Source organism: Tinamus guttatus, unplaced genomic scaffold (genome assembly GCF_059628265.1).
Source record: "Tinamus guttatus ecotype Peru unplaced genomic scaffold, ASM5962826v1 Tinamus_guttatus_pri_ptg000384l, whole genome shotgun sequence".
Taxonomy (NCBI): domain Eukaryota; kingdom Metazoa; phylum Chordata; class Aves; order Tinamiformes; family Tinamidae; genus Tinamus; species Tinamus guttatus.
Window position 1 is genome coordinate 1247625 of NW_028288918.1, and position 71688 is coordinate 1319312.

Below are 71688 nucleotides of genomic sequence, written 5' to 3' on the forward strand. Positions count from 1 at the left end.
ATCAGTGGGTGATTTTTACTGTGTGGAGAGATCATAAGAAGTCTCCTGATGCTGTGCTGCGATCTTTGCAATGAAACAAACTAAGAAACCACCTTGAGAAAAGAGGTCCAAGAGCTAGCTTTGTTGATAAGACAAAATTTACATGGTGGTAAAGGCATAAGCCACCCATGGAGATGGATTTTTAACAAATTCAGTGACTGCAGGATAAGATGGTAGGTGATGGTAGGTAAATATGAAGTGATGCACACAAGGGAAAAAGGGCAATCCTACCTTTACAAATGAATGATGGGCTCAGAGCTGCTTCTTATCCCTCAAGTCTGACAGAGTGTGTAAGTATCGTATTAGCATTTGGGGTACAATAGACAGTTTTATGAAAACAGCAGCTCAGTGCTTAGCAACCATCAGAAAAGCAAATGGGAGGTTAACAGCGACCAAGAAAGAGAACAACATAGAGAGTTATGCCATTGTATGCTCACTTTTTTATATACTATATAATACTATCTAATACTACAAGGAAAATTCCTAGAGGAGGAGGCCATGAGCAGTTTCTGTTTACAATAGCCCAGATACAAACTCTGTCTTTGGAAGTCCCCGAGGCTCTGACTATTGGTTCTGGGAAGACACACAGGTAGGATTGCTCTACAGTGGTTCTTAAATTTTTCCTGTTAGCACCTGCAACTAGTCATTTCTCAGCCTGGGAACCAGAATTTAGCCCGGGCTTTGCCTGCCAATTCTGTTTTAATCACTATACCTTTTGATTTTTTGTCATTTTTAGACAACTTTTTCAAACTCTCCATTTGGGTTGAAGAGGTTAATCACCTGCTGAATGTTTTGAGCCCAAAGTCTAGAGACAGTTTGCTTTGAATTCTGAATTTGGTTTAAAAAAAATGCACTTTTCAGAACAGAAAATATGACTGTACACAGTTTTACAGATGTTGCTGAAACTCACTACACACCAAAGCCAACCTCTCAGATCAATTGTGTTTGTTTGGGGAAAGATGTAAACTTAGAACCTGTTCATGAAAAGCGATAGTGATTTTTCTGGATCAGATTCTGTCAATGGTTATTAGCAGGAGGGGCAGGTCCTTCCAGTTGCAGGGAAATTGGTTGCCCATAGTGCAGCAAAGGAGAAATTATGAGCAAGACCACACCTCTAACCTGTGCAGTGGGAGAAGATGAGGCATGCACATGGGTGAGCCAGCCACTTAGGAAGAAGTTACCTGCCAGACAGGCACTTTACAGATGCACTTTGTGAAAGACGTAAAACCCTGGCTACAGCAATCAGTTGATTGCCCCTTAGGACTAAGCATTTCATATACTTGCATGCTCTAGCCTGCAGAGACCTCTTTGCTCCTGACTCTTCAAAAGAATGGAGGGGAAGGTCATTTTGCAGTCCCAGAAGCTCCCTTCTCAACAGGCACATAGGGCCAGGTCGTACTCGTCTGAATCCTCTTAATGTCTGGACCAGTGATGCTGGGAAGGCAGCTGAGCAGAGCAGGCAATAACTATTGCCTATATTGTATCATAATTCACTAATTCAATAGCAGGTAGTAGTACAAATAGGAACACCTGAGGTGAGTAGCCATTAATTCTATAAACTAAAGACAAGTTTCCCTTTTAATTTTCTTGCAGCTTCTTAGACCAGGTTGTGAGCTCTGATTTTCAACTTCTGTTTCAATGCCTGAATGTTATTCATGGCAGATAAGAAAAAATGTCTTCTACTTTAAAAGGCTGAGAATTTGTAGTTCTTATTTTCTCCTCTGGGAACAGCGGATGATATGGAAAATGGGTGATCCAAATCCTTGCAAAGGGGGCAATACAGGCAGAGAGCTGTAAGGTTATTTCTGGCACAAATAGCTAAACAGAAAAATCCAAATGAGAAATTCTTGAGATAGGAGAAGTGGGAAATCTAGGAAATAATAAGGGAGCCAAAGACATTGTGTGGGAGGAAAGGGTCACTTCAGAGAATGGCCCCAGCCATTTCAAAGGAAGGTAGCAAGAAGATACTTACTAAACCACTTTGCATCCAAATAATAGTGAGGACTGAAGAAGGCTGAGAAGGAGATAAGCTATGAAAGGTTCCATACAAAATGGTTTGGCTCAACACAGCCACCGAATTCAATAACAAGACTCATGCTGACTTCTGTCCTGTAGCAGCCCATGGATTCTTTCGAAACTAATCACTAAGGTTAATGGAGAAGCCTGTTTAGAGTTATGAACCACAAAGCTTGGACTATAAAGTTGAGTGAGATACTATATCCATTTGTCCACCGAATTGCTGCTTTACAATTAGAGATACCTCATTCTTCTCTAGATCTGTATATTCATTATTAAGGAAAATCCTTGAGTGTCTTCTGCATTCTAGTCATTTCCTAACTCAGAATTAATAGCAATTATCATTGAGGTCGGAGTAGTGTTTTGCAAGTATGTTGACCATAATCCTCCTTATTTGTCTGTGGTTTAAATGTGGGGAATACATTTGGTTATTAACAGACAGAAACTCAAGAAAACTGAGTTTCCTTGTCAGTGAGTGCTACCTTTGTTGACTGCCCAAGTAGGACTTTGAGTGGTTCATCTGCCCTATGAGGAAAGGCTGAGAGAGCTGGGCCTGTTCAGCCTGAAGAAGAGAAGGCCGAGAGGGGACCTGATCAGTGTATGCAAATACCTCAAGGGAGACAGTGAGGAGGATGGTGCTGGCCTCTTTTCACTGGTGGCCACCGACAGAACTAGAGGTAATGGCCAGAAACTGAAACACCAAAAGTTCCACAGGAACTTAAGGAAAAATTTCTTGACAGTGAGGGTGACAGAGCACTGGAACAGGCTGCCCAGAGAGGTTGTGGAGTCTCCTTCTCTGGAGATCTTCAAAACCTGCTTGGATGCAGTCCTGTGCCACATGCTCTAAGTGACCCTGCATGTGCAGGGGGATTGGACTAGATGACCTCTAGAGGCCCCTTCCAACCTTAACGATTCTGAGTCTGAGTCTGAGTCTGATCACTAGAATCAGAGTCATCCTATCAGCATGCCTCAAGAAATGGACAACGGGACCCTCCAAGGGCAATCAGTGGTGGGTCTAACCTGCATGTCCCATGTCATATGCCAGAAAAGCTGCTCGCTCTGCATGGTCTACACAACGAGTCTAGGGAAACAAGGTCAGGTCACACAGTGTGGTATGCATAGCTTCCTGGAAAGCAGAGTTATATACATCAAGGAATGCACATTCCTTATATGCGCATTCCTGCACGTAGTTTCATTTCAGGCCCAGTACTGCCAATTTACTGTGGCAGAGAAAAAGAGGAGTGGGAGTCAATACCTATAGATACAGACAATCCCTCTCTATACTATTCTTAGGTCCTCAGCCTCTGTGAAACTATTCTGCAACTGCACTGAAGTAAAAGGACCTTTCCCCTTTCACACTTGGTAACAACATAGCACCACCAATTTCTTCTCCTTTAAAATAAAACTGAATATCTCAGTTCTGTGAAGCAAAGTGAGAACAAAAGCCAGAAAACCCCTTTGCAAGCGGGAACACAAGACCTCTCTCAGTGCAAATAAGAAAGCAAGCAAATTTTGATGATAAAAGATACTGTTTGCATTTCTTGTACATATCATGCAGATAATACAGTAGCGCAGGAGGGCTCACTTATTTGATGACTGGATTAAATCACTCATTTGTAGCACAATCAAATAAATTATCAACTACATTTCTGGCCACAGTATTAAAACAGTTGTTGATTCACAGTCATAAACGCAGGGATGAAAAGGTTAATATTTTGGTAAATCAAGCAACTTACCTATCTGTCATTTTTTGCTTTTTCGAAGTGGGACCTGACTCCTCACTGTCTCTCTGCTAATGGAAAAATTCTAAGACCTAATTAAGAAGCCTCTATTCAATGGGCTGTGAAGAATTTACAGCAGTTAAATTGTCTGTGTCAGACAAATATGCTATTGATAGCCCTGTGGGAAGTGATGATGAAAGTTGATGACTACAAATAAGAATGAAGGAAGAGAAATGAAATGTGCTGTAAACTGGGCTTAATTTCAAACAGGAAGGCCAAGGATGAGAGAGGGCTGGGGGTATGCAGGTGTCAGCGCTAACAAACATCACTCTAGGAGAGGTTTTGATGGGAGAATGAGATATGCCTGTGAGGTGGTTCTCTAAGATGGAGATGTGTCTCATCTCTGCGTGAAAGTGTCTCGACTTTTCACCACTCCTGCTCTATGGGCTTTTGCTGTCTGACATGCATGCTGGCTGCAAAATGGACTAAGATAGCCACCAATATGTTTCTCTGGAATTGTCAGCCAGGGACAAACCAAAAGCACCTTCCCCAGATGAGAAACACCGTTCCCATCCATAGCCTGCATGGGCAACCTGCATTGCAGAGGAGTTGGCCACTCATTCTCTGCAAACCTCCAGCACCCAAGATGGCACCAACCACCCCCTGGGCAACCCTGCCCAGCTATTTCATGGATCTCACATGGAGGGTGAAGCCAACCACCCACCGGGCAACCCTGCCCAGCTATTTCATGGATCTCACATGGAGGGTGAAGACAAATACTCAAGCAGAGCACCAGAGGATATTCTGGGATCCTCTGTGTACATGGCCCAACCTTTTCTCCTCTCTTTCTGCCTACGGTTCCTCAGGATCTGTCTTGCAGCCCTCAGCCACATCAAGAATGTGATACCTTGCTCATAAGCTAAGGCACATTAGTTGTGTCTGAGCTAGGTAATAAGTGCAGGCAAGATTCAACAGCCTATATAAGTAGAGTTTCTTGATGGCCTTTTTCAGTAGCAACATCTGTGAAGCCACATGCATGTGGAGGGGAGGCTTTGCCATTAGTCATCTTAATTCCCGATTCAAGCCTGACAGACTTCAGGTTTATTCTATGGTATTTGTCATTTCACCAGCCAGGGATCAAAAAACTCACTTTCTCCAAAGTCAAACCACTTTTCTCAAAGCAGGAACAGGCCTAGCTACTGTAGCTGCCTGTAGCTCAGCTGCTACAGGCATTTTCACTCTCTGCAAGTAATGGAAAGCAGGCCAATCCTCACACCACATCTATACTGCAAATGTCTCCTCGGCTGTGTATAAGGCCCCTCTCATGTCTCTGGAGACCCACTTTGCTAAGAGCAGGGTCACTTCATCCAGCTCCCATTCCTAAGATCACTTAAGACAAAGCAATTTTAAAAGTTGATGGATGAGTTTCTGGTTGCTAAACCCAATATTTACTTTGTTCCTCAAATGATCTCTCTGGGTTTTAGTCTGGAGTTGACCAGGTAACTACTTTGCTTGGTGAAGGTCCAAAACTGTTTATTAATCATCATGATAACAAAGGAGAACTTTCAAAATGTGGGAAACATGAGGCCCTTGTGAGAAAGGCCTGATTTCTGAACAGCACGTCAGGGCACCTTACCTTCCTGCCAAACAACCTTCTCATTAGGCAATAGCGTCAACCAGTTTCCAATAATGCATATTTAATTGTTTGTATTAAGGAGGGCCAACGGCAAGAGGAGAAATTGAGAGGGGAACAAAATGAATCAGAGTATAACCGTGGGAGCCAGGAGCCCCTGCTGGGTGCTCCAACCCATAGATTTTTGGCTTTGCTGGTTTGGGTATTTTCTTTACAAATTCCAGCCTAGATGGGAAGCAGATTCCTGGCACAGTCCATCTATTCTTTTAAAGCACTTTTCTTTAGTGAAATTACATTTAACAGAAGAAAAAGCTCTGCACATTTTTATCACCATCTATAGCCCATAATGATTTTGTTGGAATATACTCAGAATAATTATTATTTAGCAAATGTTTTATTTGCAATTGCCAAGCGCAGCTTTATACAAACTTTGATCAGATTATTCCCTGCCCAGATGTCCAGTCAAGGGAGACCAGATACTGTTCAAAATTTTCAAATTTTTCCCTTGCGTTGTAATGAAACTTAGCCTTTATAATGGTATATAGTGACAAAATGATTTCTACTTAAATGAAAAACGCAGAGAATTCTGGTGTGTTACATTAGTCCAAGAGATTTTCTGGGTTCAGAGGAAATAGCCCCCATTATTGGCCTTTGGGAACACCAGAACTAGCAATGGCACACAGCAGGGACCCTGATAAGCTATTCTCAGCTCCTGAAGAAACAGCAGATAAGCAGGCTTCCAATTGAAGATAGCATCAGCAAAGCTGAGAGGTCCTCCAGAGGTAACTTAGAGTGACTTGATTCGCACTTGTTTTCTGCGCTGTCTCCTGAAAGATCCTCTCTTCCCACTGACCAAGGAGGGAGCCAGGAAAGAGAGCATCACTTGATTTAAATAGCTGTTGTGACCAGTCTCTAATAGGTTGAACTTTGCTTTTAAGAAACTTAAACAGCTATAACAGCTACCATTGAAAGTACTGTGAGAGTAATAGGAAGCACTACCCATATCCAAATACCAGCAAAAGGGAATGCAAGAATTATGGGTATTTTTATTCCCTGAATCCAGGAGTGGCTAGAGAGGGAAACAGTAAAATGAATGTTTTAAAATACTTGGTAATTCCTCCTGAATCGGCTTTAGTGAAATTCCTGCCTTCACCAGTCATGAAAAAAAAAAAGAAGATATTTTTTCCCCATTAATATTGTAGCTGTATTGACTAATAGATATATAGTTTGAACAGACGTAGGAGACCCATGCACAGTAGTTACTGTTGTTTTTATGCTGATTCTTTCTTGACAGTGAACACTGTACTGTAGTGTTTGGTGGCCAGGGCTTCAGTCTTGCATGAATATTTGGTTCCCATTCATATTAGGCGAGTAATCCTAGTTGCAGCAGGATATATTGCTACTGGCTTAGCTCGCTCTACTTATTTAGCCTTTTAGTAGAGACAAAGAGAACAAGTTCATTCATGTTTTTGGAAAGATCTATTCCTGTGTTGTGTCCATTACAAAATAGGTGGAAGAGGATAAATGACTTTAAATGAGCTTTTCCATCTGTCACCATTAAGTTCCTCTGCGATACAGAAATGTGGGTCATTTATCTGTAGGCCTGATTCTGAGGAAATAAACCCTTTAATTTTGTTTATTTCTCGTGCTTTACCTCTCCTTTTTTTTTTTTTTTTTTTCTTTCTTATTATTTGATAGGCTCTGCACGGGCAAGGATCAAACTCAGGATGGAGCAACCCCAGAGGAGAAGAGTTGCTGTCTCTTGTGTTGCTCCCCAGGAGTTAAGGGCCACCGGGACACCATGGCCAGAGGCACCACACTCCGATGTGCTGCATGTGGTCATGGAATGACCTTGTGAGTTCTGAGCAAATCTAGTCACCAAACAGAAGCGATACCAAAGCATCTGGTTCTTGGGAACTTTGCACTGGGCTATACATTGAACAGCTGCACTCTTATCTGTTCAACATCTGTCCAGTTATCTTCTAAACAACCGCAGTGTTATCTGCTGGCCGTAGTGTTGACCATCCTGTTGATGGTTGAAGACACTGGTTTTATTGTGTAACTGACTGCTGTGTCTATGTCTGATCAACTTGATAATGAACTAAGTCTGAGAAGGATAAAAGTAAGCATGCTGCATACATCCGTGTGGACTTGGACTCACTGTCAGATGGCTTGTGGGCCCCGCAACCCACCCGTCATCAGAGATGCCTCTGATATAGCAATTTCCAGGCAGAACATGAATCATCGTGGCACATGCTGACTATTTTAAGAACAATCAAAAAAAACCACTATAGTTGGGTGTGGTCCCATGCAGACAAGGAAAGGGCAAGAATGGTCCGTGGCTTAACTGTAAAGTCCTGATATGCATATCTGATTTCAGTTCTGATGTATTTCTAGCATTACTATACTTTTCAGCTTTTTTGTACTTGTAATTTTTTGGTCTTAGTTGTTTAGTGTTATACTGCATCCATCGTATGCGTAGAACTGCTTAGTTCCAATAAATTCTTACACTTGACAAACAACAATTTCTCAGGTTCAGCCCAACTAATCTTGGAATCTGAAAGAATCCCAGGTGTACCTCTGTCAGTGTGTCACATATTTGCTGCCAGGAGTGGGATTCTGACACATTGCACTTGCTGTCCTCCCAAGATCATAATGCCCAAGAAACCTGGGAATGCCTTCAGACAGAGGGGTGGAAAAACTCAGAGTGGGACTTGTAGTGGGTAGAGGTGACAGTCAGCAGAGGTGTGGATCAACTGCCTGGGGTCTCCTGTGCCTTCATCTATGTGGGGCCTCATTGGAGATCTGGCACGCATGTGAATGTAACCGTTACGCTTCAGCCTCAGAACATGGAGGGTTCTGACCCTTGGCCAACCTCTAAGCCATCTTGAACCTAACCAAGGTGTTTGAATGAAAGAGCAGTGATGGCCTGAAATTGCTGTCCTGCTCAGCACTCCATAACAGTGCAGCTGAGACTGTCCTAGAGACTGCGGGAAAAGTCCCGGTGTAAGGGTTCATGGGGGAGGCATCCTTTGGCAAATGTACCCAAATTGTTTCAACTGATGAGAAAAATGTACAACTCACTTAAGGAGTATATTCAGGAAGACCCCAAATATTGAAACAGCAAACTGTGCTCCTCTCAGAGCAGGCAAAAGACCAAGAAAACAGACTAAAATCTAGGTCACTATAGTCTGCTCACTGGAAATTGGATGAACAGTTGCAGAAAAGATAAATAAAAAAATGCAAAAAGAATGTGTTGTCCCATATAGATTGACTTTTCCTCTTAAGTGAGGAAGCAAAAACTCACAGTTGTGTTCAAAACCATACTTTTGGAAGGAAAAAGGTACAAAGCTTAGCTCTCTCACCCTATGAAAGAAAGTAACATCTATCAGTCGAGATGAATGCAGAAAGAAAATGAAGTGATAAAGAGTTGCTCACCAGAACACTGAACAGATATGGAAGCATTAAACCTTTGAGGGGTGGAAGTCAAAGTTCCTGGTGAAGTGATAGCTGCTGCATGCTGTGCTGCTGAAGAGGATGTGAGAAAAAAAAAAAAAGCCTTATGAGCATAGTTATGAAGTAAGACAAGACTTTTAATGTGCAAAGCCAGCATCTTTTTTTTACCAACACTGCTACAGGTATCCAGAAGGGACCCAAAGATGTAGTGAAGGTTTCAGATCATAAAGAAAAATCGATGCAAAGAAAATGTAAAATAAATAGATGTATTCAAGCAATCTTAAGAGAAATGGATCCTGGATTTAACTCAATGGGCCAAAAATTCTTGTTCAATTAGGATTAGGATTATTAATTTTAATAGTTGTTTACCCATTGCTATAAAGAAGTACATGCTTTGCTTTCACATATTGCCAATATGGTACAGTCCCCAGAACACAGTGTTTACCAAAAAGATGCACACCGTACACCAAGTGGAATCATAGGCTTCTGAAAAAATACTGTGTGTTTGGCAGTGTTAGGGAGTGAATTGACAGGCTCTGCACAGGCACTGCACAGCAAGCACTCAGGATGGGGCATCCCAGAGAAGAAGAGTTGCTGTCTCTTGTGTTGCTCCCCAGGAGTTAAGGGCCACCGGGACACCATGGCCAGAGGCACCACACTCCGATGTGCTGCATGTGGTCATGGAATGACCTTGTGAGTTCTGAGCAAATCTAGTCACCAAACAGAAGTGATACCAAAGCATCTGGTTCTTGGGAACTTTGCACTGGGCTATACATTGAACAGCCGCACTCTTATCTGTTCAACATCTGCACAGTTATCTTCTAAACAACCGCAGTGTTATCTGCTGGCCGTAGTGTTGACCATCCTGTTGATGGTTGAAGACACTGGTCTTATTGTGTAACTGCTGTGTCTATGTCTGATCGACTAGATAATGAACTAAGTCTGAGAAGGATAAAAGTAAGCATGCTGCATACAACCATGTGGACTCAGACTCACTGTGGGCCCCGCAACCCACCCGTCATCAGAGATTCCTCTGATGGCAACTTCCAGGCAGAACATGAATCATCCTGTCACATGATGACTGTTTTAAAAACAATCAAAAAAAAAAAAACCCAAAAAACTGTAATAACAAGGAAAGAGTAAGAATGGTCATTATACCATGTATCCACTTAACTGTAAAGTTCTGATATGCATATCTGATTTCAGTTCTGTTGTATTTCTAGCATTACTATACTTTTCAGCTTTTTTGTACTTGTAATTTTTTGGTCTTAGTTGTTTAGTGTTATCCTGCATCCATTATATAGATAATCGCTTAGTTCCAATGAATTCTTACACTTGACAAACAACAATCTCTCAGGTTCAGCTCAACTAATCCTGGAATCTAAAAGAATTCTGGGTGCCCCACTACTGCGGGGCACATCACAGTGGTTAGCCAGTAAAATCACAGCAGCTCAAGGCATACAGACATCTATGAAACACAACTTGTTTAAATCCTGTGCTTTGTTACATTAACATTCAGGCCATTCCTGCTGTGAGCTCATTCCTTTCCTGTGACGCAGCTAATAACTCAAAAGAGTAATAGGTTTTCAAAAATACATGCTTCATCTTACCCTTTTAGATATTTTAAAATAATATTTATGCATGACTTAGTGAACACTTGCTTTAATGGCTTAATAGTTTCTTGTTGCACTGCAACAACGATAGTGAACCTCTGACTCTGACCTCCATGTGGAGCCGTGGTGACTTCAGAGCTTGACGCAACTCGCAACATGGAAAAACAGCTCAACTATTTTCTGTTATATATAAAAAGGCTTCACTAATGTTTCTGCCAGTTCCCACTTGGCCTGGTGGATTTTAATGTAATGTACTGTAAGCTAGGTTTGGGGAAATGCTGCAGCATTCAAAATCATTGAAGCAAACCCAGTCTGAAATGCAAGATGCCTATGGGAGATCGGGAAGGCAGAATTGCAGCTCCTGCATTGGGCATGTTTACCAGTGTGCACAGCACACAGTTCAGAGCCCCAGAAGCTTTGCTGGCACTAACACCTTGCTGCACTAGCAGCAGCATTTCTGGTCCCAGGGCAGAAAGTGCAAGTTTTTTCCTGTCTGAGCCTTACTTCCTTCTTCCCATGTAAACACAAATGCCCAAGAGTAATGCAGCAGAAGTTTAGCTTTAGCTGAGCTGTAGGAGAGCAGAAGCTGCACCAGCAGCTGCTGCAGTATCCCTGTCTTGCCTCAGTCTGCCCACAGTGGTGAACATTCCAGGGGCTGCTCCTGGCCCCTGAGAGCTGCTGCTCATCCGGAGCATGATTCCTGCTCTGACAGTCCATATCATTGCACAATGAGGGTCATTAAGTGCAAACCCTGTATTTACCTCCTGCTTTTTCTTCTGCAGAAATATGGGAACTGGAAATACAAAGGGACTAGTTATTGGAGATAGAAGTCTGAACTTGCTGTTTATCAAGTGAGCAAGTGGAAAGAAGGCAGCACTGAAAGTAGAAAGTGCTGTACCATGTGTCAAGAGTAGGCCTGGGACTCCATCTCCTGGCGTAAGGACTGAGTGCTAAGGATGCAGGGAACAGGGAATGTTTAAGATCTACAGAGAGGTTGGCTGCTCAGAGGTGTTAGCTGCGGGGTAGAGTGGACCCTGAGGGATTCCTGAAGAGAAAGCTGAGGAAATGTCTGGATGGTGTTTGCTCATGAACTGGGTTTGCATGCTCGAGTGTCCCTGAAAACTTTTGATCAAGTCTCCACTCAGTTATTCACAACCCGAGCGCTGGCTGAGCTGTCCCAGTGCATTCACAACACCCTGGGTGCTGATGGATATGGGGCCCAGGGGCTAAGAGCCGGCAGCCTAGGGACTTCCAAGGTTTCCTAAGTGGTATTTGGCAGCCATGTGTTATCCAGCCCTCAGCCTCACTCTTCCCAGTGAGGGTTTCTGGGCACGCACTACCCTGCACTCCTTGTTTAAATGACCCCCCCCTGATGCCGGTGCCAGGGGGTCCCTTCCTCCTCCTCTCTCCATCAGCGTCCGAGCACCCTGTGCTGAAGCACCACCAAAAATGTTCTAGTTTGCAGGAAGGGAAAGAAAATGGTTGTTTCTCGTAATACTTAGTGATGTTAAGACACAATTGTTTCCTCTGACTTGGTCCAGTTTGTGGATACTAGTGAGTTCCTCCAAACACTTGTTCTTGCTTCCCAGTCATGCTTGTATTATCCTTGAAGAAAATTTCTCAGGTATTAGCACATGACATATAGGACTACTGTAGTTGTTCAAGATGACTAAATATTTGTCTTATCTTTGCCTATTTTTTCCTCTTCCTTTGGAATTGCCATGTTGCAGCTTTCAATGCTTGACTTCACTTCTGCATTTGCCCTTAACACTGCTTTGCATCTGATGCTACAGATCAAAGAGGCCAGTGCTGATAGCACTTCAGATGTCCTGTGTTGGTAGCTCTCTCTTTTTCTGTTGTTGTTGTTTTTGTTTAATGTGCTCTCTGCAGGACCTATTTCCTTCCTTCTCTGCCCATCTTCACCTCAAGCTGAAAACGGTTTCTGTTTCTTTATGTTTTATTTGTGTGCCTCTTTCCTGTTCCCAATTGCACTAGCTCAGGTAGAGCACAGAACAGCCTTTGCTTCATCACAGCTCCCATTGATTAAATGACAGCGTACAGCATTTTAGTCCTTTCACTTATTTTTTGCTCACAGTCCCACTTTCTGTCTCATTAAGAAAATGCTGTTTAGCACAGGAAAGACACTAACTGTTTTTTCATGGGGTGAAAAGTCAAATCCCTGTTCTGCATCTGCCTTCCAGAGCAACAGAAGGAGGAGGAGAGCTCTCACAGGGCCCTTCTTGCCTCTTTTAACATTTCAGTCAGGGAAAGAGCCAGAAGAAAAGAGGTAAGTGGTGAATTAAATCACCAGGAAGAGAAGAGAGGATCATAAGTGGCCTGGCCACATATCAGTAAGCTGCTGGAGTAGAGCTACCGCCATTTTGTCACTGCTTTTAGTTGAGGACTTCAGGGGAGAGACAAGGTTCTGGTGGAAACTCATTTTGAGGAGGGCAATAGAGACAAAAGGAATAAGAAATAGTGCAAGTTAATACTGTGAAATACTTCATATACCCTCTCCTATGAAATCCTATTGCATTGAGACTGAGAAATGCAACTCTGTTTCAGGCTTCCTTGCTGAGGATGGCCCAGAGACAAGATATTGACCTGGAGCTGCCTACACCATTCAGAGGTCTGAATCCCCACAGCTTGCCTCCTCTCCCCACCCCCCAACCTTTTTTTTTTTTTTTTGTATTGTATACATCACACTGCAAACATCTGAGAGACCCTTCAATTGAGCCGGTGGATCTTAGGCCTCTCTTGTCCTCCAGTGAAGCCAGAAGTATCCACAAAGTTGACAGCTTTGTACAAGGACGGTGCATGACAACACATCAGAAACTCACACACTTAAAAAGCGCATTCATGTTAGTACTAACTGTTAGCACTAGATTAACTAAACATTTGTAAAATCTCCTTGACTTCTCAATACTGACTTATTTTTGGAGTTCATTTAACTTGGAGAATGAAAACTGATCAGATCTTTTGTAATGTAATCCTCTAAGCATGTTCCTAATACAGCTTTATTTTTCCTGATGTCACTTTTGTAACAGAGTAAGAAGCAGCCATACATAGCTTGAAAACAGCTAAATAGCTTCACTCATTTTTTCTAGTAGAATAATGCTTGCCTCTGAGCTGCTGAATAATTTCAACACAAAGTAAAACTTAATTTTCATCAACTCAAAGAAAGAAAAAAATCCACAGTAATTCAGAAAATTGTTAATTTTGAGCTGTTAATTCCCAAAATCATTTCTCCCAATGGAGAATATGAAAACTGCTTTTATCAAAAGATGAACCAGTCACAACAGCACCTCAGCTCTATAGTTCATTTGTGCAGCCCATGCAGATGTGCTGGTTGCGCTCCTGAGTGTGTAGGAATGGCTCCCCTTTGGTGTGGGCACGCTATGTCTGCCTTAGCCTCTCCTGAAGAAATTAGGAGAGTGTAAAGGGAGCTGTAATTTTGTTCTCGTTAGACATATTTTTGTTCTTGTCTGTTAAAGCATTAATTTGTTTTTGTTGTGGCAGATACAGGCACACATTTGGGTGTGTGCTGCCATCTGTGGGCTTAGTATTGTCTCGAGCATTTGAAATTTGTTTCTGTAAGTTGCATTCGTGTTGAGGATATAAATGATAAATGCTTTCAGAGTGAAGGGCTGATCACAGTTTAGCTGGCTTTTACAAACTTTTGCAAAGCTCTGAAAGCAAAGGAAATGTTGCAAAATAGTGGTTGTGGGCCAGCTGCAATCTGGCAGATAAGTAGATATGGGGTGACCTGCAGGGCTGCTGGCACACGTTTTCTGCTGCTGCCAAGCTGTGGGGTGCCAAAGCTGTCTCACTGCCTCAGAGCATGAGGATCCCTTGCCGAGGCCCTTACTGACAGAGCAACCCAAAGTAAAGGGACAGTGAGACCTGGACTGCAGAGAGGGAAGGGAAATTTATCATTTAATGCTAAGAAATTGACTTTGAGAATCCTGATTATTTTGCCTGAGCAACAGGCAAGGGGCCTGTTGTGTGAGAATGCATCAGGGGAAGTGTGTAGGAAGGTTTGATGATGGTTTTATTTTTTAGTGCAAATGGTTTTGCCCTCAAGTTTAGTGCTGTGTAGCTTCAAAATATTCTTTATGACATTTTTTTTCACTTTTTTAAATTCCTTTCCTGTCCTTCCTCTCTCATTTTAAAGCTTCAGGGGACCACACTTTAAAATCACTCCTCAGCAAAGACTTTGTTCCCTAAAATGCTCTTGTGACACATTAGTGTCACTCAGATATAAACAAATCTTTTCTTGCAGCTAAACCAGTTGTTTTAACCTTGTCTTCTGATGCTTTGCTCTGTTAAGGTTAACAGACAACTGGGCGGTACAACTGCGCGGTGAAAAACCTCATGAAATACAACAAGGCCAAGTGCAAGATCCTGCACCTGGGGAGGAATAACCCCAGACACCAGGACAGGCTGGGGACTGACCTTCTGGAGAGCAGCTCTGCAGAGAAAGACCTGGGTGTCATGGTGGACGACAAGTTGACCATGAGGCAGCAGTGTGCCCTCGTGGCCAAGAAGGCCAATGGGATCCTGGGGTGCGTTAAGAAGAGCATCTCCAGCAGGTTGAGGGAGGTGATCCTGCCCCTCTACTCAGCCCTGGTGAGGTCGCATCTGGAGTATTGTGTCCAGTTTTGGGCTCCACAGTACAAGAGGAATGTGGAGCTGCTGGAGAGAGTCCAGCGCAGGGGCCACAAGGATGATCAGGAGCCTGGAACATCTGCCCTATGAGGAGAGGCTGAGGGAGCTGGGCCTGTTCAGCCTGGAGAAGAGAAGGCTGAGAGGGGATCTAATCAGTGTCTATAAGTACCTCAAGGGAGGCAGTGAGGAGGATGGTGCTGGCCTCTTTTCACTGGTGGCCGCTGACAGAACTAGAGGTAATGGCCACAAACTGAAGCACTATAAGTTCCACAGGAACTTAAGGAAAAAATTCTTGACAGTGAGGCTGATGGAGCACTGGAACAGGTTGCCAAGAGAGGTTGTGGAGTCTCCTTCTCTGGAGATCTTCAAAACCCGCTTGGACGTAGTCCTGTGCCATATGCTCTAGGTGACCTGCATGTGCAGGGGGGTTGGACTAGATGACCTCTAGAGGTCCCTTCCAACCTTAAGCATTCTATGATTCTGTGATTCTATGATTTTCACACTATAATTATATTGAGGCCTGGAAACAGGGACACATCCAGCAATGCTAACAACTTAAGACCAGACATTTAGTGCACATACCTGAAGGGAAAGTTTTCAACTGCCTGTTAAGCTCTTAATCCATCCCCAGTCACTGCCTGCATTTAGCTTGTGTAAATGCGCTCGAGTATTAATATATGGGTTATTGCTATTTTTCCCTCTTGCCCATAATGCTGCATACACTTGTATTGCCAAGACTGGCATTTACCAAAGTGCTCTTCAGAAAAGTGAGTCAGGCACAGACTCAATTTACTTTTATCAGTAAAAAAAATGATTTAATCTTTTTGCACCATCCATGAGGCTGCATTATTACATCTCCCATGCCAAGTCTGGAAGCAAACTGTTAGAAATCTTACCTACTAACTGATGTCTAGGTTAGTTATACAATCCTGTTGCACTGTACCGAGGCAGGAGTCCCAACAGCAAGAAAACATGTGTCAATAACAACAAAGCAAATTGAGAAGCCTCAGTCTTTCTAAAATATGTAAAAACAGAGATGAAAGGTAATGGTGGAGTGTACTTTTTAAGCTCAGATAAGAAATACTTCCTTGTACCTTCCCTAAAGTTAAACAGTTGATGTAAGCTTATTTCTCATTGTTCTTTATGTTCTCCTATGTTCTACAGCATGTTAATGCAATACTGCTTCTCATGGGGATATTTGTTGAAGAAAAAAATAGTTCTGCATATCGTTAAATGGTACTATGCTTACAGAGATATTGAAGAATGTATAGCTTTCTAATGATCAAACAACTAGTTTATCACCACAACACCAAAATGCACGCTGCGGCACTTAGAACATAAGATCTTCGCCTTCCTTTTCTGAATGTGAAAGACTGACAAAAATTATCAGCTGGTTTTAATTTAACATGCAATTGTATCTACTTTGCCAGACTTACAAGAACATCTTGACAGAGAAGAAGCTTTTAGGAACACAGCGCTACACGATCCCCTTCTTTCTGAGCATCAACTGTTTCCTAATGCAGAATGTGTTAGTATGGAAAAGCATGAAATGTCTCAGAAAAAAAAACCTTTTGCTTTCCCAGACATTAAATTTACTCATGCATTTGTTTTCATGCTGATCTCTACATCTTTACAGAAATTGCCTGTTTTTTGAAACATCTCAAGTACAAAAAAAAAAAAAATTAGATTGACATAAGGTGAGATTATCTCTGTGATACTTATCAGTTCTGCAGCATGTCTCAGAAAACTTCATATTGAAAAAAAGCTGCATCTGGTTCATCTGATTTTATCAGCTTTGTTTCAGTTTTCGGATTTAAATATTTATCTTGATGACAGAGTAGTTGATGGTAAAGGATTTTTTCATATGCTGGATGTTCACTGTAGAGTTATACATTGGTTTCCTTTTTGAAGACTGTCACCTGTTGTGGATGTAAGTTTGCACCACAAGCTATGCAGGTTGTATTTCTAAGGGATACTATGACTGTAATGTAATCCTGTATCAAAGCAACCATTTTAACTAGTGATCTGAGTTCACAAACTAGAAGCTGTTCCATCAGCCTTTTCAATAATGTAGTGGAGGTACACCCCTCAAGTAAAAGATCTTAAGTACTTCCAAGATGTTTAACACAACATTCCCAATCAAGAAATGTAGTTAAACTGAAGATATCCTCAACCCTACCTTTTTCGGTGGGTCTCTATATGCATAGAAGTTTCATAGTTAATCATATGAATTTAAGAGAAAGAAGAAAATCCAGAGAAAATGAAGGACTTGGTAACCTGCAGTAACAACAAGTCCTTGCAAAGTTGCTTTACTGTCTTCTGGTTAGACTTTCATTCCAGATGTACGATTAACTGTCAGTAGAAACTAAAAATTTGATCAGAAAGAAATGGGATTTTGGCTACTAACCTTTCTGGTGGTGATGTGGGAGGATATGACAGAGGATAGATATGCCTGGCAGCTACCACCCTTAGTCTAAGGTATTGAGCTGTACTCACTTTCAAGGTTTCTCATGGTAGTCATTGTCCTAGTCCTGGAGAAGGGTGGCCCCAGCAGTGCCATGTGGTGACCTCTACTCTGGCCAGGTCATCCCAGGCACGAGGCAAGTCCCAAGACCTCGTCCACCCCTGCCTGCCTGGGCATGGCCTCTTTCCTCTCTCCTCACTCTCCTCCAAAAGCAGGACGTAGTAGCACAAGCATAGGCCATTTATAAATCATTTTTATGCTACCAGAAGAAAGTAATATTCTAAGTAAATGACCTCTCTTGGAACAAAATGCCACACTGATCTCTTTGCAAGACCTTTTCTACAGTAAATGTCTTAAAACCCCTTGCATCTTCTCCTGGGTGAATTCGAAGAAATATGCTCATGCTGTGGTTATAATCTATTTTTAAGCTTCCTGTGAAAGTTAGTGGCCTAAAGTAAGGGAGGAAAAATCAGCTTTACAGACTGACTTTTTTATAGTGTAATAGTGTTTTGCATGTACCTAAAATGCTTCAGCCAGGGATACAATAGAAACCGGTAAAAAAAACCTGACTTTGCAGTGAGACCACCAGGGAAAATGGACTAGATCCATCCATAATTGTTTGTCATTGACTTAGAGGTAATGTGGATTCTTGTACCTGTTTGAAAAACTTGGCTAGTTTTCTAAATTCTGTGTTAGATTCCTTTGTAATATACAGGCAAACCACACTGGGTATATTCTCACTGTGGAAACAGGAGTTGAAAAGAACATTTCAAGATATTTTCAGAGATATGAGGTAGTCACTGTAATCTTTGAGAGCAGTCCTCTGATTGCTCCTGATCACTCCTGATTGCTGCCAATTATAAAATATGACTCGTATTAAGGCTGTGAGAATATTAGGAAAACAAACAATTGGGCTCTAAAATACTTCTGAAAATCTCTTATTTACACAGGACTTTGACAAACTTGGTTTTAATTTTGTCAAAGTTCAGGCAAGTTGAAACTTACCTTTCATTCTAATTTTTGTATCAAATAGTTGATCATGATTCCTTCTTTGTAACAACATATGATTTCTGGAAATGTTATGTCCATTGCACTTTCACGTTTCTTTCTTTACGGTGAAACATTAAGCAGTCAGGTCTGAAACCAAAATGAGTAGCCACAGAACATGCTTAACTTGGACAGTTTATGTTGGTTTGCTGGTTTCTTCCAGTTATAACTGTGAGACTGTGATTCAGGTGTGCTTTCTTGCTACAGTGGGGCATATCTGTGATACAGATACTGATTTAGAGGCAAACAGATTACATCCAAAGCCTGACTTCAAGCAGACCAGCAGCATTCAATCAGATAAGATCAATTTTGGCTGGTATTGAAAAGCTCCAACAATATTTTCTATTGTTCAATCTACTCAACCCAGCACCTGGCACTCAGTTCTAAAAAAATTGTTGCTTGGATCCCATGATTCTTACAAAGAGCATATGCAAAATGAGCAGGTTCTTTACAACATAACCACAGGAGGCGGTTGTAGTAAAATCTCTTTTAAAAGAAACCACAGCAGCACTTCAGATATTTTACCACTGCATTAGCTGCTTGACGTAATTGACGTCAGGTCACCTGCACCGCTACTGTGACGAATAGGTACAAAAGTACAGGATCTACACTGTGCTATCTAGAGAGAAAACAGAGAATGCAATTGAGTGAGAGTGCCTTAGTGAACTTGTTTTATGTTTATGTTTGATAGCTATTGACCTCCATAATATGATATAGATAAAACATTCTTTTTGGCTTTATAGCCTGCTGAAAAGCAGTAAAGAAGGTCCCTCTAAGGTTGTTCAACAGTCTCAGGATTTGTCAGTAGAGTTACAGTTTGTGTGTTGCTTGTTCCAGGGCCATTTACAGCAATAAAACACCTTGGGATTTAATTTTTAGGGACTGAGTTTGCACACTCATGGTAAAGATCTGAAAGATCTGAATCCAAACTTCTTTTCTTTTTTTTTTTTTTCTTTCGCTGCTTTGGAGCTGATTGTACTCAGAAGATTGCCAGCTGCTTGCTTCCTGCTTGCTTTATGGCATTAAATAAATCTACTGATACACATGCAAGAGAGCATGGACCTTATATATGAATAGACATCTTTCTGTAGTCTGGTTCTTGGTAAAGAAGAATTAAAGAAGAATTAAAAGACTAGTTAATAATCTTAGCTAATACCCTGATTTTAAGTTCCTGTAGTCTTTGACTCATGTTGCTTTCAAAACTTTAATTATGATTGGATTCTAGGTTCTCAGTGTTAGCACTTTTTCTTTATGTGTAATTTGTGGTTTACAGTAAATTCACATGCTCATTATCCAGACCCCTACTGGCTTCTTCTATCTGAAAAAGACTGAATGCATAATAGATTCATTAAGTACAGTTACTAGTACCAAGAAGAGATGATAAAAAGTAGTTGGTGAAGTTGGTGAAGGTAGGAGTTTCAGAGACAGAGTCCAAAAGACTGTGATACATCCTTCTGTGCAGCTGGAACTGGTTGCAGATTTTCAGAAGTCCAGGGAATCACTGCTTTCTTCAGGTTTGCAGTTCTTCTCTCTAGAAATCAGAACCAAACTTCTATTCAAACGTTACTTTTGTTGCCTATTGAATTCCTGAAAGGAGTGGGTTTTGTTTATTTGTTTGTTACTGCGCTGCAATTACCAAAGGAACCGGGAAGCTGCTGCAACCAGTGCTATGATCTGAATTTGAAATGTCTGTGCTTCCTCAGTGGGTACAAAATACCAGGCGCTTCTGGAACTTATGCTTGGACTTGGGGCAATTGCAAGGACAAAAAAATTTACGTGAAAAAAATAAAAATAAAGCTGTCATTCTTGAAAGTCATTATCCAGGCTAAATTAGCCTTATTGAGTAATGGTTAGTGATGTGATAATAGAAACCTTTGTGTGTAGTAAAGGTCACAAGGACAGTGTGCATGTCACACAGTATACAGATCAAGGCTGAACTAAATTTTCATGTATAATCTTCCTTCTGGCATTTCCTCATCTGTGAATGCTTGGCATTAACAGTTTAGTCTGAAGCAGAGGTCTTAAATATTTCATAAAGCAGGGCAGGAGGGACTAATTCAGTGGAATTAGCATAGCGATTGGCATTGTGGGGGCATGCATCTGTGTCTAGGCTGAGGATGGAGCTGTATTGCTCTCCACAAGGTCCTAGTCATGATGGTGCCATAATAGCAGCATGGTTGCCCTCCGTGAGGACCAAGGCTAGAGCAGGTTGGGTCATACACTTTGATACTTAGTGTGGTTTTGACTTAATAATAAGAAAATGACATTTAAGAACCTGTCATCAGTGCTGGCCTGAGAGCTGTGAGGGTAGGTTTATCTGCCTACACATGCACTACCCAATATCATTCCTACTTTGCTTGATCTCCAGCAGCTGGTCCGGGAGGGTCTAAATCTCTCATAGAACTTGGGTCTTACCTGCCACCTCCAAGGAGATATCTCATATACCTCATATGCAGGTGTCATCTCTAATGTTAGAAGATACTTTCAAGAGAACCACTTGAAGAATACCTGTGATCTTTGTAGGGCCTGGAGAGCTTTTCCACTGATCAATTACCTGGGGCATGATTCAACCACCTAAACTTTATGTCTGGCACCCCTTGGAGCATTGCAACGTACCTGAGAAACCCCGTGTTGTTGGCAGATATGACCCAGAGATGGACAGAAATCCCTGTCATTCTGCAAGGGCTCCTGGCAGAACACACTTGAGTGTCTCAATTGGCTCTAGGTACCTCTGCTTAAGCAACAGACCCCTGCATGAGGTCCTCTCAGAGCAAAATAACTCTCCTGGTTCTGGCAGCTATGTCCACTAGCTCTCCAGTGGCACCAGAGGGGGAGGCTTGAGGCTTGAGGCCTCAAGCTTTAGGGACCAGGCCATTCCTGTGGAGTTGGCAGAGGCAGCTGCAGCGTCCCCTCATTTCCTTCATGCTGAACTCTTTTCCTTTTAGCCAGCACATTCTCTCCCCTGTTCCCAGTTCTATTCTCCTTGCTCAGCTTTGGCTTACCCAGTTCCTTTGCGGTAACTTCGCAGCTCCAGGTGAAACCCCCAGCATCTCTTCCCTTGCTCCCATTCTCCCTGCTCAGATGTTTCACCCGCCCTGTACACCCTACTCACCACCACTGGTTCCCCCCACTGACTTCCCCAACCAGTCCCCTTTTTCACTGTATCCCAGTACCAGCCTTACCTGCACCTTCCCAAGACCCCCATTCAAAGCCCCTACCAGACACCTGCCTTTGCCATGTGTACTTACCACCTTCCCTCTAGCCCAGCATGGGAAGCACAGGACAAAGAAGGTCCATGCTTTTCCCTCACATGGTGCCATACAACACAGATCAGCTGTGACAAATACAGGGCAAAATCACACCTCCATCTGTTCATGTATCCAGTCCAGGAATGAGGTGGTTCGGCTGTAGACGCCTGGTTTGTTCTCTTCTGCACAGCCCACCCCGAAGCTGGTGGTCCCCACCAATTTCCAGATACTCTTATCTTCGCATGCTAGAGGTCCCCCACTATCTCCCTGGAGGACAAAGAATTAAAGCAAATATCAGTGCCCCAGAAAAGGAAAGGAATAGGGGAAAGGGCATATTGTAACAATTTAGTCTCCTATTTTTGCTGCCTTCTGGGTCCTAGGAAGGGCATATGTTAAAGAAGAAGTTGGCAGCTTCTCAAAGAGGTGTATTAGACCTTTTTTTTTTCCACCGTAGGAGTAGAAAGCAACAGAAGCAAAATTTGATCCCACAGTTAGACAGCACTGAGGTATGAGGGAATGTCACCTGTCCTGAAGGCAGGGCATTGGTAGTCTCCAGCCTCCTAGTCATGGTTTCTCACATCTGCTTTCCTCAAAAACCTCCTGGCTACTAATCTGATCTAATTTAGCCTTTATTGTGTCAGCATGGGACTCTTATACCTCCTTCCTTGCCCTCTTGCTTGCAGGTACACACACTGCTTCGCACTAGCTCTGCCCGATCCCCAGACACTTTGTCCAGAAGCTTTGACTCATCTGACTCATGTTTAACTGCTGAAAACTCCTCATTTGTTTCATTGGGGCAGTTTCTTGCTTGTCTAGCATTAGAGCCAATTTAAATGAATAAGTAAAGAGAATTTAGGAACCTGCTTTTGGGCAGCCCTCCTGGGTGCAGTGTGGTACAGCTGCTGGATACCTCGCTGTGGGGGTTTGTGCTTTTCTGCTCAAGCAAACGGACATTAAGTGAAGACCTATATTCTAGGCATTTAATGCTTTCATTTTGTCTTGTACCTTTTTTTCTGTGATCAGGTCTGAATAGATTTGGAAACATTAGGCCTTCCCCTACCCAGCACTTTGCTCTTTATTGATATCTTGCTAGATGTGGCTGCACTTCTGTGTATTGGGGGAGACCTGGCACAAGGTGGGCATCCTCATGATGCAAACAGCGTTTTTCCATCATTACCACCCTGTGCTATTAAAAAGCCTCTGATCTTTTACCAAGACAAAGCCCTCTCCCTCAGCAGTCATTACTGATCCTCTGAGCTACACAAACTCCTCTTCCTCCCTCCTGACACATTCTAGCTTTTCCGGATTTAAACACTTCTGTTTGTTTCTCTCTTGGTGTATATTTTGGCTGATTTTCACCTTGGGCTTTCTGTGCTCTGCGGATCTTCCAAGCTACTCTCATTGCAAAATTTCTCTTAGCCAGTGGCCATAGTAAAAAGAGGATGGTACCATGCTATAGCACACATAAGAAATTAAAAAATTGTCTTTAGTAAATTCGACTTTACAAGTAGCAAATATTGTTCACAGAAGAAATGTAAGAGGGAATTATAGCATATGAACATGAGCACAGTCAGTGCTTTATACTTATGGTAAAGAGAGCAAATGGCAAAAAACAAATATTTGCCCAGCAAAAACATGGGAGTGCCTCCTGATAAATTATTACTCATTTTTTTCCACAGCTGCTATTAATGTGCATAGTTCTAATATGGAAACTTCCATACCTGGCAGGTGTCTACGCCCCCCTTCAGGAAACCAGCACAGAGCATTGAAGGAGTTATGATACCACCATAGACATCCCTGTGATTGCAGATTGTATTAGAAATCAAAGGAACGCCTGCATAATTCATAGTCTCTGATGTATCACCTGTACCAAAGTATATAAAAAAAAAATCTTATCATCTTACCAAGGTATATGTTTCAGATGCCCTGAAATTTCTTTTAAATAATGTCTATTTATGAACAGAAAATTTTGGTATATGAAGCAGTGGCAAACTAGAGTAAAAGTAGCATGGTTGGAATGCCAGCATATAAATAAGGAACTGAATGTCTCATCCCTTGTAGCATCCAGAACTAGCAACTATAAAGCCCTCTGGATTAGCACAGTACATTATACATAACTGTACGTTATATATATCTGCGTCGAATTAGATGATCAAGTCTATGATGAACTTAAAAGCGAGTTGCACATTCTTTTCTAAAAATAACACACTGATCAGTTTTGAATTTACTCTCTGTTCTAACCAACAAATCATCTACAACATCTAGTTTGTAAGTATTATCCAGAGACTCTGAATGAATCCTTTCCATGAATGGGAGGATTTGCACATTCTTCTTCTAGTTATTTTTACCTGACTTTATTTTGCCTTGCAGTAAGCCTCCTCTCCTCTCCCCTCCTCTCCTCTCCCCTCCTCTCCCCTTTCTTTTCCCCTTTCTTCTCTTCTCTTCTCTCCTCTCCCCTCCTCTCCCCTTTCTTTTCCCCTTTCTTCTCTTTTCCTTTCCTTTCCTTTCCTTTCCTTTCCTTTCCTTTCCTTTCTTTCCTTTCCTTTCCTTTCCTTTCCTTTCCTTTCCTTTCCTTTCCTTTCCTTTCCTTTCCTTTCCTTTCCTTTCCTTTCCTTTCCTTTCCTTTCCTTTCCTTTCCTTTCTTTCCTTTCCTTTCCTTTCCTTTTCCTTTCCTTTCCTTTCCTTTCCTTTCCTTTCCTTTCCTTTCCTTTCCTTTCCTTTCCTTTCCTTCCCTTCCTTCCCTTCCCTTCCCTTCCCTTCCCTTCCCTTCCCTTCCCTTCCCTTCCCTTCCCTTCCCTTCCCTTCCCTTCCTTTTCTTCTTTCCTTTTCCTTTCTACTTTTCTTTTTCTTTTCTTTTCTTTTCTTTTCTTTTCTTTTTCTTTTCTTTTCTTTTCTTTTCTTTTCTTTTCTTTTCTTTTCTTTTCTTTTCTTTTCTTTTCTTTTCTTTTCTTTTCTTTTCTTTTCTTTTCTTTTCTTCTTTCCTTTTCTTTCTACTTTTCCTTCCTTTTTTGACTTTCCAAAGCACTTTCTGCTATTATCTCTAGATCAAATTCTATTGCTCTTGTTCTCTGAACAATGGGAACATTTTAAATGAGACAATTGAAGAATGAATAAAAAGCAATCACTTGAACCATCAAACACTTTCATTTACAGTGATTCAGTATGGATTATTGACTAACATGACCTGTGAGTCATAGTAAAAAAGAAATCATTTTCCTTTGTGACATTATTCACAAATCAGTATTCTTTATCACCCAACCTGCTTGAAAACATGTACATGCTTTCTCTGAAATAATAGCTGCTTGTTTCTTGCATTCACGCTGTTCTTTCTGTGCATGAACACAGACAGTTTGACCGAGTTCTGAATGCAATACCCTGGGTGGCATTGCTGTCTATGTGTAATTTTCATCCTTTTCATTGAGTGTACCCATCCACTCTGTGTGGTAGGAGTCTGAACAGCACTTTTGCCTCATTTGGCCCCATGCAGATGATGATTGAATTTGCATCATGGGTGAGCATAAAGTTTGGGAATACAACTTTTTTTTTTTCAACAAGATATTCTGTAAAATTTAATGTTGAACAGTGCTGCAGCCAAATCCTGTATTTACTCTGTGTAGGATGTTTTCATGTGGTATAGTTAGAACTGACATTTTAAATACCTCCTTCAGCAGTTGCTCCCCATCCTGATATCCAACACATTTTTCCTGCTGGGAACTGCTCACCAAAATTAGGCAGACAAATTGGCTCTATGTGACCTATTTAAAAAAGAAAGAGAGAAGAAAGAACTGCATTCAAAATTCAACGAAAAATAATGTATGCCTGAGTAAAAGCTTCAGAGTTTGGCTTACAGTGATTTTGTTATGAAAAAATCATTCAATCTCCACATAAAGTAGCCTGATAACTTACAGACAAAGTTTGAAATAATATCTACATCAGAGATAACTTGTTTCAAGTAAGAAGGAAGTGTTGGGATGTCAATAAATGAAAAAAAAAAAAAAACAAGAAATGCACACAGTACTCAGCTGACAGGCAGAACACAGACTCTCACCCAGTTTTGGGTAATTTCATGAGAAAGAACCCTTTTCATGAGAAAGAAGAGCCAATTTCATGAGAAAGAGCCACCTTTACCCTCTGGGGTGCTGAATACTGTGCAACGTAAGTGATGTTCATACTTGTGATTCACAAACTGCACGCACCAAGATAACCTGGCTCTGAGCAAAGGAAGGGAGGACGTGGGAATATCACCAGAGGATTGCTGATGATTCAGTCCTCTCTTGTGAAGGGATCCCACCCAGCTCCCAGCATGGAGCTTCCCAAGTCTCCTTGGGCCACATGCCAGCCACCTGGGGCATACTGCCGCTGCTGTCCCTGATAGCTTCCCAAATTTATTCCTGAACAGAAAAAAACAGAAATAGTTGAGATTTAAATCAGAACAAAATCCCTCAAGCTTAATTTTCATGTAAGCAAAACACTCAAAAGATTTCAAGAGAAGTGGTTTAGGAAGCGACGATCGAGAAGAGACAGAGAGCACCAACCTCTCCTTTGCAGAGAGGGCCTACTGTGACTAGGAGACAGTGGCAGGCTATAATTTAAATCCATACAATGTTATTATTCATTATTTCAATTCACCGGCTGTGGAAGCTGCAGGTAGCATCCTGCTGGGAAAATAAGAGTGGTTTTCATTGAAATGAATCATTTGCCTTGATGTCTCTTTGAATTTTATTTTCAGTTTTGAATATTGCTGGGCCTCCAGTGCTCATAGAAATGAGGACAGCAAGGACGTTATAAAAATCTTTATGAGTTCTAAAAAAAACCCAATATGGAGTATTTGTTTTAGATGGGACAAAATACTTAGAATAAAGATAAAATAGTGCAGCATAGGTTATTTCCCTTCTAATGCTCTCACGTAGCTTTGCTTTACCCATTATTAAATGACTGCAGTAAGCAAACAACACAATGGACTGGATTTTTTTTTTCAGAGCCCTAAAGTCATGTTATTCCTTCTCTGTGGCTGGATAATAGATCCAGAATTGTTTCTGATATTGAGGAACTCCATGCTGGACCAGCAGTCACCAAGGAAGCCAAGACTGTCTTTGTTGCTGGAAGTGGGTGCTAGGGTCAGCCTGATGCAGTTTGGAAAGGGAGTCCTTGCCTTGCAGTCACAGAGACAACCTTACCCCATCAGCACAGCTCTGACCTGACCTGAGATGAAAAGTGGATTGTGCTGGTTTTTGTTTCTGGTTTTGTTTCCAGAGTTTGAATTGCCATTTTGGAGTTTCTATAGCCAAATCAGAATCAAAGGTGACCTGAGAAACGTTATTTCCTGCTAGCAACTGAAAACAGCAGATTAACTAAAAGCCAAGGTAGCGTACGGAATGATTTCCACCTCACTGGGCAGCAACAGGGATTGCTTCTCCATCCTGGATCTGTTGGTGTGGCAGAGCAAAGGGGCAGGTGGGCACCCACATGAGGACATGGAGCGAGGCAGGGACCAAGGTGGGTTCATAGTTTGTCTCCCCATCGAAATGTGGAACTGGACTTGCTCTCCTGGGGATTGGTGCTGGTGCTGGCCTGAGTGCTAGTGCGGATGCAAAGCTCTCACTCTGAGCCTCCCCTCAGGATGCTTGACCCGGCTCCAGCCTCAGCCCCACTGGAGTTGGTGGGATTTCTCTCCTTTCTCCTAAAGCAAGTGGGGATCCACTCCACTGGTCAGGATCTGGCCCAAGATGCTGACAGAAATGTGCCTAATCTATCCCAGGAGGGACACTCCTTGCTTTTAACTAGAAAGGCAAAATAAATTGAAAACCCAGAGAAGATTACCATTGAGAGCAAGTGGTGCTGCCAGTTTCATCAGTGCGATGTCATTTCCCATTGTCTTGGGTTTATAATTTCGATGGTATATAATTTTTTCCACTGAATATGGGTGAACTGGGGTGTCTTGCTGAGTCACAAAGCCAACTTGCACACTCCATGAACTTGGTTGGTACAAACTGAAATAAGGAGGTAAGAGATTGACAGGCCCTCAAGAAAACTCTCAGGTTTTACATGAATTTCTACAGGCAAATAACTGCAGTCAATTGTACTTGCTTACTGATGTATTAATATTGGCTGTGTTTGAGATCTAATTTCAAAAAAAAAAAAAAAAAAAAAAACAGAAAGGATAACTCATGTCAGCAATGCACTGGGTTACTGGCATTTTGTGTAGTTTTCTACAGATAGGAACTTTGTTTCATTCCTTTAAAAAGCAGCTTCCTTCCTATGCAATCCCACAGCAGCTGATGCTGTCAGACCAGTTTTTAGATTAATTTAGCGGCACTTGTAGCAAGGTGTTTTAAAGGGAGTGGCTTTTATTATGGGCCTTGCTTCTGCGCCAGTTCATTTACAGCCACACCTTCAGCTTCCAGCATGTAACTCATCTGCTCTGCAGGGTTTACCCTGCTGCACTAGCGGTAGATTAGTGCAGGTCCCAGAAAAGGACTCCAGGGACAGGGGGTGCCAGTTCTCTGCACAATCAACCTTTGAACAAATCAAATCAGTTCGTGAATAAATCACAAGGAAGATTTGAACATTTAGTTGGATTGCAGAGGACAGAACTACGGAAGTAGTAAGATGCCCATTTCCTAAGTAACTATTTTTATGGCAACGTATGACTTTGAATACAATCTGACAGTGAGATTCATCTGTCCCCTTTCTTCTCTTCACAGGCTACCGAAACATCCTACACTTGCTTGGAAGCTAATCCCCATGTCGTCTAAAACCCATGGTGTCTAAAATTGATCAGACAAAACCCATTTTAACTGCCTTAAATGCCTTCAGTGAATGTGGTTTGGATTTCCTTAGAGCAAGAGATGCTAGCTTGTAGCATTGTCAAGCAAACAGGAATGCACAGCTAGACAGCTGCTCTTGTTATACATAAGACAGAACCATTTTTCTTGTTATATTAATAATAGCCTAAGCAATTATTTAGCTTCTGCTTGGAACTCTAGCAATACTTTATACAGTTTAAAAGGGAGCACTGGAAGACATGAAGGTCACTAAGAAGTTCATCATAACTCACTAGCTACAACTGATTGATTTTGTAGAACTTGGAAAGGATCTTGAAATTTTTTGGAGCTCTTGAATACCTGGAGAGCTGAGTACAAAATCTATCTGATTAACACATATGTAGTAAAGTCAAACCACTGATCTGGAAGCCTAAAACCTGTCACCTCATTTTTTTGAAGATGATTTCCCAGGCAGTTGGGAGTGCCAATAATATGTGAAGATTGGCCCACTTGTCTGTTCCTTATAAAGACTTGTACTAGTACAAGAACAGAGAAATACAGTTTGAATATTATGGAGCAAAATAGCGAAATAAGGATGACACTTCCTTCTCTTGCCTTTTTTTTTTTTTTTGTGTGTGTGTGTGTGCGTGTGTGTGTGAGTGTGTGTGTGTGTGTTGAAGAAAAGGCATGGTGCTTTTAGCTCGTTTCTGCAATAGCCTCCCTGTGTGGGTGCACTGCAAGTGGGATTTTAGGGCACCCCGATGCCATGATGCAGGGACTTACTCATAGACACAGTGCGCAGCTGTGATGATCCAGCGTGGGGTGATGACAGAACCACCACAGAGATGATGCCCATGAAACTGCAGGCTGACCTGCCATGGCCACTGCCCAGGGGACGATGCGTTTCCCCCCACGATGCGTGGCCCATAGCTGGCGCGTGTCCCACACACTGCCGGAAAGCAAATGTTACGCATCATTTTTCCTCACCTTGAACCCTGCAGCTGTGGTCTCAGACCTAGTCTTGGTGGTGGGACGGTCTCATCTCTCCACCTCTCAGCCCCCAGCACTGCATGGAGTAACTGGGTTGGGCATCCCATGGGCTCTCTTGGACACCAACTGCTCAGAATAGCTGCAGAATCCACTGCTCCACCATAAGTATACACGGACCCAGGGGCCTATGCAGGCAGGCTGAAGCACCCCATCCCTTGGATGTTTTTTTCCCCATTCTGAAAACTAGTTAACATGGACAGCCATGGGATGAAAATTCACATGTAAGACAGAATTTCCTTTCCCCTGTTACAATGCAGAATTGAGTTGCTATACCAGTCCATTGACGTAATCCTTAAATGTTTGCTCCTTTGTGTTACTCTCATGAAAACAGCCCTGTTACCTGATACTCACAATCTGCTTGCTGTCTACTCTGATCTCATGAAATTATTTGAAATTTTATGTATAAAATGCAATTTTTTCTTGACATTATAAACTGACGATATGCCCCTGAATATGTAATTTCTCCCAACTTTCATCCCTGTAGTGGATGAAAAAGAACAGATTTTGATCTTATAATCTCTTTTCCTGATGCTTACCCAGACATTTTAAGATGATTACATTGCCAGAAGTGCATTCTTCTCTAAGGTGAAAAGACAGCAATGTTAGTTCCAATGCAAGAATACTGGGTTTTGTTTTCATACTTTTGTTACTTTCTAGTACAGCTATGCAGATGTAAGTATACATACATATATGTCACATACTAAAAGAAGCACATAGTTGTGCATTCATCCAATATACTTCAGACATTTAACAGAAACACTTCAGCTGGGAACTGAGACGTCGTCAGGGGTCTACAGACCACGTGATGCATTCCTGCAGATTGAACTACTCTTCTGTGAAGGATGAGGGTCAGCATGTGATCTGTAGGCCTACCTGGAGCCTTGAATTGCTTCTCATTGAAAGATAATTAAGTAAAACAAGCAATCATCAGGAGGAATAAATTCACCATAAAGACTTTATACACTCTTTGGGAAATATCTAGGGATCTGCAAACTTCAGTGGTTTCTGCATATTTTCTGCATAAATGGTTCTGCAGTAAAGATAAATGTCTGGTGGCAATAGTGGGATCAAGAAAGGAGTAAGTTTTTCAGATAGATCATTTTAAAGCTTTTGTTGGTTTTAATGGACCTTGGATCAGACCCTTAATTCACATTCTAACAAAACTGCTATTAACCTCAGGTTATAATGTGTAACATCACAAACCATTTATAAAGAGCTATATGCCTGAGAAAATTAGGGAATAATCTCAATATATTAATAATTCTTATTTCTTTAATCACTCTGTTTCTGTTAGTATAAACTGACAGAACAGGTATTCTTCCATTCAACGAAAAATCTGAAGCTTACCTTAAGTTTGTTGCATTGTGTAGTGATGTGACTTGATCGGTTGATAGCCAATGGCTGAGGGATACAAAATGTCTTTGAAACTGTTTTTCAACTGCAGTCACAGGCAAGTAACCTGAACTCACATAACTGCAAATAAACCATAAACACAACTGCCTAATACAGAATTTCACAAATCCATTTAAATAATTCAGTGATTCGACTAAATAAAAAGCCAGTGTAGTAGACACAATAATCCGATGCTGACACTTGATAAAGTAATCCTATCCCTCTTCCAGAAAGGTTTCTTATAAGATGTAGGTATTTTTTGCTGTAATTGTGTGTATGTGTCAAACACACTGAGAGGTAGTGAAGGTAAATTTTAATTCTAATGTTGTATTAAATCTTTTATTGTAACTGTTTGGCACATCTCCTGAAACACTAACATGTTTTTTTGGCTCTTTTTTTCTAGAGTAATGTTTTGCTACACGGAAGATGAATAATTTGCAATTTATTCTTGTCTTTTGCTTTGAAAAACTGAGTTGTATTTTATGCTAATGGCAACAAAAATTATTCAGATAAGCTTTATATTGTTAACAATAAAGTGCAGAAACCAGGATTACTCCATCACATGGAATAATCTCTGGAATCACAATCTCAAATTCTCTCTCAATGGTGTAACAATTCGTGAAAGAGATGGCGCTTTTCCAAAAAACAGACCAATGGAGTAAGAACGGACGCATTATCTTCTTCTCTTCAAGGCGAGCTCAGTTTGGGCCTCTCTAATAAAAGTGAAAAGCATTCCCTAATGGATTTAGTGACACAAATTGTATATATTTTTTTCTACAGAGGAAGTAACAGATATGGAGAATGCACTATATGTTGCTTACTGCCTCTCTGTCTGGTTTTAAGTTACTAGAGAGAAAGGTATGATTCAGAAACCTGCATCCCATAGGAAAGATTTAATTGTATCATTGTATTTAGCTATAATACATGTTTTATAGCAGTAATATTCGAGATTGTTAAGTCCGTTTTCTTTTCCAAGTTTAACAGCAGTAATAAATGGTGTTTGCTGTGCACAAGTATTCAAACCATCCAAAACCTGCTCAGTCTTATTATTCTCAAACCTGGATTGTTAGGTCCTATTTCTTTTAAATGATAGACAAATACAAGGCTTCTTTAGAGAAATTGAAAACCTAGTTGTTTGCTTAACAGGCCAGTTAGTTAGTTAGACTTTCTTCTATGCTGCATATGTACCTTGAGAAACCTAAGTGTTTGCAGGTAGTATTTCCATACTCTGCTTTCCAGTCGTCAGAACAGACTGTTCTCCAGGATCCAGAAGTGAACACTTGCAGCACTGCTTTCTTGCCACTCAGCCTGACTTTGAGATTCAGAAGAAAAAAAAAAGCCTGCGTGAGCTGTGAATTAGAGTCACTGAGCACACAGCATACACACAAGCGTGTCCATGCACCACTGCAAAATCCACATTTCTGCTTATGCTACTTGTCTTTTTCAAAACCTGGTTCCTTCAAAATAATTTTTCTGTGTTTTTGTTGTGGCTTCTTCTCCAGAAGTATGGAACTGGTTTTCCTTTACCAGTGTCCCTCTTCATCTATGTACCTAGGTACACTGCAGTGGATCAGTTTGAAGAAAAACATTCCTGTGCTCATGGGAAGGGATATAGGATGCCAGCTCTAATACAAACTGAGAAGACTGGTCTGCCCTCCAGTGGGTCTAAACAGCTTTTGCTGACTGCAGTGAGCTGCAGCTGCAGATACCTGGCACTGAGGACAGCCATGTCCAAGCTAAGTGACAGTGACAGAGTTTAATGAAGGGTAGTTGGTACTATTCAAGTTGCACAACACAGTCAAAGAGGATGTACTTGGCCAGGATGTAAAGCCCAGTTGCCATTGGATTGCTGCAGAGCTTCCCAGTCCCATCCCCTCTGCTGCAGGACAGTACTTTTCCCTTGGCAGCTCTTCCCAGCAGCCCAGCAGCAGGGCCAAAATGTGCCAGGGAGCCGCAGTTGCCCTGAGCCGTACTGACCCTTCCCAGGAAGGCCATGGAGAAGTTCTGCAGAAGGCCTAGGACCAGCACCAGCATCTGTGGCCCTTTGCTCTGCACCCTTCATGTCCCAGTCCCTGCACCGTGGTTGTTCTGCGCTGTGGCCACCAGAGCCGCAGCTGAGCTGATGAGAGAGGGAACAGAGCACGGTCTGCCACACACTTCCACGGAGAGGCTGCAATTACACTTTCTGCTTGTCGGGGAGTTCCTTGCAGGGGTCCACAGACTCTTGTTATGGAATTGCTAAGGTAGACACAAAAGCATATCTACTGTCAAGAGGCTCCACAGGGGCCAGAAGCATCCAGGCAAAAAGGACCTCAAAGGAGCCGAAGAGCGTTGTGCAGGGCCAACTGGGACCAAAAGCTGATAGTTCTTCTAATTCCTCCCATTGCACAAACTGAAACCTCTGTGACCTCCATGCCAAAAGGTGCGGGATTAAAAATTAGAAGTACACTGATCTAAAAATAACTCTGCTCTTCCTAAATATTAAGACTATTCCCCTTCAGCTGCTTAAAGCATCACCCTCAGCTATAAAACAGTATAGGGATGAAGAATACTTAAAAGACTTCTGTGATTCCAAAATGTTTAGAAAGAGAATCCCTGATATGAGAACCTATATTTCCCATATAGGTGAAGCAGCATACTCAGCAGTACCGAGCATACAAAAGTCAGTGCTGGTCTCTCCATTTCCTGAGTCCCTTAAGGTAACAACAGGCCTGTGAAATCTTCAGAATTGGCATAGTGTTACTGTATGACACAGAATACCGTGATCATCTCATTTATCCTAACAGCCATTTTATTTCTCAATTAATCATAAATTAATACTTCAGAGACATTCTCCCTGAAGTCACAATGTAGACAAGCCATCAGCCTCTCTGTCTTGTCTAAGCTCTTTCCAACATGCATCTCAAACTTGCCAAATATTATAGGAGGAGATAGGAAAGTGTTATAATCAAATTTAAATTACCACATCCATACTCATCCTCTCCTTCTTTACAGTTGTAGACACCATTGCACCTGGCTGATTTCTGGATGCATTTGAAGGATGATCGGCAGCGAAACTTCCCAATGCAGTTGTATTGGACTAACAAGAATAAAAGAAAATGGTGTCATGAAAGCACTTTGAATTTAATTTAGCATTTTTGAGTTTCATTATCTGGATGGATATCTGTCTTATTAATAAAAAGACAATGCCTGTATTCTAGGAACATTTGAAATGCACCCTGGGGGTCACTACACATTGCTGTTAAACTCATCCATTAGTAATGACATCTAGACCGAATTGGCCTTGCTGTCTGCGCTGGCTCTTTCTCTGCTCCCTTAGCCCAGCTTATGTTTCATTGCAGGGAGGGTTTCTGAGTGCCTCAGCTCTTCATCAGCAAAGGAGGAAGAGTCTGACAAAATAGTGTGAGCACACTCTTTCCCTGGGGGCATACCTCCGCTTTTTGCAAGCTCATCCTTCTTGTAGGTGTGAAAGTACTTCTCAACATCAACATATTTGATACCTAGACATGGGCAGGTCATGCTTTCCTGCTGTAACTAAACTCACTCTATACTTTCTTTACCTTCATAGAGTTTTGTTTTGTTTTCAGTAGAGGAAAGATCACTAGTTCTTTGAAAATAATTTTAAAATAGTGAAATACAGGGTGAAAATATGATGTGCATTACCTGCAACCTCCCCCATTTTCTAAATTCTTAGCTCACCGTATAAAGAGGAATCAGTGAAGTTTAACTGGAGAAATGTTTCTTAGTGTGGCATGTTCCCCAGTTGATAAATATTATACCAGTCCTCTTAGGAGTGCCAGATCCATTTTATCCATACATGTAAATAAAATTTAAAGCCATCACATCAACAGGATTTTTCAATTCAGTAAACAAGCTGCAGTAGCAGTTTAATTCCATTCTCAGTAAAAGGCTCATGAAAAATTAAGCATTTGAATGGTTAATCGAGAACTTAATGAATAACCAATTGTACTCACCACCCAGGCCAATGGCAACTGCTAGGATTACTACAAGTAATAAAACACAGATATATGGAAGGGATTTTGGGGAGATTAAAACATGGCACATCGAAGGTGGTTGGATATCTCCTAGAAACCAAACACAGACAACAGATTCTGTGAAGTTAAAACAGTTTGAGTTTTCAGTGAAAAAAAATATATGTAACCATTAGGTAGATGCCGGGAGTAACTACTGCACACACTTTGGGAGATGGTCTGACCCAGATTCAGCTCCTGATTCTGATTCAGCTCCTCTTGACTCAGGGGCTTTTGGACTAATAAGCAGTGTTCCTTCAAATAATAGAAAGCTAAATTTGCAAAGCCAGGACCAAAGGTGATCTGGCCAAAATCTTGCTATAAAGGCAAAGAGGGAACTGAGCAATAGCTCAGACCTGTTTTCAGTCAAAAAGATGTACCTGAAATTAAAATAAGTACCAAGGGTAACTGCTGCACACATTTCATAAGGTGACCTGATCTGGAACAGTTTTGCTCACCATTCATCTCTGTGGCTGACCTCCAACTTAACGGTATTGGAAATAAGGAAGACAACTGAAAATAAGAAATGATCCACTTTTGTAAAATGTATTCTGATATATGAAGGGCAAATGTCAGGAAAAGAGCATGCACAGCTTGATCATATACATATACAGGAGCTGGCAAAACCTTGTCTTTAGTTTTAATTCACGCTGCTCTCCATCCTCTCATTCTTATTTTTTTGAATTTGGGATTATCAGAAACTTAAAATTCAGTCAAGATTGCTAAGTTTCTCCGAGTATTGACACAATCACAATTAAATCTCAGTTTATTCAGACCCTCTCAGCAGAAACTGAATGCCTGGTTTTGGTATCAGAACTGGTGTCTGGTAAGTAATAAAATTTAGACAGCTGTAGAGGCTAATGGACTGTAAAATTAAATTATTCTGGCTGCATCCTTGATGTTCATCTTGCTTCTGTTGGAATTATTTTTTCAGTGATTTCAACAGGTAAAAAAGGAAATCCATGGGATGCAGCAAACACAGGTTATTCCTCCCAGGCTACTCCATTGTGTATTCATTTTTTTCATGGATTCAATTTGGAAAAAATTCAAATGAGTTGTTCAAAAACATGTAAGAAAAGTATAAGCAAATTTCTGTTTTGAGGCTGAAGCATGTGAATAGTCTGGCTGTGAAAAATGCCTGCATATGCACACAGACACAAGGTATCATTACCCATGAACATGCTGGCAAAAGTCATGGTTCAAGTAGGAAGAGTCCCTTTCTCCTTCCCCTAAGTAACTGTTATGTCTGAATGAGAGGACACATACAGTTTTTCAAGGCTAAGGACCTAGATTAGCTGTTTAGATTTCAATGGGCGAAAAAACACTATGCAATATTCCTACCAGATCCATCTGCACTGGGGTCAATTTTTGTTTGTGGTATGCAGAAAAATCTTTTGAATGAAAATTGAAGCTCTGTTACTGGCAGTTCTTCTTCTGTAATCGAGATGATTTCAAGACTTCCAGTATTGGGATTTGTCTCTTGTATCTGGCTCAAAAGAAAGCAAAAGATGGTATTTAAACAAAATAAATCTATCACCTTTGAAGGTCTGATGCCCTTCCAATATTAAGGAATGTGCAATTTTTCTTCAGACTTCCATTATTAGTCTGGTTTTGGAGCTGAATACAGATATAAAATGAATCCACAGGGTTTTTCAAGATTCTTCAAGAATGCCAAGAATGATGTGTCTCACCAAGAGAAGTCACCTTGTAAAAATGTTAGATATTTCTTGTTCATTACAGGAGCTCTTGTATTTAAATCATATGAGTAATATATATAGTACTAAAGTTATTGTTTTCTCAAGTTTGTCTAGGCATCACAGCTACTTTTAATAACTCCCACTGTAGGACATTTTTTCTTAAGTATCAATCCCTTCTAGATGAGACACTCTTTAATTGCAACTGGAAACAAAGGAAAGACTAAAATATATGACACTTCAACAGAACCTTTCAGGACTCTTGTGCATGCATTGAATTTTATTATATAGATATTTGAACACTGTACATACTGAAAAGCAATTAAGATCAGCTACACTGGAATTCTGAGTATCTTCAAAGTTCTAATTATAATTTCAGACTTCTGTTCTGAACACTAGATTATCAATGACCTGAAAAATCAGGTTTTTTGAACCTACAAGGGAATGAAAGAAGTCACTGCTGAAGACAGTGGAGGGGGTAAGCTTAAAGGTGTTTACAGGAACAGTTCAAATAAATGCTTACAAAGATGAGATTTAGACAAAGTAGGTGTCTTTTGTCTCTGATATTAATTTTGAAGCCATATGGAACACTTTTTCCACCTTTCAGCAAACCACTATCAGATTTTTACTCTTTGATTTGATAAAATTCCACGTGTATTTCAAGATGTTATAATTTTAAACATTTCTCTTTCAATTTTATATAGAATTTGCTAGCCTTAAGACAGAGAAATGTCCATGTTAAAACAAACAAACAAACAAAAAAAACTTATAACTTGTGCAAAAGTTGTTGTTCATCTGGAAATAAAACAGCATTGAGTGGTGTACTACACAAAAGATAAACACTGGTGTATCATTATCTAGAGGACGTCACACCCTCCCAGAGCCTCACTTACCTCCTCCTGAGAAGTCATAGTTAAAAGAAAAACTGTTTTCTCTCTTCATTATCAAAGGAAGCCAAAAGGAAATTCTGAAGTCGCTAAGCCAGTCTGCTGTGGAAATGTTTTCACTGAGCAGCCAGTTCAGTCATTTGTTGCATATGGCATTATTGTCACGGTCTGTGTAATTCAACCTGGTGAGAGCTATCAGGTAGCCTGGGATGGCGTGGCTACGAAAGGGGGAAGATAAAAAAAAAATCAGCAAGCTTTTTAATTAGCATAAGAGTGTAAGATAATATTATAGTATTTGCAAACCTTTTTGTAACCCCTCAGCTAAGAAGCACTGCAGAGGTTAAGCCACAGGTTTGCGCTTGCTTGTCATTTATCAGAAATCATGAGGTGGAAGAGACGGACCTGACAAAAGCTATGAGAGGCAGAGCAGAAGGCAGAAGCCCCTGGGGTTTCACCCCTCTGTCAAACAAGGCCTCACACTGAAGTTGCTCCATTCAATATCTTGGTTTCTCCTTTGCTGTGCACTACATCAAAGATTACACCTGAACAGAGTTTTAATAACAGATCTGTGCTTTAATTATAGATAACTTCAATTATTGCATATTTCACTATGCTTTGGAAGCACTTTGCAAACAGTAACTCATAATTCTGAAAACTGTGTGTGTTTGGTTTGTTAGGGTAAAGATCAGCTCCTCTGTACTCTCTGATTTAGAAACTGAAAATGTATTGTCAGCTTCAGAGGATATACAAGGATAAGCACAATTTGGCTTCACCCTTTATTTTAAGAGGAGAGGCAGAAAAGGGGAGGGTGGAGGAAAGAGGGAGGAGGAGAGGTGAAGCAAAAAGCTATAGTCAGTTTAAGTAAAACAAGGCTCCTGAGTGGCCAGGAAAGAAACTAAGGTTGTCCACGTTAATCTCAAGCTTCCTGGAGCTTGATACCAAGAAGGGAAGTTATTCAACCCCTTCTCTACACAAGATGGAAACTGGCATTTCCAAAGGACAGGATGTCACATAACACTCCCATTAACCTCCTATTTGTGGTAGAACTCTAGCCTGTGATATGCAGGGTTTTTCCTCACCCGGGGAGCAGCACAGGTCAGCAGTGCCCCTCTGTGAACATACCGCAGACCAGGGAGCACCTCAGGACACTGCCTGGCTGGTTTGCCTTCTCCCAGCACATGGGAAGGAAAGCACTGATCCATCACTTGGAGAAGGCCTTGGGATCATCCGGTGCATCTCTGCGAAAGTACCACGAGATCGTGGTCTCTCCCTTAAAGCAGCACTGCAGGAGAAGGGAAGGAAAAGGTTTTCCCAGCTGCCTCTCTGCTTCAAGTCCAGCTTCAAGTCCAGTTTCAGGTGATCAAACCTCAAAAAGAAAAATTTGATTTCGTCTTCCCTAAAAATTATGTCCAGTTCATGGCTTTTTGGCTGAGGACACCAAAATGGGAGCCCTGTACAGTAGAGATTCAAGGATTAGCTGGCTAGGGAATGGAAGTCTAGCTCAAAAATTTAATTCAACATATCAGCTAATTTCACAATATGGCACAGGATGTCCCCTCAGTAGCAGCTCAAGGAAATTTCTTCTAGAAAGAACTTAGAAAGAAGAGCTGAGAGAAGGGAACTCAGCCTCACACTCCTGGCAAGTCTCTGCTCTCAGTGGTATTTATCTGTGCTGGGGCAGGCAAGAAAAGACTGAGATAGCTTTTGCTTTTTTAGCTGCCCTAAAACAAAAAATTAGACATGCGTATGCTATGAAAACAGGATATCAGCTTTTGTCAGAAAGATCACAGGAGGTTTGAGGTTTTTTTTTTTTTTTTTTCCTCTCTCTCTCTCTCTCTTTCTGTATCTCTCTCACCCTCATCCTCTCACCCCAGTTTCTGTGAACACTGAACACATATTTAGAGGTACAGTGGAAGAGATGGCGGTGCCTGAGACACAGCTCTATGCAAAGGTTGCCAACAAACACAGGAACAAAAGCACCTCTTCGCTCCTTGAGTCCCTCTTAACCAAAGGATTCCCAGCTCATATCGCGTGAGTAATGTGCTTCAGCTGCCTTTATGTAGCAAGGGGTACATCTGTCAAAAATTTGAACACAGAGAGCCTGCATTTTTAATTGAGAAAGTTCACCCTTTCTGAGTGATGATGCCTCTACACAGGGATCAGATGTGTCTTGCTTTGAAGTTCTTGTAGAACAGTGTTCTGTTCGTATTCTGAAAATAACCTGCTCTTTATCCGTTACTTAAAATGCTATGTTTATCTATTGAGATCCATATTCTTCTATGTCTTAAGGTTGAGAGGCTTCAAAACAACTTAAGAAAATGATATCTATAACTAACTCTTGGGACAGTTCCTCTTTTATTTTTCACCATTATTATTGAGTTAAATGTGAGTGTATCTTCTATATTAAGTTGTTGTTAGGCCTTGAAAGATCTCTTGTTGAGTTTTGCCGCTGGAACTGTTTTAAAATGGTAAGCTTTTTAACAAATTGACACGTTTTGGTAATATGTTTTAGATATTTTGTTAATATGTTTAGGTATGTTAATATGTATGTTCAACAAAATGTCAAAAAGTTTATCGTTTTTTATTCCTATCTTGAATTGAAATACAAGATAACAATACAGGATTATAATATATCTATAATATAAATACAAGATAATAATAAAGAACGAGATGTTATTCTTGGTAACCTCAACTAAAGAAAGTTTAACTGGGAACAGCATTTGCTCCACTAATAAAAAAGAAGAAACATGGTCACTTCCTTCCCAGACATTGTTCAGATAGTTTCAAATTTCTGGAGGACAACTTTGGATGTATGTGCAGTGGCCAGTTGAACTACATGCTTGTCAACACTTGCTCTTCAGAAAATAACCCCTTTTACATAAATGTCAAAGAACTCCTTATCAAAATTATTTGCAAAGGGAGAGCAGAATGTCTTTGTGGCTTCCATTTTGACTTTTCATTGAAAATTAAACCGGTTGAAAAGGTATAGTACTGAAATGCTGTGTTGTTTTTTCTAAGAACACCTCTTTTTAATGGGACAACCACAGACATAATGGGTACAATTTACAAAGATACTCTGGATTCCTTATTCCCAATCATGCCCAGTGGAATTTTAATCCTGGAGCTTATCCGAGAATCTGGCTCCCTGTGTGTTTAATACATACTGTAATTGATCACCCCAGAGTAATGTGTAGTTTTTAAATTTTCGATTCTGTAGGTGATGATCTTCAAATTTCCTTTGAAACATTTTCTGCTGTTACTGAGATGGGTTTATGCTTCCCAGATCAAAAAAAAACAAAAAGTACCCCAAATATCATGCAAATCAACATAAAATAATATAATGTCCAAAAGTCTTTTTGTTTTTACCTTTGATTTCTCATAATGATTTTTAGATCTTTAAAATTATATTATGTTTTTAGCTTTCTCAGAAGTTCCTGGTTTCAGCTGTAAATCGAAGTACTGAAAAATTGTCCTTTTGTGATATCCTGGCCTGAACAAAATGGAATATCACAATATATCACAATATTGTTCACAGCGTAGAACTTACATGCCAAAGCAATGTTTCCCAAAGGAACAAAATCCATGTATATGGTGATCAAGCCTAGCATCAAGTCAGCAAAATGGGCCTTTTCTCACTCTTAGTCTGCACTGAACTGTGCCAGCGGTCTTATACTTTAGGGAAGCACTAGTTTATTCTGCCTTTAAAGACATAACTTTTAACATAGATTTTCTGGTGTTTTGCCCTACTTCCTATCTGTAGATGTCGATTTTTTTTTAATGTATTATCTTTCCACCTTCCACCTTGTTCATGCGAAGGACATTGGTGACATTTTGAAAGTTCTCATGAGAAAAGGAAATATGAATTAAATTTGTTTCCAGAGAATGACTGTTGCGTATGAAAGAGAAACTTGAGACATTGTCCCTTACCGTGGACTGAGTTTGCATCTGAGTTTGTGGCTCAGATCTGTCTTCCTGATGGATTATGGGAATTTTTAATCCAGTTTTTCAAATTCGAACTCTAAGTATGATTTGCTTTGGTTGTATATATAAAATGTGGGCTCAGCCTGGATTTTGAATTTATCATTAGCAAGAACATTATCCTATGAATACAGCACATCTTACTCTTATAGTCTGTGCACAGATCTGTTACTTAACCCTAAGCAAATCTGGCCGGTCAATAAGGGTGCTAAGGAAATATCTCCAGAATACAAAGGAGGACATCCTGTTGGAAGAATAGGATAATCGTCTTTAAGAAATTAAAGCCTTGCTGTGGAAAAGATTGTCTTGAGGACTTTTCAAAAGTGTTACATAAACATCTTCCAGAAATAAACTACTTCCAGTTGGTCCTATTTGTGCTTGAAAATAGACTTGATGGCTGAAGAATGCCCATTTTTATGTTCCTGGAGTCATGGAAAACCATTTTAATTCTGCTATTTTGACAAACACGTTTTGTTTTTTTCCAGGCAAAAAGCCTTGGCTGCCACTGGTCAAAAGACAATAGAAGATGCTGCAAAATGGTAAGTGCCTGTGATTTCTAAGGAGGACTATCATATCAAACCTGTTAAAAATATTTGTTCATGTGCTGATTCTGTCAGTGAATCTGAAGTCAGCAGCCCTTGCCATAAAAAATCCTGCATTCATTTCATTTGAATTTTATACAGTTTATCTTTCTTTCATTTTTGTTCATGAAGAATAAGAAATAATTTAATGTAACTGCTTACTCTGGAAAGTGAGATTATTTATGGAGGACAAAGGGTAAATCAAAAGCTAGGGAGGAAGGGCTAGTCTTGGGCAAGTGCAGCAACTTTTAACCCAGTGATGATGATCATCTCATATGATCAGCAACACAGGTCAGAGACAGCTGCTCAGATTTAAGCCTCATAATTTATAGTGCTTGTTTAAACAACTGGGCATCAGGAACTGCTTCTGCCTGTGGTTGCTTCTGCAAGCGTAGTTTTTGCCTCTGTGAAGACAACATCATGACCCAGCAGGACACAGAGCTCATACACAAGAACCAGAACTGGAAAAAGGGAAGAAAAAATGAAAGATATGTCCGCCTTGTACTGGTTATCATTACAAATCCATATATTTACAGCATCGAGTATGCAGTAACTGAAAGTGAACACAGCAGTTGTTTTCCCCTGAGAAAGGCTCATGTAAACTAAATTGAAGGGCTGGCAGTCAGAGGGATGAACAATTTGAATCAAAATCACTAATTTAGTCCTGAATATGCTAAGTTTTTTCCTTTCTTCTGAGATGCCCACAGAGCATTCATACATTGATAAATTACTTTTTGTTTTATTTTAATCTGTATTCAAATCAAACCTAATCTCTCTTCACCCTCTCCTTTTTGTTTTATTTTGTTTTTTATTTGTTTGTTTTTCTGCTTCTGTTCTGTGCTTTGTTCTGTTCTGTTCTTGTTTGGGATATTTTTATGAACACACAGAGGAAATTTGACAATGTCATGTTCAACCCAAATCAAAGTAGTATGAAAAACAGCTTTGTCAAGGATACCATCATCCTTCTGAAAATCATCCCCAATATAAAAGCTGTGAAGCTAAATAGATAGAACAAGGTAGAGGCTGAAATCATCTGCAATATAAAGTTTCTGACTTTTGCTTGTGCATTTTCTGGTTTGTCATTTTTGCTTTCACTAGGGTTGAATAGAATTTATAGTGCTTTTTGAACATATTTTAAAACTTCAATTATTTTTCATTTTCTCATTCTCAACTTCTTCTCTTTTGTCTCTTTTTTCTCTTCCAGTTCTCTGCTTCCAATCATGAAAGAGGGAAAATAACCCCACAAAATGACAAAAGCTCTTCTTTTTCTGTCTTTCATTTTCAGATATCTAAAAAAGTAAAGACATGTAATAAAATAGAAAGCACACACAACAAAATAAACAGAAACAAAGTCCCAAAGGCCTTTCTCCATTAATTGATATTCCATAGAGAAAATCTGTGAGCAGCTTTTATTTTAACTTTTCATTTCTAATCTCCAGGGGATAATAATTTTGTATTTCTTTTTTTTTTTCTACTTTCTGCAATGGATGTCTTCATGCAGGGGAAAGAAGAGTAAGTGATGCAAGCACTTACTTTGTATAATATGTTCTCAATTTCAGGTTACACTCTCACTGCAATGATCCCTCTTTGGATGACCCAATCCCTCAGGAGTATGCTCTCTACTTGTGCCCCACTGGCCGCTTGCATAACTGCCTGCAAGAGTTTTGGAAAGAGAGCAGGCGCCAGTGTGGGAAAAATAGAGCTCATGAGATTTTTCCACACATCACGCTTTGCGATTTCTTTACGGTAAGGCACAAAAAACATGCAATGGCCAAATATTGGCTACTGGTGACACTAGGTCACCTGCAGTTGTTTTTCACCAAAAATTCTCCTTGATGATCAAACTAATATGACACAGGTCTAGGAATAAGTATTGGCTCTGTTAGTTTGCTCAGCCCCTGAGGACCACTTTTCCACCACACACTTTAGTTTCCTAACTCAGATCTCAGCATGTATCAAACTACTGAAATGAGTGGGATGATTCAAGGCAAGTGGGTGATAGTTATTTCATGTGTCTAGAGCAACCCTGTTCAGCCTTGGCTGAACAGGTCCGATTAATGGGAAACACTGCTCACAACATGCAGCTCGCCACTTGGATCCAGGACATTAAGCCTTCTTCCCAGGCTGACTGCAGCTGCCTTTAGCCAATGATGTAATAGTGATAATATTTTCATTGGATGAAGGAAGCTTTGGTACTGGGCCTATGGCAAACTCAGGGAAACCCACCCCGCTTCCCTCAGAGTCTGGTTGCTGAACTATTAGCATGATGGCATGTGGTAAAACCTTCCTGTTGAAGCTTGGTCATTGTTATAGAGAGGAGAGCAGAATGTATGGGAAAGAAGGAGAAGAGAGAGACAGATTTCTAGTCAGCAGTGCAGCTGAGTCACTTTGTCTATAATGTAATATGGAAATTAGGCTCTGGAGCCTAATAGGTAGGTAGTTTTCTAGTTCTGAAGATGCTACTGTCCTCCTAGTACTTCTGAATACTGGATGACACTTTAGAGAATGTCTCAACAGAGCTATTTTCCCATGTTTGGGTGGATGTGCTAGCATAAGCAAAGGCTAAGATTCCCTGGTCTAGAAAAACCCAGGAGACAGCTAGAACCCAGTTTCATGCTGCACGTGAACATCAGCTGCATTTGAGATGCACTGAAACAGAAGTAAGGTAGAGCAGGTGGACAAGTTATTACATTCATCATACTTTCACATTATACCCTGCAACTAAGCACAGGCAGTGAACATTATTTTGTTATTAGAGTGTTTTGTTGCAGAATACTGAATATCCTCTTACGCTGTGGCCATTAATCACAATCATATGGAACAAAAGCATTAATTAATAACGAATGCTGTGCTCTTGAAAGGTGTCAAGTTTAAAGGTCTGACCTGGAAGAGATGACCGAATTGTAACCCTCATCTCATGAACCTCAGACATGTTTCAGGTAGCATATTTCTAGGGATATATGTACCTTCCATAAATATCCGCAGCCAGTTCTTTCTTTCTCAGCTGTTGGCGAGAGCTGAACCGGGGAACCTCACACATGGAAAGTGAGACACATTAAACTGGCTTCCACCTTCTCCTCCCGACTCGTCCCTCTGCTATCTCCTGACTTTACAAGTCTCCTGCAGCTCATGGACTTGCACATAGTGCTGGGTACTCAGTGGAGCCTGTGGGACAGTTCTTGCCCTAAATGTGGTCTCCAGTTCCTCCCACAAGAACCAGTACGTCAGTGCTCTCCTTTAGCACATCCACTGGCTTGTCTGCGTAGAGCTTGCATGACTTGTAGGAAGTGCAAGACAAGTGTGCTGTGGTGGTGGCTTGCAAGTGGAGTGTTGGATGGCGAAAATGCCTAACAGAGAATGACTGTTTAAATAGCAAGTGGAAGTGCTTTAAAGGTTAACATTGGTGAGTTCAAAAGACAGAGTCATATAGAGGGTGATGCACCCATGTTGTGAGCAAATAAACTCCGCTGTCAGAACAGAGCGCAATAGATGCTTTGGACCTTCCCCACCACCCAGATAGCTACGGTTTCCTTTTTTGTAGCTCCTTCCCTCTCTTGGGGTCTTCCTTTCAACAGATTGACCCAATGTAAAGACTAAATGGAGCAAATAGCTCAGTTAAGGGGAAGAAAATGTAAGGAGAGGGAGCACTGTTAATGTTTGTGTCTTTGGCTGAATGGCACAAATGCCATCTTCATCTTTTCGTTTCTTCAACTGCTTAATTACCAGTTTTTGCTAAGGTATGTCTTGGTACAATCCTCTGATTTGCTGTAATTAGAGCATTAAAAATTATCTGACACAAATTCCTTGTGAATTTTACTATGTATGCAGCTCAGCATATGAGATTTTGAAGGTTTAATAGGACCAATTTCAGCTAAAGACTGCATGATAACAATAATACAAATTCTTACTTAAAATTAGAGAGGAAAGTCATAACAACTGCATCATTTCAGACCAGCTACTTATCAGATGGTAAAAAAATTTTGGTCCTTCTCACCTAGCCTAGATACACCTAATGATAAAACTGTCTCCTATTGCAGCACCAACACACTATGCTGACCAAACTGCCCTATAGTAGTGATTTTAACACTATGAATTTCAGCCCATTTCAAAGATCTGCTAGCTTTCTCAAGAAATCTATCTTCCATTTTGCTTCTAGTATCTCTATATGAGACAGTCTAGGAAAATGGTTGTTAGTATGTTTTGTAATGTATGTATGTTAGTATGTTCTTCTGTTTTCTTTCAGTGTGAAGACCAGAAAGTGGAATTATTGTATGAGGTCTTAAAGCGAGTTGGTGAAAGCTTTTCACAGTGCTTTCCACCATTCATTTCCCTATCACTACATTCATCCACCAGCTACCTTGGTTTCTTTGTTGGGGAAAGCCATGCAAATATCCTCAAAGAATTTGCTACTGCATTCTCTGCAGAGGCTTCAGCCTTAGCAGGTAGGATAAACATCAATTGGGAAATGAGTGGATTGTAGAAAAACAGCTTAGATGTGATGCTGAAAGCACCTCTTGTGCCTCTGGAGGTGCTAAGTTGATATTTTGCTACAAGCCAGCACAGTTTCTTCCTGCAGAATGGAAAATAATATGTCTAGGATCTTTTTGTAACTTGTTTTAGATTCTGAAGACACAATGCTTTTGCCAAAATGAGTAGACAAGAAAAAAGAAAACTGCTCCAAATTTTTGTTAATTTCACCTTCTTTAGGAAATTCAGGCAAAGGTTTTACTTGGCAACATCTTGCAGGCAGCTGATGGGTAGAGCAGTCCTTCAAAATGGTAGTAACTCTTAGTTTACTGAGCTTTTATACTGTGCTTCTTTCCAATGATTTTGAAAATGTGTTGAAGGTTATTAATTTTTGTGCAGCTACATAAGAGTTCCTGTGGGATTGGCTTTGTTTGGGTTATTTCTTCCTCATTGTGTTTTTGTATACATTTCTTCTCTTGAGCTGCAAGACGAAACGGTTGGCTGTGTAACTTGACAGGCTAATGATCTAGATATTCAAGATGGGCAGAGGTATAATCCTCCTATTCCTAGGCCTCCATACCTAGCCCCTGCTTCTTCTTTATCTCACCAATGACTGGATATCATGACTGGGTGGAGACAGTAGGAAAATAGAAAAGATGTCTCACATGCAGCCTTGTGAGACAGTAGACCTTTCTGTCTTTGAAGGTGTTCATATCTCTGTGGCCATGCTGGAAAGGAAGACAGAAACGAAAGAAAGAAGAAATACAATCAGCAGGCCTGGATTTTCCCTGGTGCTCATGGTGCTCCCCTCTGTTCTTGAGTTTGAGTCACCTGTTTCCTTTCAGTGGTTATGTGCCAGATAGTGATCTCTCTCAACCCCTACATTGCTCATCTGAAGGGCAGCAAGGACAGACAACTATTTGGCACTCATGTCACAGGTGACTGCAGTACCTTGTCCATTAGCATTTAGCAGGGTAAAAATGCAATATAGAATTGCAGGTGTATATTCTAAGCCAAGCACTTCTGCTGCCCTGGGATTGCCAAAAGCCTGGGCTGTGAGGAGAAGGAGAGCCTAGGATTTGGGGGTAATTTTCCAATGAAAAGGGCCTCCTCCCCCATGTTCAGCCTCACATCCACACTGCCTGTTCTCCATAAAACTCATGCTATTGCCTGCCCTTGCAGCAGAGCCTTGCAGGAGCTCACAGTTGCCTTTGCAGTCATGTTTCTGATTTCACAAACTGGGTTGCTGCATGGAGCAGGGTCCATCAGCTTTGAGACCTCTTCATAAAGCATATCAGTAAAGTCCTGGTTAAAAATAATTGCTGCTCCTCCTCCTTCTTGCATGCAAGTTTATCCTTCACACAGATCACTTCTGTAGCCTGGTATAGCAGGCAGCTGTGCTGGCAGCTGTGAAGCTGAGGATGTGGTGAGCTGCTGCCTGAGTGGGTTGTAGCCGGAGCTTGAGGTGGAGGGGAGCCCCATAGCCCTAAAGGCAATGTGCTGTCAAACTGCACCCTGTGAAAGCAAAGATAGGCTAGGAGATTGCCCCCAAAGCAGCTGTCAGAGAGGCAGGACGATGTGGCTCACAAATCATGAGACTGTGCACCAGTGCAGAGTCTCACAGGCGCTTTCATTGCCATAAGCTCTGCACTCAAATTTAACTGATTTTTTTTTTCATTTTTTTCCATTGTGGTAAGCTAAAGAGGCTTTGAGCATGCCAAACAGAAAGAAATGAGGGACAGGGAGCACAAATGTTACTTATTTGTTTGCTGGTTTTGCAGGAAGGAGGTACTCTGCTGTAAGTTAAGTCAAAGGTGCTCACAGGGCAGTACTGAAGAAGAGGCTTTAGGGCCAGCCACAGGAATCATTGGTGGTTCAGATTCACACCCAAGTCAATCACAGAATTAAACCTTCTTGGATCAATTCAATTTTTTTTATTTTTTTTTCTCAGTGAAATAGAGTCAACATTTAGGCTTTGTGTCAAATGAAAATGTTGCTCTGGCCCGAATCAGAGTATGAAAAGCCAAGGAAGTGAAGGCACTGAGAAGAAAACACCATCTTCTAGCATGATAGCCAGTATTTCAATAGTTAGACCATTTACCCAGGGACAAAACTTCAAAAGACTTTCTGCTCAAGGAGATTTGAACCCATCCCTGCCACCTCCCAGGGGCACATCGGACACAGCTTCACGTAGATCATGTGAAAATGAGGTCACCTTAGGCTTTCGTGATGGAGCTCCTCTAATTTACCTCGAATAACTGAACCAGGGAGCACTCTCGACGTGCTGTTGCATAGTATAATGACCTGACCACATCCCCGAGAAATAGGTACTAATTCCTGCTCCAGTGACAATCACGTGAAACTGAATCATCAGTGGAGACTGACGGGCTTTGATCCATGAATAGCTTTGTCTGGGAGATAAAAGTTTGAAGCATCTAGAATTGGAAGAGGAATTCAAACTCTATTCATTCTTCCCCAGAGAAAAACAACCCTAAGAATAATAAATAAAACCAAATCTACATGGAGATTTTTTTTAACTGTCTTTTCCGGGCTGAAGCTTAGAAGCAAATACAGTGTAGATCTGTGAATATTTCAGTATGATTAAAACCACGATATTCAGAAAAACAGCTATTCAATACACATAGGATCAACTCTACCACTAAGCACTGATATTTTCTGTATCATGCCAATGATAAGGATAAATCAACAAGAAGAACATTAGGTGACCTTTGTTTCTATTTTGTGACATTAGCTGATTGTTTTATTTTTAGATTGCCATGTGAAACCCTGCCACAAACAGGTCCATCTTACTTTGGCTCACAAGTTTTATCCTCACCATCAGAAGACATTGGAGCAGCTGGCCAAATCCCTCAACCCAGGGGAGGCCTGCCAGTGGGTAGCTGCTCTCTATTCAAGGGATATGCGTTTTGTGCATTACCAGGTACTGCCATCAGAGTTATTTGTTTTTCTGACTCATTAATTAAAATCTTTTCTGCAGCCATCTTGCTTTTTTCACAAACAAAATCAGTGCAAGCACACTACAATATTTCAAAATGCAAGGTTGTTCCAAGTATCTCTTCAAGGTGAAAAACTGTATCCTTTATCCACTGTAAAAGATACCTTTATGGTAGATCTGATTCCAGGAAAGCTAAACTTGCAATGACACAAGAAAATAAAGAGACAGGACATAATCTTTTAATATTTGCTAGAACTGGCCAGATCACAACTTTGCAGTAAAATTCCATTCGGTAAAATTACATTATTTTTGATTGTTCCAATGCAGGTTAAATATCAGAGAGCAGGGCACAGTTCACTGATGTTGAAAACAACCGACATTATTCCTGCTGTCTTTTCCAAATTTAAACTATAGAATGATAAATGGTCATTATGTCAGCTCTGCATATCATTTTAGTATAAGTCTTGTATTGGATTTTGGTCAGTCAGTAAAGCTGCAAGTTGATAATTGTTAGTTGATAATAGTTGATATAATAATAGTTGATACTGCAAGAGTTGGTAATGCTTTGAATGCAGTTGATAATGTCTTATTTTAAATCAGTATACTTTTTTACAGGAAAATGAAGCATTTTTATGAGTACCGAATGCCTATTTTTACATATATAGTATATGCGTTATTTTTTTTTCCTTTGCTGAAGTATTGTTAAGCAACAAGTTGCAGAGCATAAAATAGATAGGTTGCTTTGTAGAGTACAGAGTTTAAAAAAGCGTCCTCCAAAATGCTGTAGCACATAAAACAGCTATGTCCTGTGTGTTTTCCTCCAGACTCTGAGGGCTGTCTTCCAGTATAAGCCTCAGAACATCGATGAGCTAATGATAAATGTGGGAGACTTCATATATGTTGACCCAACACAGCAATCTGATGTGAGTGAAGGCTGGGTGATTGGGACCTCACACCGGACTGGCTGCAGAGGTTTTATTCCTGAAAACTACACAGAGAGAGCCAACGAGTCAGACACTTGGGTCAAACACAGGTAAGTTGTCGCTTGTCCTATGTCAGAGGTATTGTAGAGTTCATCCATGCTGTTAGCTGTTGGCTGCCAGGTGCAAGCTGCAGGTGGTGTGGGCAGAAGAGAGCTTGCCAAAGCATGCCTAAACATGCCAAAGACCATCTCCTAGCTGAAGGAGATGAATGCTCAGGAACTAGCATTTCTGCAATAAAAGATATGAGACAGCCACCCATAGAAACCCCAAGTGCATTAGTTCATCTGCTGAAAGGTTAACCTCTGCTTGCTCTTGAACAAACGTAACATCCTAATAAATGTTAAAAAAATGTGTTCTGTAGTGCAGATTGAGACTTCAGGCTGGGTTACTACTTTCTTCTTTTCTCTTTTATTCTTTTCATTTTAAGTGGTGACAAAGCTAACTTGAAACCTAAAAATGCATCACCTTGAGCCCATCCTCATTTTGTTGATTCACCCATATCAACAGGCATCTGTCTGGCTTCCTGCACTTTGCTCTGTAGCTGTCAGCACTACTGATGGTACTTGTAGATTAGATCCAATTTTTCTAAGATGGAGCTGTAGGCACAGTCCTTGCTGAGTCCATAGAGACAGATAGGAGGTCATGAGGTAACATTTTCCTTTCAAAGTTAATCTTTAGAAGGCTGGCACACAATACATGCTGTCAGTTACCATTATTTTAACCTCCTTCTGCTACTGTGCCCTAGCTACTGGACAGATTCTAGCTAAAGAGCAAAGTTATAAACTGGATAGCAAGTGTGTGAAGATTGTTGAACAGAATATGAATCTTGACTCTCACACTCTTATAAAATGGCATGACTTAAAGATCCTTTCTATTTGTGTGTGCACCCATGTTTGTGTTGTGTGTGTGTGTGTTGCTTCTACTTTTTCTACAGAGAATATGCTTTTGTACCAGCTTCGAGATTTTTCACCCAAGCTGAAAATGAACCTAATGTAAAGCTGAATGGAGAAGTCCATAATCCAGTTATGTCAAGAAGTCTAACCAGTATACTTTCAGCTCAGGTAATTGAGGTTTTTTTTTTTTCCCTAGTTTTGTCAAGTGCTTGTGCAAATATACTCTTAAATAAAAACTTTTGTAATTTTAATAATATCTTCCTGTTTCTTTCTCATATTGCCATGTTATAGTGTAATGCTCATACGTATATCTGCACACGCATAAACTCACACTATATGGTATAGCATCTCATATACACTTGACAATGTGTACCTTCCTTCATAAATCTCTTTTTATTCCTCTTGCAATAGCACAACATTTAAAATGCCTGCTTAGCTTTCTCTGCACAGACTTAGCAGAAAATCTGTGCAGAGATATAGGACAAATCTCACAAATAAGATGCAGACACAAGGAAAAATAGTTTTCTCAAGTTTCCTATTCCCTTGTCTTCCAGAAGAGTTCATAGTAGAGTAGCTACAACAGCTTTAGTTAGTTGTTTTCACTTCAGATTTTTGTCATTTTCATGAACAAATTCTAAGGATTTTACCTTAATGGCTAACATGGTTTCAGATCTTAGTACATTTAAATATTTTATCTCAAGATGACTGTGTGAATGTCTGTAAGAGAGACACTTTTGCAAGACTCACACATCTTCCTCCAGTTCTCAAGTGCTCTTGTCCCCTCTTATCTGGCTTAGATCTGTGGCACAGCCACCTCTTAGCCTGAAGACGTTAATGCCTGCAGTCTAGGAGTTTCCACAGCCTCTGAGCTCCTCCCAAGCAGCAGAACAAGACCACAAAACCTTAGTTTTGAACTCTCATCTTCTCATGGGGGATGATTAGTGTCTTGCAGCATAAATGCAGTGCTATTCTGTGTTTAACAGAATAAGTGAATATAAATCTCATCTCGCTTCTTAAGAATTCCCTCTTCTGCTTCTGAAGATACACATCTCTAACCTCTGTGTTGCAGCAGTGGCACTGTGATAGGTTAGTACTGAGACAGTTTTAAGTCTTTGACCTGTTCCTCTTTATCTTTTCATGTATATCTATGTGTGTTGTAAACTAACCCCAAACTTATTAGAATATATTTGCAATTCCACACAGTCTGATTTAAAAGCTAGCCACAGGGAAGATCTAGGTTCACTATTGATTTGGCCAAACACATTTATAAGAAGTATAAAGCAGTTAAAATTGTTGTCTTCACTGGGAAAAGAGAAAAAAAAAGGCTCCCTGTTAGCCCTGGTGTAGCAAAGGGCATTACAGCTAAAATCCGTTAGTTTACAGTCTCTTTTGTTTATATCAGTCATATAATATATATTACATGATAATTATTTCCCTTACAAATATTAAAAGTTTTGTTATGAGCACTGCCTTTTACTAGTGTAAATATAGAGTTAAAACCTAATTTGTAGCCCACGAAAGTCGGAGATGTCTTGCCTTTGCCTTTGCAATAGGGAGTTGATCAGGCTTACTACCTGGTCTAAAGACACTCCTCCATTATAGTAACTCCTTAGCTCCTTTCTCTCACTTGCAGTGCTTTTTTGTGCTATACACCTTTCAGGGATAGACAGCTGTCCTTACTCTGTTGGTCAACATCTAGACAGTGGAATCCAGACCTTTTATGCATGTTAAATATACCATCATCAAACAAACAAACAAACAAAAATCCAAAAAATTTTATACAGCTTTCTCAGAACACCACTATTCGAAGAGGTCTACTGGTGATGCGCCATGGTGAAAGAGTTGATCAGGTTTTTGGGAAGTCCTGGCTTCAACAGTGCTTAACTGCAGATGGTGAGTAAGAGAATGGAAGTTCTTACCAAACCCGAACCAAAACCACTAGATATTCAGCCTCAAGGATCCAAGAAATTCAAACTCTTTCAGGTGAATCTAAGTGCTGAGAAGGAAGAGTGAATAACATTGTAAGGTCAGACAAAACACTGTTCTGGTCTGCACACTAATCAGTCTAACTTGGTGAGGAAGAGCAAGTACAAACAATGATGGAAATGATGTCAGCATTGACCTAATTTGAAGTTGACTCTCTCTCTCCAAAAAAAAAAAAAAAGAAAAAAGAAAAAAAGAAAGTATGCCTTTGGGTACAGAAAACCAATCGAAAGCTGGGAAATACTCATTGAGGAGGGGAACAGGGAGAAGGGCAAGTTCAGATGGAAGCTTTATGCTGAAAGTCTTGTTATCCTGGGGTTCTTCTACATGATGATGAATTTTACACTAGATAATGAGGATGGTACTTTCTGGCACTATAATCAATTAATTGATTTCATTTTTATTTAGTAGATTTTTTTGTCATTTTGGCAACAGGAATAGAACATTGATATGGAGTGAATATTTGTCTTATTTGAGTCCCACAATGCAAATTCTTGTCACTTTCTGCCCTCTTGCAAAGCAGAGGTTGCAAAAGAGATGTTATTTTGTTAGGACAGGTGACTTCCCAAGTCAGTATTGTGACCTTAAAATGTCATCTCCTTAAGGTAATAGTAGCCATTTCTTTTTTTTTTAATCAGTGAGATGTTATGTCTTTACTGGCAAACTAATCCTTATAGATATCTGAGCTCAGACATTGTCCTCCAAACTGTTTAGTTAATACCTAACTCCTTGGCACGATCTTGGTTAATGATAGCTTTCCTTCATCCGCAGTTTCTAGAAGACGTTTCGGGCACAGCAAAGACTAGAGATTGCTCCTTGTGGATAGTTTGGATGTTTGGAGTTGGATGTTAGGAAGAGAGTTTCATTCTTTGGGCAAATGTCTTCCTTTGCCACTGGGTGTTATGGCCAGGAAAATAGGTCCCAGCCTGTTTTGTTACCAGTACAGGAGTAACTTTGACTTCCAGTCTGGGTTCTTAGAATCAACTATGCAAGAATTAAAAAAAAAAAAAAAAAAAAGATAAAGCTCTTACAGTGAGATGAAACATGGTATTCAGGTACTGCCTCCTTCATACTGCAGCAAAGTGTTCCACCTCCTTTCAGGAAAATACCACAGAGCTGATCTGAACTTTCCTTCCAACCTACCAAAACGGAGAGACAGCATGAAGCAATTTGAGCACGATCCTCCTTTATCTTGCTGTGGTATTTTTCAGTCAAGACTTACAGGTAAGCGGGATAATATTCCATTACAAACTCAGGCGTTTGGGAAAAAAGTTTTCATCATGTGTAAAAATTCATGCTGTCCTTTCAGTAGAAATACTTCCAAGCAGTGTTCTTTATGATAATATGCTTCTAGGGGAAAATATTACAAGATCTTGTTATATAGTAAAAAAGAGAACTGTTTTGATTGCTCTTCTTGGACAGACAGCCTGCCAGTTCCTGGCAAGGAGTGCTGAAATAAAGAAGCTGCTACACAACACATGTCTTCCTGCATGTGTGTGAGGAACTAATGTGTTATGCAGCATTCATTAACCAGGTAGAGTGAGAAGTAGAGTATCTGGCCTGAGGAAGCAGATTCATGGTCAGCTATGAGGTAGTTGAGTGATGTGGGCTGGTCTAACTATATTCACTTTTAAGATGAAGCCGTTTCTGCACCCCGAGCATGCAAGTCTGACTGTGACAATAAAAATCTGGAGCTCTGATGATTTAGAAATATGGAGACAGCCAAATTCCCTAGGTACCATTTGCAGATTTGGGATTCATCTTCCATAATTATCTTTCTTCCATAATTATCTTTCTTCCATAATTATCTTTCTTCCATAATTATCTTTCCAACATTCCCTTTAAATTGTTATTGCCATCAGAATGAGCTTTCTACTTAGTGCAGTCACACAACAGTGTGTAAAAATGAATAGATAGGGGCTGTCAATATATCCCACATTGATGGAAATAAAACATCCAAGAATTTTTTTCTATAAGAAATTATTTTCAGTATTTTCTCATCTCTAATGATCAGTAAAAAAACAACTCACATGGCTGTTTCCTTGCAGGAGAAGCTCTGCTGGACCAGGAGGTGGCAGTCAGCTATGTATACTCATCACCTGCACTCCGCTGCATACAGACAGCTCAATACGTCATGGAAGGTAAGGGAGAAAAACTGAGTAGGGCTTTTTTTTTTTTTTTTTCCCATGGAGAAAGAGTCTCTGTCTAATTTTTATGAACTCTCTGAGATGTACAATTAAGACATTGTACAACTCCATGGTTGTTTATTGTTATATATATAAGCAGGAAAGAAAAGGTCATTTTATCTAGCTGGTAATGTAGGCAGTAAAAAACTGTTGCCATGTGTGTAATCTTAATAGGATGATATTTTTAAGTTGAATCATCTCTAGTTATGATGGAATCTAGTATGATATGGAATGGACATGTGAGGTAGGATGTTGCAGGTTGCAGCATTATCAAGGTCTTCTCTTCCAAACCTTTTCTGGATCTTTCAGATGATCACAGCAGAACTCCAGATGTAATAATAATTTAAGAATTTTCAGTGCCTTAATATTAGTCAGGCAGGAGAATGATGCTTTTTTCAGTTAATCAACATGATCCTCTTTTGTTTTGCAATCCTCTTTTTGTTTTGGCATTTTGTTAATGAAAATTTTGCATCAAATATGGGCAATGTACAGTCTGAATGTAGCACTTTGAGTGGATCTTTCTAAGAAACTTTTTTTTTTTTTCCAGGCCTTAAATTAGATCAAAAACTCAAAATTAGAGTGGAACCAGGACTCTTTGAATGGACAAAGTGGGAAGCAAGCAAACTAATTCCTAACTTTATGACTATGACAGAACTGACTGAGGCCTCTTACAAAGTAGATACAAGTTACAGGTAATTGATGCCTATCTATCTGTAAAAAAAAATATTCTTTATGAGATTTCTTTTATTCTTTTCTCAGCTCTTATATGTCATAAACCATTGCTGCATTAGAAATGGGTGATTTTGATCAAATTGAATTCTGCATGATCCTTTGACAAAATAAGATGTGGCGTCAGTTGCCTTGTGACAAGCATCAATTACATTTACTGCTCTGACACAGAGACAAACCATTTTCTTATATGAACGTGTGCACACATTTGAGAATTTGTTCCCAAACAAATACTCAGAACAAGCGGTCTGCATACACAGGCCTCAGAAGCAACAGTTACATCAGAAGAAGAAAGTGATGGCTGTTCCCATGCTCCCTGGGGAAGAGCCAGGTGGAAGCAAAACAGACGAGTGTTAGGGTAAATGATTCCAGCCCCTGGCCAAAACAGGCCAGCTATCGTTCAGATTTTGGAGGCAGGCAGGATAACAGCATTTCACTGTGACTGATGTTGGTGCCAAACTCAGTGGGGGAAGGGTGTCATGAGTTCTTCAAAGATTACTGCTGTGCTGCTGTGTTCAGCAAAGACTTTTGGAGGCCCTCACAGTCTGGGGTTTGATGCAGTTTCTGAGCATTTGCAAACCACGGCAGAGCAGGAAATGATAAGCCTCCATTCAACCTAACTCCTCGTCTTGCTCGCAGACCAGGCAGCTCTGTGTCTGCAGTGCACAGCCAGATCCAGGAAATTACTCAGCTAATAAAAGTGAGTATCTCTGGGGCTTCCCACCTATATAAGAAAGGGGGAAAGGAAGCTTCTCATGCCTTAACCGATTTCTTACGATGAGGTTTCTTCATTTTAAGGTGCATAAAATCTTTCCTTTTCTTGCGTCATAGCATGTTCCGGTGTGTTTTAACAACAACAGCCTGTTTTCCCCATTTTTTTCTACACAGACTCACTCGCCTCAAAAATTAACCAAACTTCCACATAGAAAAGGTACAAATGGGGAGCTGTGAAAAGTTCAGTGGGAAAACTCTGAAGAAGCCTTAGCTACAGCTTCCAGACCCCACAAAACTCACTCAGATCAAGACAGAAAAAGAACAGATGAACTCTAAACTCACACATATCATGCTGTTTTCTTGTTTGCTTCCTGCCACATGCAACATCCAAAATCAACTGGTTCCAGGAGGCAGCTTTACTATACTCACCCCATCAGTGAGGACTTGGGCCGAGGTCGCCTGTTTCTAGCACCACCAGGAGGCAACACAAATGAGTGATGTTGAAGCTGCCCAGGTCTTGTGTGGCTGAGATAAAATCATTTTGAGATTCAGTCACTCAGTTGAGATCATCTCCAAGATGGGTGTCTAGGCTAATATAATTATCTAGCCTTCTCGTTAGTGGAAAGACAGGGACATCTCCAGAGACGGATTTTATGTCTTATGTCTTATAGTAGTAGTTTATATGTCAGACACATTACACAGCATGAATTGCCCTCTGCAGGAGCTTATTTATTTATTTTAGGTGACTTAAGTGGACACCAAAAGAGTAAACAGCTAACATTGGTGAGATTGATTTTGACTCTCTTTTCCCATCCTTTCAATCACCATAGAGCTGGTATGAGAGGGGATCGTCACTGTCCCAAGGCAGCATAAACTCTGCCTTCTACCATTCCTGCTCTTGGAGAGTGCTTACTGCAGACTCTCAAGAGATCTGCCTTGAGAACCAGCCCCACTGCTGCACCTTCCATGCTTGAGAAATGTTTAGAACATAGAGCTTCCTTCCTTCTATGAAAGCTGCTTATTTCTTTCCTCTTCACTCCATACATGAAGGACAGATCCCTCTTCTTCTTCAAAACAATCCTTCGCAGACTATTACCACATCTTTTCAGTCTTTTTCTCCGAGTTGAATTCTTTTTATCTTTCCTTGCAGGCAGTGCTTTCCAGTTCACTGCTGTCCTCTGGATTATCTCTAGTTGGTCCTCATCACACTCGAAGTATAGCACTCATAACTGGACATAATACTGTCACCAAGACCTTAAGCTGGGCTGAACACTTAAATTGTTCTTTAGCCTGGTAGCCACCTGGGCCACTGCCCGCTTCCACGTATACCAAATAGAAGCTAAGATATGGATACCTACTCTTCTTTGGGGATGCTCAGTTCATTTGCTGGACAAGCAGTTAATAACATGGTTAATATTGAAGGGACAGAGATGCTAAAGACCAATACATTACAAAGTTGCAGCTCTGTCAAATGACTGACCAGCTTTGGTTCCCCATTTTAGACTTCTCTGGCCTAATCAGAATTAATACTAACCGTAGATAATAATCTAGAATGAGCCTGTCACCAACTTTTATCATGCATTCTCTACTTCTGCAGCTTGTACTGACATAATGTACTGATGGGTTCATCTAGGAAATATATTATGGCATCATACCTTATGGCAATATGTTAACCTAATCTCACTACTGCTATTCATGGGATAAGAAGGCAATTGAACCAGGTGAAGGAGGGTAGGTTTGTTTGTAGAAGAAAATCACCATCCTGCATTGTATCACAGCATGTGCCTAACTACACTTGCTAGATGTAGCTGTGAGCATCTCTGGTTCCCATGCAAGTTATATTAAGAGGATGAAATAAAAAAATATGAAATGAGTTTCAGCATGCTGAATTCTGTCATAAAGAATGCCATGGCATGGCATGGACCTGCATGGACACCTTGATAATAGAGATAACTAATTGTTGCAGGCACTTTAGCCCGGAGGACAGGACACAGACAGGACATGGCTGTAAGATTTAGGCAGAAGGTTTAATGGAAAATACTATGGAAGAGGATAATGTTCCATGCAAGCTGTGATATCAGTATGCCAGCCATATCAGTGGATAGGCTTGTTTGCTTTTAATCAATCAATTGCCTTTTCTCTGGCATGCTCATTCAATAGTGCTGACATTGTCCCAGTATTAATCTACACACTTTCTTGTGATTTTATTGCCAGGAGTAACTTCCCACTCTCTTCTCTGATGCCATCAGAAACTTATGAAGAATATGTAAGCAGAAGCTCCACAGTTATAAAACAGATAGTCACTGCCTGCCCCAGCAAAGGTAAATGTTTCAGATCTTTGTACATCTCATCACGCACTTTCAGCAACAGCTTCAGAAACTGGCAGAGATTTGCCACTAGAAGCACAGGTTTTTGGCATCATCCAGCATTTAAGGCAGACACTTAGACCTTGGCCAGAACTATGCCATATCAAAATCTATATGAAATTATGTACTTATATACATCATTGCAAAAATATAATCTTTGTTTGGCATTTCTATGTCAGGATATAGCTCAACATGAGACAATATGTTTTTCTGGAAAGCTACTTTTTCTCTTTCCCTAGGAAGTGCTTTTTCTTACCAGTGGCATGCATACAACACATCAGACTTTTTCTGACCAGTACAATACGCTCTGCCACATTTGTCAAAGAGGTTTACAAAGACAAAGAGGCCCAAAACTGCCTCACCTCTATCAACATAGACATCAGGCAGTGCTGCAGCTTCCTTACTGCTTTTCTTGGGTTATTCTCATATATCAGGTGTCATCCTCATTGTGGGCCATGGCTCCTCCTTGGCATCTTTCACTCGGCCTCTGATAGGGCTCCCAGCCAGAGAAAGCGGCGACTTTGCTCAGGTGGTCCGAAAGGTAAGAAGATTTTCCCAGCAGGAAGTTCTCTCTTTGCATTATTATATTTAATAAGAAGCTTGCTTATACCATTTGGGATACATGTATACAAGCTAATACCAACCAAATTAATACCCTCATTACAAAGGGAAACTCAGGTAGTTTTAGCATAGCGTTGATGATCAAGGCAGGCTTTTCTATCCATGAATTGTATGTGTCTAGAGACCAAGTCTTTGGAGAAAAGTTTTATGCAGCTTCCACAGAAAGACAATGCAAGATAATAGTAACACAACAAGAGCATTTGAAAACCTCGCTGTCTGAATCTGGTCTCCTTAGTAGAGGAATAGGGGTAAGAGTCTCCTCTCTCCTCCCAGTGCTGCTGTGAGTCTAAAATTAGCTATATTCTGTGAGTCATTCTTTAAGAAGTTGTGTGGTTATATACCTTATTTGCTCATCTTCAAAGTGAAATGGAAATGGGTTTCTTTGCCAGCTTTACAGTTCAGGTCTGCACTTGAGACTTGGTGACCAATATTTCCTATGTTTTGTTTTCTATGTTGGCACCAGTAGCAGATTTCTTCATCCCAGTTTACCTTTTGTCCAGGACGTACTGTAATACCAGCTGTTCTGGTATTTCCAAAGGAAGAGGCTTTAACTGTATTTTTACTATCAGTATGATACATAAGAAGTGAATACAGCTTGATCATCAAATCCAGGTATAAATTCGGGAGTATGACACAAGCTCAGCTAGTATCCAACAGGCCTCTTTTCCGTTTTCAGTTCATCTCAGAAGTAGCAAAATATCCTGGTGTTTATTCCCAGAATGTTCTCATGATGTATTCTCTTATGATTTGTAACAAAGCTCTGTCCTCCACATCAAAGTGAAGACTCTGCTAGTAATTCCTGCTTGTGTTTTTCTTTCCTAGATCCCTTCTCTGGGCATGTGTTTTTGTGAAGAGCTTAGAGAGGAGAACAAATGGCAGATGGTTAATCCACCAGTGAAGACATTAACTCATGGAGCAAACGCAGCATTTAATTGGAAAAATGGCATCCTAGATAATTAGATGTCCAGCTCTGTCTCTGAAATTGTCAGAAATGAGAAGGCAGTTTATTACTCAGCACAGAAGAGGGATTCATCCACATTATTTACAATTCTTGGGAATTACTCTGTCAGAGTTGCCGAAGCACAATAAGAACTTCTGAGTTTGGTGTCTGCGGTTTTTTTTTTTTTCAATTTCAGTGACTGAGAAGAAGAAACTGGCTTAAAAGTGAGAAATAATTATTCAGAGAATATAGAATACAGAATGACCTCATTACCTCATTTTAAATTCCATTGCAATTCTATTACAGTCACTGAAGAAACCATTGTTGCATCTTCCAAGAGCAAAACATAGCCAATAATAATTACTTTTTTCATGCACTAGAAATGTTCAGACAAACTGAGATATCTGGCCTAGAAAAGGTCATCTAGACCATTCTCCCACCTGAAGAGGAGATCAGTGCTATCTAAAGCCATTTGGTTGCTTATTGACTCTTCTAGTTCCATCAAAGTGTAGGAGGCGGGGAAATATCATACTGATTATTTATTTACTTCTTCTACAAAGGAAGTTTATTTTCTATCACAGCACCTTCTCCATTCTGTGATTCTCAAGTAGTTCATACTGCAAAATGGACTCTCTCTTTTCAGAGAAAAATGAAATGATTGCTTTAATGTTGCTGAAAGACAGACACCTGCAATGTTGTACTGGTGACAAAACCCAGCATGAGAAACTCTAAAGGCTGAATATTTCCTGAGATGCACTTGAGAGACAACAGCTTTGGTTGTATTGTTCTCTGCCAAATTGTATAAATGGTGACACACTCATCAGGACGATTCACCTGAAAGGCTCTTCTCTTGATTACTTTTTTTAGTTAAGGCAACATGGCCTCAAAATCTTATGCACAAACAGGAACTTGCCTTTCCACTGACTGGGATTTCCTTTATAAATTATCTTCTCAGATGACAACCCCTGAGAAAGCACAAGCGTTTGTTGCCATGAAAGGAAAATATTGAGGTTTCCCTTTCTCTCTTAACATGACTGACAAGATTTGCATTTTCAGTCTTCATGTTGCTTCTCAGTAAGTCTCTGCATGCATGCCATCAACCGCAGAGCCCATCTAGTATTCTTCAGGGTTGAGCACTCTCTGATAAGTTTCCTTATCTGCCACTGCAGAGGCTTCCTATTGCAGTCTTGTATCTGAAAAGACTTGGTCTGACTTTCCAGCTGTGGCCAAGTCGCCTGGCTGTTGTTTTTCTAACAAACAGCACCATATTTTGAGAGTGAAAGACAAATGCCTTCTGGTCCAGGAGAGAAGCTCTTCAGTTAGAAACTGATGGGAGGAAGTGATGAGAAATGTCCACACTGAGCTTATCCTAGGGATAACCATCTGTGGACAGGGACTTGGCCCAGGAAATGCTGCCTACCTGGGAAAGGAACTGGACAAGACATGGAGAAGGAGATGGCACCTGTTTTCTCCTCCTTAGGCAGGGTGCCTGCTTACAGAGCACAAACTTGGCACTAAGGGAGGAAACTCCCTCCAAGTGTGGGAATGCCAAGAGCCATTAAGGAGTTTGATCATTTATAAAGCATTACTTATGTAAAATTTCAAACGCTTTCATGAGAAACTTTACCTATTTACAATTAAGAAGCTTTTATTCCATAATATCCTTTATATTAATCATGTTAGAAATACCTGTTTGGGTACATGACTTCCCTTTAAAATAAAAAAAGAAACACAAAATAAAATCTCTCCCTTCACCTGGTAAGTGCTAAAATATTTTTCCATGTGCTGCTATTCAAAAAAAAATCATTAAAAATGGCATTTTAATGTTCCTTTGAACAGCTTTCCTAAGGTGTCCCCACAATGTACAATGTAGCAATGAAATAAATCCAGCTCTTCTCTTTTTACTCCTGTTGGCCTGTAGAAATAATGTGACCATTATTTCACATAGAAATAATGGTCCTCCAAACCTGGCAGCATCATCATCCATGGAGCTGCTTCCAGCAGCAAGCATGTGCAGCCCTGCCCAGCGGGCAGGTGCCAAGAGGAGGTGGCCACGCTTCGGCAAAGCGCCTCTCCATCTGGTAGGACCTTCATCATGGGGACCTGCAAGAAGCTTTCAACCAGTTTCTCCATTCCTGGCACAAAGTCAAAGGACCTGCAGAATATAAAGAACACAATTTGTCAAAAAATATGCTTCTTATGAAGACTGCTAAGACACTTGAACCAAAATCCCACAATGTTATTTGTATCTTTTTGATACAGAAGCATTCCAATTAATTTAAATTCAGTAATTCAGTGAATGCAATGAATTAAACTTCTTTGAACATGGGAAAGAGGGGACTTAAATATTTCTCTTACAGTGCTTTCCAGTGCAGACACTGCGGAGCTGAGCAGGTAAGGTGAAATGCTTAGTTACAAAATGCTTTAATTCTTAAGGACTGATCTGTTCCTGTTGACCAAATTAATTGAACAGAAAGAACAATCTTCAGAGATAGCAAAAAATTGAAATTGGATGTCAATCTTTGTAACAAAAGAGCAAGGACAAGCTCTTCCATTCGGGCACCACTTTTGGTTTTCCTGGGACTCCAGCTGAACATGGGTTCACCACCCAAGAACACTTGGCAGGATCAAAGAGGAAATTGTATCCCAAACACAGGTGTTATTAGCCATAAAAAAATAGTATTTAACAGACAGAAAAAGTTCCCAGACAGAGTGATGCGCTCATGATCTGAAACAAATTGCTGACACAAAATGAATAAACGAAGAAATTGCATTGAAGAATTGAAATGAAGAAATTCCCTCTCAGGGGTTTTACGTAGTAGTAAACAAAAGCTCCTGTAGTAAACAAAAGAGGAAATTCTTTTCCAGTTTCTTCATTTTTATGCAACTCCAAAAACCAGAGTTTATTTCCCATTTTAATTTTCTTCTGTTGAATTGAATTCATTATAGACAGTGGAAAGCTTTATGATTTTCACTGTTATGCACATTAATAGATATTTTTTAGTAGTACCTAGGGAGTATGAATGTCTTCTTAATCTTAGAAAATGAGAAGGGTAAATTCTTTTGACAAAGGCTTGTATGTCATCGTATTTACCTATGGTGACACCTTGTGGGAAAACAAAATAAAATTATTTACATAAATACGATTTAGAGTGACTGAGAGCACTGACGGAGGAAGCAACAGTTGTTTTGAAAAAGAACAAAGAAAACTGTAATAGACATTCCTTTCATACCCTTTGAAAGGAAGAAAAATTGGAAATTTAATAATGTTTTGAAATACTTTTAGACAGAACCTTTTGTAGAGACATTCGAGTTCAGTTGTTCTGATAAGCAAGAGAAAAAAAAAGGGGGGCAGGGGGAGGTAAAAAAAGACAGTGACTGTTTTGTTCCTGATTTTCCCAAAACCTTATCCCTTGTGTATTGATACTGGTGCAAAACTAATGTGATTTTATCCTAACTCAGAACAGTAGTATTTTTTCCCTTCACTTTGCTCATTTTTGAATCGACAGTAAAACAGTCAGACAGATTTCTGGCTGTCTCCTGGGAGCTTCGTTCTTAAAATGCTGTTTAACAGTAGAAAATGTAGCAGTTTTTCCTGAGCTCAGGAGGGTGTATGTCTCTGGTCTGGATCTTTTACAGCTTCTTCAAGGTCTTTTACAGCTTCCTTATGGGTGACTGAAAATTAAAATGTTGATTTCTCTTTGAACCTGAGAACAGCATGAAAGCTTTGAACAAACCAAATATTGTACTCTGGTGTACAGGAAGGACTTAGTGAAACATTGTTTTTTACAGTCCATCTTTCTGTGGACATCCGATACCTCCCATGAAGTGTGTTGAGAGAAACCTGAAGGCATTCTGGGCTGTCTGAATCTAACCCCTGCTTTAGGACCATGTTCAGTTTCTTTACTCTCCAGGAGCATACTGGGCTATAATCAAAACATCAAGGCACTTACTGGGTGAAACTTGAGTACTTTTGCAGTGAGGCTTGGATTGATGTTCTTTGCTGTTTCCCTGCTTTTCCTTGCATGTTACCCTACTTTGAGGGACTTGCAGCCTTCCCTTTTGCCTGAACCCCCACTAAAAGGAAAGTCCTAGCAGCCTGCTATGTTCAAAATTGACTTCAGCATCACATGGCAGCAGAAAATTACCGTCCCTCTCCTCTTCCACTTCTGCAAGTGGGATGGTATCAGCCAGAAACCCCACTGACCCAACTTCTGAAAGCACCTGCAAGGCCACTTCCTCATCTCTGAAACTGCAGAATCTCACGTGATCTCTTTGGGATCCTGTCAGTCTGTTTCTGATATTTTAACTCTTTTTACCTACATCTCTGTACTCCCCAAAGTGGAATCAACTGTCAGTCTCACTGTTTTTATTCAGAAGAAGTTGGCCAATTTGTTTTTTGGCAAGAGCCAGCCCTCAAACCTGTGTCCCCAGCTAAGCAGGAAGCTAGGCCTAAACAGTGTAGCAGCAACCTTGTTGGTGGCAGTTACTGCCTGAATACATACGACAAGGTGGCAAACCATTAAAAAGCCACAGTAAAGACCAGATCACCCTGGCTTCTTCTGTGAGAAGGCTACATTTCTGTGAGACTGTTGTCTCCACATTTGCACAGGGGAAGAGACAAATGACAAGTTCCACTGGGTCCTGTAGACCATATATCCTGCAGATATTGGGTCCTATGGGTGAGGTCCACCCTGAACCACTGCTGTGAGAAACACCCAGGTTCCATAATTAACTTAATGACTTTTTCTCTGTGCTTTGGTCAGTTGGGGGAGAAAGAAATTGTAAGTAACTGCCAGCAGGGGCCCGTGAGAGCTTTGCTGTCATGAGGCTACTTGTAGTGGGAAACCCCACAAAAAGTATTAGCCTTATACCTTGTGCTGGCTTTTCCAATGGAGCATCCAAATCTTGTGTGGCTCTTAGGAACTTATAGTAATGTGAAGTCAATTTTGTCTATTGCCTCTGCCTATTCCTTCAGGGACAAACTGTGAAAAAAAAATCCAAAAAAACAGCATTTTCTGCCTCTAAGGATACAAGTAATAAAATAAAATCACAAGGCTAGAATACTTTAACCTGACTCATCTGAAAGTGCTTTCTTAACAGAACTATTTGTATAATTGTTTGGAAGATCAGGGATTGAATCCATTACATTTTGATATTTGGATGCTACAGGGGGGGAATAAACTGTAGGATATGCTACCACCATTAATATGCTTTTTAATTCACATCAAGTATTTGTGTTGCAATCTGTTCATGAAAAATCATTAATGCGGTTTTGGCAGAACGCGCGTAAAATGCAATGACTATTTATGCAGCAAAGGGGGAGGAATGTCTTTTAAAGCTCATTTGTTTTTAAATTTGTTTAATACTGAGTCATCATTTCCCGAGTGTTCTGACAGGTTTTTCTTGTGGGCTAGGAAGCAGAATAAATAATATACAAAATAGAAACTATATGCAGTATATCCTATTCTCTAGTTCCACCTTACTCAAAAGAAGCTTTGCCAAGCATCAGTCTTTCCAAAGAAAGCAAGCCAGATGTATGTAAAAAGCGAGTTTTATGGTCCCATGGTTGTCTCAGGAAGTTTTTTATTTATTCTATAGCATGGCGCTTAGTTTAAAGTCATATGGTGTATCGCTGTATTTGAGGATGTTTCAGAAACTGATATAGCACAGGAGAGCAACTGTGCTATTTAAAAATTCTCTAAAGAATAGTTTGTTAAAGTATCCAAAAAAAAATATCTCTGTGATTATGTGGAGTTGGCAAATAGATCATAAACAATTGCTTTCCTTCATGAATGGAGCCAAACTGTTTATTTCAGACGGAAGAATAAGGAATGAACATGCAAATCTCTTTTATGGCTTTATTTCCAACTTTATGTAGACAGTAAAACTTCAGGCTTTGCAAAGCCTGTTGGCTGTGCTCTCATGCAGGGTTGCCTGTATGTTTCAGCGCTGCAGAAGAGCAATGACACCTGCTTCTATGCTTTAGCTCCTCTCTTTAATTGCCTGAACTGCTCAGCAGCACTTCCAGCAGAGGTATTTGTGCTCCCACAGGCCCAGCATAGAACTATGCTAATATTTAACCTTCATAAATAATGGCTCTTACTACCTCAGCTACAGCACTGTGGTAACGTGTCCCAGCTTTGGGATCCTGACCCATCATCTGCAGAGCGTTACCTCCGTGCTGGGTGAATACATGAGTGAGCACAGAGCATATATGAGTGTGTTCCCTGCATTCCTTTACAGAGTCTACTCGTGTCTTTTCATATCTCTGAAAGAAGCATATTTTTGCTGGCCCTACAAGCCCTTTCAAGTGGATGCCATCGTTCAAATTAAATAAGTAGGGAAGTTGCTGAATCAATGGCAAAAGCAATTTCATGTCTCCTTAATCCATTTTCTTCCCTAACATTTGATTTCTGACATATTTTTCTTATTTATAAACGAAAAAAATGATAAGAGGCCACAGGCCGGACACTTTAAAAATGTACACAGCCAGTTAAATACATATATATATATATATACACACTTTCAACTATATAAAAAATGTATTGGCCTCTAAAGAGGCAGAAGGAAGACAATCTGCTGGAACTCTTACAGCACAATCCGCCCGGAAAAGAGGAAAGATATTCACTCATGTTCCACAGCATGCAGATCTTTTTTTAGAAGAAGGAACTGTCTCAGGTATTACAAGGTATCCTCTTGTAGACCCTCAAACTTGAAAGAAGTGAGAGTGCATAAAATCTGGCAGACTAGAAGGGATGTTTTTGCTGCATCTTGCATGCATAGACCACAGAATTGCGGAAAGGCTGAGGTGGGAAGGGACCTCTAGAGATCATCTAGTCCAACCCCACTGGTCAAGCAGGAACATCTAGAGCACATGGCGCAGGGTGGCATCCAGTTGGTTTTGGAAGATCTCCAGGGAAGGAGACTCCACAACCCCTCTGGACAGCCTGTTCCAGGGCTCTCTCACCCTCACAGGAAAGAAGTTCTTCCTCACATGCAGATGGAACTTCCTGTGTTTCAACTTGCACCCATTACCCCTTGTCCAGTCACTGGCCACCACTGAGAAGAGTTTGGCCCCATCCTCTTTTCATTCTCCCCTCAGGCATTTGTACATGTTGAAAAGATCCCCTCTCAGTCTTTGTTCTCTAGCCTAAACAAGCCCAGCTCACTTTTAGTCTTTCCTCACATGATAGATGCTCCAGTCCCTTAATCATCTTCACAACTCTATGCTGGACCCTCTCTAGAAGCTCAATGTCCCTCTTGTACTGGGGGGCCCAGAACTGCACCCAGTACTCCAGGTGTGGCCTCACCAGAGCTGAGGAGAGGGGCAGGACCCTCTCCCTCGACCTGTTGGCAATGCTCCTCCTGATGCAGGCCAGGATCCCATTGGTCTTCTTGGCATAGGGGCACATTGCTACCTCATGGTCAACCTGTTGTCCACCAGGACTCCCAAATCCCTCTCTGAGGAGCTGCTTTCCAGCAGGTCAAGCTGTAATCTGTACTGGTGCCTGGGGTTATTCCTCCCCAGGTGCAGCACCCTGTGCTTGCCCTTGATCACAGTGATAGATGACAGTGCTGTAGAAAATGATTTAAATTTCCTTAGCATGACTGAAGAGGCAAAGACCTACTTTAGACAACAGGTCAAATAAGTCTTATTTCTCTTATCATCTGTGAATGTAAAATAGTTCGGCGTCTAACAGATACTTGCATTTTGAGGTAGAAATAGGTACACTGCAAGATCTTGTTGATGTGAGAGGACTTGAGAACCCCTGGAGCCTCCTTTATCTCCGTTAAATTCTTACAACCAGCTTCCTTGTCAAGTCTAGAAAGATTTGTCTCTTTGGGGAAGAAGTAGCTCTGAAAGTCAACTGTGATGGCATTTTCTAATTGTGGAGTATAGATGCACTCTCAATACCATTTTTTTTCATAAAAAACTTCATACTTTGATGACCATTACTGAGTCCTGGCCTCAAACTTACCCGTACTGTTTTATAGTTCACAGGTTTAAAGGAACAAAGTTAGGCACCTAAAACATTATTAAATATAGTTTAAATGATCTAATAATTTTTGAGAACACTTGTGCTGCCTTTGACATAAGTGATTCAGAGTGATAATCTGAGAATGAAAAGCTGGAAGGAAAGACCCAAAGTCTTAAGTTCAACAAAATATCTCAGGATTCAGCACTTATTACATTATTTAACAAGTGGTCTCAAACATGAGTGATCTAATACTATGTAAAACAGTCTTTTCCTACTACTGAAAAGTGAAGAGGCAGATGAGTGAGAAGGGCTTGGCACACTTTAACAAAACAAGCTTTCAAGGGAGTTTCCTCCCTCTTCAAAATAGGGTATGTAGGTACTACTACTAACCACAAATTAGCCTTGAGGTATTTCAGGCGGTTGCAGTGAAATAGAATGCTCCACTAACAAAAGCACTGGCATTTTCCTGAAGGAGTGAACCATATATTCAGGAACACTTTGTAGCATATTAGAGACTTACAAATGGCCTTAGCTGTCCTTGATTGCATTCCGCATTTTTCATAGGCATGCCACTAGAGGCCACTCCTGCACTAATAAACTGCACTGGCTGCTGCAGAGGAAAAAGGTAATTTCATGTATCAGCGAAGAATGAACTCAGCTTAAAGTGAAAACTACCATAGAAATGAAAGTTGATCGGGGTAAAATATGTTATGTGGGTATCTCTGAAATTTACAGTGGAATTGGTAGTGTAATATATTAAAACATGCAAGTAAACTATTGATTTGCAGGATTTCATCAAAAGGCAAAATCCCCAAAGTAAACCCTGGGTTACTTTGATCCAGTTATGATATTGAAATGTAATACTTGAAATGAAAAAAAAATCTAGTAGAAAAATGCCTTTGTAGCAGCTTTATTCACCTGCAGAAGAGCAGAAAAGACCCCTCTGTGGAATTTAGTGCTTGTACAATACCTTGTGCAGTTCTACCTCACTCCATGCTTTAAACTTCCTAAATTATTTATGCAATACCGGTTGATCTTGATGATAGCTTCTGGAGGCTTCTGCAACTACTATCACTTGCTAGGTGTTTCTTGATTAACAAGTTCTTGATTAAAAAGGTCCTGTTGACTGCCTGCTGTTTAGGGAGTTGCTGGGGCAACTACTTAGCTGGAAAGTGGGAATGCAGCAGACAGGTCTTGAGGGGATAGCAGAGTGTAAGGGGTAGGGGGGGTGGGCAGAAGCTCTGCTTCAGGTGCTGTGGGATTGTGCCCTATCAGGGTAATGCATTGCTGGGCCTTGGCTGCAACATCTTGTGAGATCCCAGCATGACCCTGGTGTGTGAGAGGCTTGAGCTGGGGGCTCAGGGTGCCCATGTCTGCAGCTGCGAGTGATGGTGGCCTCCCTGCATGAGGTGTGCATGACCTCAGCTGCGTCACCAGGTGAAGAGCCTGTAGGGAGAGGTGAGTGGCTGTGCCCCTTGGTGGAGCATGTGGGGAGGTTGGCAAAGCTCCTGCAGGAGCCATGCAAAGATGACAGTCCATGTGGTGTGGGGAGAAGTGGTGGATGGGGCTAACCTGAAGAAGGTTGCTGGAAGCATTCCTGGCAACAGGAGAAGGGCTCCTTCTCCAAGCTCAGGCCTGAACACAGGCTGTGTCCTGACAGGCAGGGAGGGGACAGGTGCAATTAAGGAGGCCCTCAGGAGCAGCTGAACCCCACCAGAGCATCTATGCCCAAAAGAAGCAATGAGCAGTAGCAGCCTGACATCTCCTGCTGAGGGGAGAGCCCATCTGCTGACTAGGCATGATCCTGTTGGACACTTGTGGTTTTGTGGTCAAGATCCTGGGTGTTGTGGAGGGATCAAGATGATCTCGATCTCCAACTGCTACTATTTGCTCGTCATGAAGATATTGCTAAAGGAAACCTGCAACAAAGCAAGAGTTACTACAGGGCTTGCGGGGGCAACAGAAATGGGAGTCCATGGAATGGTCTTGATTCCCTCCTCCATGGGAAGGAATCAAGTAAGAGTTGACCCAGTCCTAAGACGTAACAACCCATTTTGTTGCACAGCTGCTGTATGTAGCAGTTTGCTTTCTATCATAATGGGTCCTTCCTGGAGGAACAGGTAGAGATGGGACCCACCTAACAAAGTGAGCTAAGAGCATCATTGCCTACAGGTCTTTAAACTGATGAGGAGAGACTTCAGGTTGTACCTTGGAGGATGGTGATAACACCTTACAGTAAGAAAAGGAGAGTTAAGGGATGATGGAGCAAGAGAGCCCCTGAGTGGGAAGGATGAGTGGGAGAGCCCCATGGATGTCATGGATATTGTGTCATGAATACTTGACACTTTGTAGATCCAGAATAATCCCATACTGAATTCAACAACTGATAACTTACTACATGGAATCAAGAAAGTGGTCTCAAGACAGCACGCTCTGAGATCATAAGTGTGCTGGAAATATATATTCCATGTGGAGCAGTGACAAAAAAATTTATTCAAAATACCTTAACTGAACCTTTTAAGTATAAAGATACTACAAGTTTATCACACCACACAATTTACTTTGATATTTCCTTTTTTTGGCTCT

At 40.7% G+C, this 71688-nt stretch overlaps 3 protein-coding genes across 3 annotated transcripts in view; 1 reads left to right on the forward strand and 2 right to left on the reverse strand.

Annotated features, from left to right (window-relative positions):
* Window positions 1–20167: 20167 nt before the first annotated feature.
* TMPRSS3 (transmembrane serine protease 3) lies at window positions 20168–37747 on the reverse strand. Its single transcript, XM_010221135.2, has 13 exons — window positions 37730–37747; window positions 36484–36628; window positions 35086–35196; window positions 34074–34190; window positions 32300–32423; window positions 31067–31192; window positions 30256–30299; window positions 29453–29618; window positions 27726–27895; window positions 25565–25660; window positions 23627–23769; window positions 22020–22172; window positions 20168–20188 (listed from the first exon to the last, which is right to left on the reverse strand). The coding sequence occupies exons 1-13, from the start codon at window positions 37745–37747 to the stop codon at window positions 20168–20170; spliced, it is 1434 nt and encodes a 477-aa protein (XP_010219437.1).
* A 1867-nt stretch (window positions 37748–39614) lies between these two features.
* UBASH3A (ubiquitin associated and SH3 domain containing A) lies at window positions 39615–61140 on the forward strand. Its single transcript, XM_088530632.1, has 14 exons — window positions 39615–39754; window positions 42187–42240; window positions 43842–44028; window positions 46526–46724; window positions 49521–49690; window positions 50530–50738; window positions 51623–51749; window positions 53375–53474; window positions 54666–54788; window positions 55613–55705; window positions 56298–56442; window positions 59408–59514; window positions 59994–60100; window positions 61003–61140. The coding sequence occupies exons 1-14, from the start codon at window positions 39642–39644 to the stop codon at window positions 61138–61140; spliced, it is 1872 nt and encodes a 623-aa protein (XP_088386758.1). The 5' UTR covers window positions 39615–39641.
* Window positions 61141–71579: 10439 nt separating this feature from the next.
* The window catches only part of RSPH1 (radial spoke head component 1), a 4643-nt gene continuing 4534 nt past the window's right edge, over window positions 71580–71688 (reverse strand). The window contains exon 9 of the mRNA XM_088530633.1: window positions 71580–71688. This exon is cut by the window's right edge and continues 42 nt beyond it. Coding sequence (XP_088386759.1) covers window positions 71687–71688 — 2 coding nt within the window. The 3' untranslated portion in view covers window positions 71580–71686.

What these genes read in the sequence shown, in the direction of transcription:
- TMPRSS3 (XM_010221135.2), bottom strand. An exon ending in AGAGGATGAGTATGGATGTG is followed by an intron (nt 32,424 to 34,073) that starts GTAATTTAAATT and finishes TGAATCTCAAAG; the next exon opens with TCAGGCTGAGTGGCAAGAAA. An exon ending in AGCACCACTTGCTCTCAATG is followed by an intron (nt 25,661 to 27,725) that starts GTAATCTTCTCT and finishes TTTTTTAAATAG; the next exon opens with GTCACATAGAGCCAATTTGT.
- UBASH3A (XM_088530632.1), top strand. Translation starts at nt 39,642, where the DNA reads ATGGCGGTGCCTGAGACACAGCTCTATGCAAAGGTTGCCAACAAACAC. An exon ending in AGCTCAATACGTCATGGAAG is followed by an intron (nt 55,706 to 56,297) that starts GTAAGGGAGAAA and finishes TTTTTTTTCCAG; the next exon opens with GCCTTAAATTAGATCAAAAA. An exon ending in AAAGTAGATACAAGTTACAG is followed by an intron (nt 56,443 to 59,407) that starts GTAATTGATGCC and finishes TTTTATTGCCAG; the next exon opens with GAGTAACTTCCCACTCTCTT.